Source organism: Copadichromis virginalis, linkage group LG9 (genome assembly GCF_057382275.1).
Source record: "Copadichromis virginalis isolate Kocher_CV1m ecotype Utaka linkage group LG9, C_Virginalis_male_GT1.1, whole genome shotgun sequence".
NCBI classification, from domain to species: Eukaryota; Metazoa; Chordata; class Actinopteri; order Cichliformes; family Cichlidae; genus Copadichromis; species Copadichromis virginalis.
Window position 1 is genome coordinate 15996288 of NC_140626.1, and position 72089 is coordinate 16068376.

Here is a 72089-nt window from a genome sequence, read left to right on the forward strand (position 1 = left end):
GCTGTAAAGAAAAACATGGCAGCAGTCTTGAAATTATTCTCATAAGGATGATGTCTTTGTTGTTACCGCATGTTATAAAGTCCAGGTTTACTTTTAGAGGCCCAAATAACTGTGAATGCCACTATAGATATAAAGGCAAGGCAAGTTTATTTGTATAGCACAATTCAACAACAAGGTGATTCAAAGTGCTTTACAGAGACATTAGAAACAAGAACAAATAAAAAGCATGATTTAAAATTGAATAAAACAAGCAAATAAACTAACTAACTAATTAACAAACAAACAAACAAACAACAGTATATAAAATCAAAACAGATAAAATCAGAACAGTAGATAAAATCAGTAGTTAAATGTAAGTTTTGAAATTTAAGCTTAAAGTGTGGATTTGGTGCTTTATTCAAATGCAGCTGAGAACAGGTGAGTCTTCAACCTGGATTTAAATAAACTGAGTGTTTCAGCTGATCTGAGGCTTTCTGGGAGTTTGTTCCAGATATAAGGAGCATAAAAGCTGAATGCAGCTTCTCCGTGTCTGGTTCTGACTCTGGGAACTGATAAAAGACCGGATCCAGATGACCTGAGGGATCTGGAAGGTTCATACTGGGTCAGGAGGTCACTGATGTATTTTGGTCCTAAACCATTCAGAGCTTTATAGGCCAGCATCAGAACTTTAAAGTCTATCCTCTGACGGACAGGCAGCCAGTGTAAGGACCTCAGAGCTGGACTGATGTTGTCCACTTTTTTGGTCTTAGTGAGGACTCGAGCAGCAGAGTTCTGAATGAGCTGTAGTTGTCTGACTGATTTTTTAGGTAGACCTGTAAAGATGCTGTTACAGTAATCAAGCCTGCTAAAGATGAATGCATGGACTAGTTTTTCCAGGTCCTGTTGAGACATCAGATCTTTTATCCTTGATATATTCTTGAGGTGATAGTAAGCTGACTTTGTTATTGTCTTAATGTGTTTTTCTAAGTTTAGGTCTGCATCCATCACTACACCCAAATTTCTCGCCTGGTTTGTGGTTTTTAGATGTATAGATTGAAGTTCTCTGGTGACCTGTAATCGTTTTTCTTTGGCGCCAAAGACTATTACCTCAGTTTTGTTTTTGTTTAGCTGGAGAAAATTGTGGCACAACCAGTCATTGATTTCCTCAATGCATTTACCAAGAGCCTGTACAGGGCCTCGGTCTCCTGGTGACATTGTGATATATATTTGTGTGTCATCTGCATAGCTGTGATAGTTTATTTTGTTGTTGTTTATAATCTGTGCCAGTGGGAGCATGTAGATGTTAAACAGAAGGGGTCCCAAGATGGAACCTTGGGGAACTCCACATGTGATACTTGTCTGCTCAGATGTGAAGTTACCTATTGATACAAAGTATTTCCTGTTTTCTACGTATGTTTTGAACCAGTTTAGTACAGTTCCTGAAAGACCTGTCCAGTTCTCCAGTCGTTTGAGTAATATGTTGTGGTCAACTGTATCAAATGCTGCACTGAGATCCAGTAAAACTAAGACTGACATTTTTCCACTGTCTGTATTCAGACATATGTCATTAAACACTTTGGTCAGAGCGGTTTCAGTGCTGTGGTTCTGTCTAAAACCTGACTGGAAGGCATCGTAGCAATTATTCTGTTTTAAGAAGTAACTGAGCTGTTGAGAAACTGCTTTTTCAATGATCTTACTTAAAAACGGGAGATTTGAGATCGGCCTGTAGTTGTTCATTTGTGTCTTGTCAAGATTGTCCTTTTTCAGTATAGGTTTGATTACAGCAGTTTTTAGTGATTCTGGAAACACACCTGATAATAAAGAAAAGTTGACGATCTGTAACAGGTCTGACTCTAAAGTCTTTGAGACCTTTTTGAAAAAACTTGTTGGCAGGACATCTAAACAGCAGGAGGAGAAGTTCAGTTGACCTAAGATGTCCTCCAGGTCTTTGCTGTTAATAGGTTGAAACTGTTTCATGGTGTTTAAACAGTTTTTTGGTGGACACAGTACATATCCTGGATCTGCTGTTGATGTACCAATTGCTTGTCTAATTTTTTGGATTTTTTCAGTGAAGAATTTGGCAAAGTCATTGCAGGCCATGGTCGAATGAAGTTCAGCTGCCACTGACACAGGAGGGTTTGTTAGCCTGTCAACTGTAGAAAATAAGACCCGAGCATTATGGCTGTTTTTAGTGATGATGTCAGAGAAGTAGGACCTCCTTGCATTCCTCAGTTGTAAATTATAATTGTGAAGTTTCTCTTTATAAATGTCATAATGAACCTGGAGGTTTGTTTTTCTCCATCTGCGCTCAGCTTTCCAACACTCTCTTTTTTCATTTTTCACCAGTGTGGAGTTTCTCCATGGAGACTTTTTCCTTCCAGAGATAACCTTCACCTTAATGGGAGCAATAGTGTCCATTACATTTAACATGTTAGCATTGAAGCTATTGACGAGCTCATTGACTGACCCTCTGGGCAGGTCAGGTGTTAATGGGAAGACCTGGTTAAAAATTGCACTACTGTGTTCAGTTATACACCGTTTTGTGATCACTGTTGTTGATATATTTGTGTGGGCTGAGATTTTACTTTCAAAGAAAACACAGTAATGATCAGACAGGCCCACATCAGACACAGTAACCTTTGAAATGCTCAGGCCTTTGGAGATCAGTAGGTCAAGAGTGTGTCCTCTATTATGTGTGGCCTCTGTTACATGCTGAGTCAGCCCAAAGTTGCCCAGAGTGTTACTCAGGTCTTTAGTCCCTTAAAGTAATCTGCCTATGTTTCTCTCTATTATAAAGCAGAGATGAATGTTTTAAGTGACAAGTAAGACAATTTTCTTTAACAAACAACTTCTTTTTTTCTTAAGTCCTCAGTCACACAGGTCTGGTTACCTACAGGAGAGGTTTCACTTAGGAAAAATGTCTATTCCTCCAACTGGTTTGCAAGTGGTTGCTGGTTATTGGTATTTGATCAGCAGTTCTGGACCAAAAACGTTGTTGCGATTGTTTTGGTCAGTAGCAAGTTACACAGGTCATCTGTAGTTTGCATGGAAGCCATCGACCTAGATGATGACAATCACCAACTGACCAATGGCTGAAACTTTAAAAAGTGTGATCTAAAATTGAAAGGGCATTTGCCTTTGAAGTAAAAGTTGTGCCTCAGGGCTGCAACCAACTTGCTTTTGGTGTAGCACTGTATAGTTTTGTTGCTGATTTCACCAAGCAACTGGCAGCAGTCTCCAGAAATCGAGTTCAGGAGTTTTGTATTTAAATATAAATGTTCTTGGAAAATATTTTAAAAATGTATATTAAAGACATATTTAGCTATTTAATTATCAGCATTCACCTGTTCTGATTGATTGGTGTAAATGGAACTGAAATCATCCAGGTAAACAACACCATATTGGTTTTTTGTGTGACTTAAGAGTCTCAGTAAAACTTTAAAGTTCAACTTTGAAAATATATACAAATTGTTGGAGCCACCATTTAACTTGCCTTATGCCTCAACTTTGCTTTCCACATTTACCATGTTGCTCTGAAAAGGCTTTCTCAGTGATTTGACTCCTAAGACCCACCTCTGAAGAGAATATAGGATGGGGAGAGAGCTACCCGCACAAACCAACAGACAATAAGATTATCCAAAGGCAATTAAACTTGGGGCCTTGTCTTGAGAAGTTCACATCCAACCCCATCCCTTTTCATCCCTACCTTTACTTTCCTTTTCATCCTTACCTTTCCTTCCACTCCTCTGCACCTCATTGTTGTGTGATTAACTCCCAAGCACCAGCGGGTGAGTCTACATTCCCATTACCCAGATCTATGGCGAGGACAAAACATTTGTTAATCACCAATCACTACCAGGAGCAAGGCACTCAAGTCTTTGCCAGCTCTATAATGTGAGTGATGTGCTGCCAGCTTCTTCAAAGACTGTGTTCTGTTTTTGTTAAATCTCCACTCAACACTTCATATGGATATGCTCAAATAAATGTACGCTTCTTGTTACCAAGGTGCTCTACCATCAAAACAACTGAACATGGGTAAAGTTCACTTTATCTCCAGAACATGATTTGTTCTAAGAGCCAAAGGCACACAAAGCTGTTTCCCTTTGAGCCTAGACAGTTGTTCTGCATTTGTTTTCGTCATTTGTATATTTCTGTTTTTAGGAAACAAGTTTGCTGCAACATTTTAATTTCAGTATTTAATTTTTTCCTGCAGTTTCAACAAGCTTATAATTGTAAGTGCCTCTCAAATTATTATGCAGTTTGGCATAATTTGCAACAGCCAATATCGAGTCTATAAAACATGTACAGCATGAGATCTGGCTTCTTTGTAAGAAATATGAGACTGCTGAGTTGTATTATGTTTCACAGAGAGTGTCCTCCCAAGAAAAATAACAAACATGCATTTTAGAAGATTTACAATAAAACATATATTTACAATCAAGTAACAAGCATTTCAAGTGGCGAAAAGTTAAATATAGAATACAATTGTTAGGAGCTACAAATTATACATATGGGGGGTGTCTGAGTGGTTAGAATGATTGAAAATGATTCTAATGCAGGAGAGGGCTGATTTATTTATTTTTTTAATGTAAAAGCCTGTTTTCCCCATTTTCTATAGTGTCAGATAAAATGACAGTAACACACTAGATTTTGACATTCAGTTATGTGGACCTGGGTTGGTATTGCATTATATGGCAGATCTAGACAAATACTTTTGGTATCTTGGTATTGTTTTTTTTTTGGCATCTAGGTTAAGCTGCACTCTCTACAGCAGCGGTCCCCAACCTTTTTTGCGCCACGGACCGGTTTATGCCCGACAATATTTTCACAGACCGGCCTTTAAGGTGTCGTGGATAAATACAACTAAATAAAACTAGTACCGGTATGAAAAAAAGAGAAGATTTATTCATAACACACGTAAAAAGACCCAGGAAAACAGAGTTAACGATAAAAACGATAACATAATAACGCTTAAAACCGATAAAAACCCTGAAAACCATACGTTTCACACCTGAGCCTCAACCCTCAACCAAACGACTCACAGACCGGTACCGGTCCGAGGCCCGGGGGTTGGGGACCGCTGCTCTACAGCTTGACAAATATTTCCTGGACTTAATATTGCAACAGTTTTGTGCAGAAATCTTACTTCCTGCACAAAACCATCATCATGAAAGGGAATATCTGTTACCTGAAATTGTAAAAGGAAAGCTTTTGTGGTTTTTGATCATAAATGTCCTTCTCCGTCTGATAAAACTGAACTTCTATGGTCACTCAAAATGCAAACGGCACTAACTAATGAACTCAACTGGGGCACTGCTGTTTACTAATCAATAATTTTGCTTTGACTTAGATTATACTATATTTTTTTTGTTCAGTGTATGTGAAAATGTTTCAACGCATTTCAAAATGTATTTGTTAATTCCAATAGCAGGGTAATGAGACTTTCTAACTACATCAATTCTGCTTGAGCATTCTTAATTATGATATGTAATGAAAATCATAATTGATGAATTGACTAGTGGCTCAGTAATGAATCACTTTCCATGCACATTTTATGCCAATTTTGTTTTGACTTTGAATAAACCCTAATTATCTACATTAGTGGAAGTCAATGCCTTAATATTTAATAAATCCAGGATAATCCCATAGCAATCAATTTAGATCAAAATCGCTTTCCACCAAAGGTAGAAATGCTCAGCAAACTCATCCACTGTACCCTATAATGATGCCTATTTATATGCAGGAGCTTTGCCAAACTGCAGGATGGGTAATTACTTTATTTACTTCTAATCATGTCAATGAACCATTGTGCAAGGGTTAGATTGGCTGAGCTCATTATTATTATTATTTTTTCTCTTCAGGATCACATTAGGAACTTTAGTCTAACAAAGGCTCAGTTTGAAGAGATTGACCATTGCACAATACCAGAGCACTCCATTAGATGCACGCTTTCAGGGAATCCAATAACTGACTGTGACACAATTATTTAAGTCAATATATATCCGTGTGCTCTTGTACACAAATCCTAATAGTTTCGAACGGATCTGTAAAATCATTCTCATCGAGTCAAGAAGAAAAAATGTAAACGAAAATTAAGTGCACTGTAATAGCAATCTGTGACTGAATTGCAAGAACAATGTCTATTCTTCTATTCATTCATTGCTTTGTCAGTATTTACGTGATTAATGTCCTATTCAATAATCATTAATCTTATTTAACAAAAATATTTGACAAAAATAATATAATGCATTCTCCACTGATTGGTTATTGAAATAAAGGTCTTACCAAGATTACCTATATCAAATTAGATAAGATCGGAATATGACATATAAACACTTATGGTCTTGAATTCACAGCTGAAACTGGTGTGAAGTCCTGGTGCAGCATATATACACGGCTTGACTGGTAATGTCATGGTCCCTCTGTCCTCTCTGTGCTGTTTTCTGTCTTGTCATTTCTGTCTCCTTGCTCTGTGCCTTGCCTGTCCGCTATCCCTGTTTATAAATGTGTGCATGTGTGTACCAGTTTTTGTGTCTTGGCAGAACTCCACATACCTGCTAATCATGACACATCTGTTCCTAATTCCTCGTCAAAGCCCCTTCATAGGGGAGTGGCTAGATGAAACCCAGGCTCTGGTCCTTTTTTTCTTGGTGTTTTTTTTTTTTTTTTAAATATATCTGTGTGGAAAACTTACTTGTATCTTATGTATGTAGATTCCTGTGGAGAGAATCCATCCATGAGATTGGTGAGCAAAGTGGGTTTGGAGAGAGGGTATCTGGGAAGAAACATTCAAGGAGATTCATGAGTACTTGGGAACTGGAATAGTCACTGCAAAGGACTTCAAGATTAACCTTCATTGCACCATTTTAACTGTTACATTTTAAGACAGTCCACACAGGAGTCTTGCTTTTGCCAATCTGAGGCCAATGGGTCAATATTTATATATTTTTTTCTTTATGGGTATACAGACTACTGCTGGTTTAATGTGGAAGAAGTGGTTGACAAAGATGGAATGACAAAAGCAAAACTGCAGCTGAATAATTACAAGAACAAGAAACTACAAATAGATTAAACAAAATTAAATTAAACATATTAGCTGTCGGGATTGCTTCTGCTGCACCATCCACAGTAATACCAACAACTAGTAACGAGCCCTCACAGTCACAAGAGGCTGGTGTTGCTAGCCTCTTGTGGCTGTGCAGAAAGGATAGCAGCTGAACGGTGTAAGACGGAGCAATGTGTAATTAACTGGGTAAGAAATTAGATGGAAGGACATTTAAGAAGCAAGAGATTCAAGTATTGAAATATGGCTACTTTGATCATGAGCCACTGCTACTAGCTAAAGTGTAGCTTTTAATTGTGACATGCCACACTGCAGTGCAAACATGATGTTCTTACTCAACAACATTTGCACCAGCCTAATCAAAGAAATTGAAATAGACACATAATATATTTATGCAATAATGCCACGCACATTTTTGTCTGACAGTCTAGATCTGTATGTGTCCCAGCATGTATATTTAAGATTGGATGCATAGCGAATGCCTAGTTTTTAATGGCTGACTAGGTTTGGAAACTACTGTATGTACTTTGACTGACTTTTCTCTCATTCTACAGCAGGAAATGAAGTGTGTTGTGTGTGTGGTAGCATTCTCATCCAAATGGTAATTGGAAATGTCAAATCCTGCTCAAAAATGTCCAAATGCCAGCAACACATAAGAGGGTTCTTGGGCGACATACAGTTTGTAGCGTTGGTGTATTGCAGGTCCTTGTGTAGTTGTCATGTCAGTGATGGATAACAGATCTACAGTGGGGCAAAAAAGTATTTAGTCAGCCACCGATTGTGCAAGTTCCCCCACCTAAAATGATGACAGAGGTCAGTAATTTGCACCAGAGGTACACTTCAACTGTGAGAGACAGAGTGTGAAAAAAAAATCCATGAATCCACATGGTAGGATTTGTAAAGAATTTATTCGTAAATCAGGGTGGAAAATAAGTATTTGGTCAATAACAAAAATACAACTCAATACTTTGTAACATAACCTTTGTTGGCAATAACAGAGGTCAAACATTTACTATAGGTCTTTACCAGGTTTGCACACACAGTAGCTGGTATTTTGGCCCATTCCTCCATGCAGATCTTCTCGAGAGCAGTGATATTTTGGGGCTGTCGCCGAGCAACACGGACTTTCAACTCCCGCCACAGATTTTCTATGGGGTTGAGGTCTGGAGACTGGCTAGGCCACTCCAGGACTTTCAAATGCTTCTTACGGAGCCACTCCTTTGTTGCCCGGGCGGTGTGTTTTGGATCATTGTCATGTTGGAAGACCCAGCCTCGTTTCATCTTCAAAGTTCTCACTGATGGAAGGAGGTTTTGGCTCAAAATCTCACGATACATGGCCCCATTCATTCTGTCCTTAACACGGATCAGTCGTCCTGTCCCCTTGGCACAAAAACAGCCCCATAGCATGATGTTTCCACCCCCATGCTTCACAGTAGGTATGGTGTTCTTGGGATGCAACTCAGTATTCTTCTTCCGCCAAACACTACAAGTTGCGTTTATACCAAAAAGTTCTACTTTGGTTTCATCTGACCACATGACATTCTCCCAATCCTCTGCTGTATCATCCATGTGCTCTCTGGCAAACTTCAGACGGACCTGGACATGCACTGGCTTCAGCAGCGGAACACGTCTGGCACTGCGGGATTTGATTCCCTGCCGTTGTAGTGTGTTACTGATGGTGACCTTTGTTACTTTGGTCCCAGCTCTCTGCAGGTCATTCACCAGGTCCCCCCGTGTGGTTCTGGGATCTTTGCTCACCGTTCTCATGATCATTTTGACCCCACGGGATGAGATCTTGCGTGGAGCCCCAGATCGAGGGAGATTATCAGTGGTCTTGTATGTCTTCCATTTTCTGATGATTGCTCCCACACAATGGCGTGTCCAGCGGGGTGGCCTGGGGGGGCACAGGCCACCCCCCAAACCAGACTGGCCACCCCAGGTGCCACCCCAAAGGCAAAACAATAAAATTCAATCAAATATCAAATGTCCGATTATGTTTTCACGGTGACGCTCAGATATCCGAGTGTAAGTGAATGCAGCATCGCTTCTGCGCTATGCGCATCACGTTAGCAAAGGTAGGAGAGCCAAGCGCGAAAGATGGCACTGCAGGAAACAATTTTTCGGTGAAAGAAAATGAGGACAGAATAAATGTCCCGGTAAGTAATATCAAGTTTGTTGAGTTTAGTAAACTTCGGTGAAATTAGAATACCAAGGAAAAAAATAACACTTAAAGAATTATTGCAGCTGTGGAATATTTCAGACAGTATGCTACTGAGGGCAGCTAACATAAGAGTTATGCTGTATGGAGCTGCAGATTTGGTTGCAGGTTAACATAGCTGGACTGGCCATCGGGCATACCGGGCATATCCCCAGTGACTTATTTTTTATTTTTTTTGTAATGGCATGAACAATGAGAGGTGGTGGATTGGCCAGATGCAGGTCGATGTGTAGAAATAACTCCGTTGTTTGGTGGTGGCTATGACGGAGCTTCCACAGAGGCAACAGGTGGATGAGGGAAGGGGAGGCAGGAGGAGAGACCCGAAGCAGCCACCAGTCCGAGTGTCAGGTGAACTGAACTTCAGGTAAGAAGTTATGACCTGCAGTCTATCTGGGTCAGATATAAACCAAGTTTAGCTGGAGTTTATTTTCATGTTGCTGACTTTTTACTGTCAGTTGCAATAACTCATACTGCGTTCTAGCCAGTTTGACGGAGTTTTTATACAGCTGGGTGGGTGCTATGATGTTACTGATAGTGAACTTTATTTTATTCATAAGGTTAGTAGAGTTGCCAACGGCTCCTTAAAAAAATGGAATGGTCCCTCATTCAGAGAAAATATTACACGTTTCGTATTGAGCTGAGAAGAGACGCAGTTTGTCCCAGACTTTAGCTAGAATGGAAAAAAGACACAAAGCTGGATTTATTCTGTCTTTATGCTGCACAGCTGCCTCTTCTCTCATTCTCTCCCCCTCCCTCTCCTGTTGCTACTTCAATCATGAAACTGATCAATGATCAGCTGATCGGCTTTTCTCTCTTGTTTATTTATCGCCCACTTTGCGCCAGAAAGAGGAAACCAGCAGATGTTGCGCTAAACAACAGCAGCACGTTTAAGCTTGATCGGCTGTTGTTAGAATGTATTTAATATTAATTTCTAGTATCAGCTGATGTTTGCTGGAGCCACAGCTGTAAAGCTGCTGGTCATGATGTCTGTTTGTATATGTGGTGAGAGGGAAACATGAAGATGAAACCAGGAGATGTCCTTACTGAACCATCAGAGCTGAACAGGTGATGGAGAAACAGGTTTACCTTTTAGGTGACATGAATGAGTTGAAGGGAAGTTATGAACTGTTTCTGAGAGACAAATAACACCAGGATCCTTTTTTATGTAGCAGACAGCTGGTAACTGTGCAGGGGCGGGTCTAGCAAAGTTATGCCAGTGGGCCAGGTAGGGCATTAACAGGGAAAGGTGGGCACAAAGAAATACTTTTCTTTCTTATTCTCATTTAAAATACCTAGTTTTTATTAAATAATTATCTAAATCTTACAACCAAAGTTTTTATCTGACGTAAAATGTATAGAAATCATACATATACCAACAAGACTGTACATCACTGTCACAACAGGGTTTGTTTTCAGTCAAAGTCTTTATGGCTTTACTACCTGGTGGGTCGGTCTGTAGTAAAAATGCCCAATTTTTTTGTCCCAGTCCAGCCCTGCAGGTTAATACTGGCAGTGTCACCATGCCAGCTGACTGTATTTTATCATCAGCCAGTGTTGTTCTTTATCAATATTACCAAAGTTTACGATAAGGCAGCATAGAAAGTATTTACTTGCTTTCAGGTTTCATTCAAATGTTAGTCTTTTCAGTTGTTTCCCCACTTTTTTCCTGTTTCAAAATCAAACACCAGTTTGTGAGAAGATTATCTTCTTTTTTTAACAGGCAGATAAAGTTTTGCATTGGCATTGGCTAATTTGTCAATTGTTTGTTACAAATGTTCGTATTTTAATTTTCAAAAATGTTTTTGCCCAAAACATATGTGCACTATATGTCAGTAAAAATACTATGCAAATATTGTTGTCCTTGAATGCTGAGTAAACACTGACAAAGCACTGATTGTATCTCTTGTACTTTATCAACGCAGTATCTAAAAACTTTGCACCGTAGTGGTTAAAATCTCATTCTAATAAGAGTTAAAAGCGCATTCAGTTATTAGGTTTATAGGATTATTGAATTATGGTTAAGGGTTGGTAGAATTTTTTTTTAAAACATTATCTGCCAATTAAATCTGCCACCCTTCTCCAAATCTGTGCCCCTACCTGGCCCCCCCAACAAAAATTTTCTAGACACGCCACTGCTCCCACAGTTGATTTCTTCACACCAAGCTGCTTGCCTATTGTAGATTCACTCTTCCCAGTCTGGTGCAGGTCTACAATACTTTTCCTGGTGTCCTTCGAAAGCTCTTTGGTCTTGGCCATGGCGGAGTTTGGAGTCTGACTGTTTGAGGCTGTGGACAGGTGTCTTTTATACAGATGATGAGTTCAAACAGGTGCCATTCATACAGGTAACGAGTGGGGGACAGAAAAGCTTCTTGCAGAGGACGTTACAGGTCTGTGAGAGCTAGAGATTTTCCTTGTTTGAGGTGACCAAATACTTATTTTCCACCCTAATTTATGAATAAATTCTTTACAAATCCTACCATGTGAATTCATGGATTTTTTTTTTCACATTCTGTCTCTCACAGTTGAAGTGTACCTCTGGTGCACATTACTGACCTCTGTCATCATTTTAAGTGGGGGAACTTTCACAAACGGTGGCTGACTAAATACTTTTTTGCCCCACTGTATATATTGGAGGTGACAGTACTGCACATACGTAGTTATTATGTGCCATTTATGAGTTACATGTCTCAGAATTCTGACTTCTTTCTGTGTAATTTGCAATGAATATACATTTATTCTCCTTTTTTTTAGTGGCAGAAAAAACCTTCCATCATCAGTCTGTTGTACAATCAACTTACATCCACAATGTATGCAACCATGATTGAATCAGTGAACGAACAAATTAAACCACAGATATAATATATGGACATACTGTAAACATATGCATGCTTGTGCATTGAATTTAATAATTTTCTCTCCTCGTATGACCTGTGTGTGTGAGTGAGATTGATTTTATGTGTGAACCTAACCAAATATTAGTACATCTCATTTCAGACCTTTTTCTTGTAAAATGAAGTGATCAATAAACTATTGGGCACTCTTAATTTGAAAGTTCAGCCACAGCTGACCAGATATTATCAGCCCATCTCCCATTTCCCCACTGGGAAGTTAGTCAAGGTGCTGTTGTGAGACTCATTTCATGGCTGCACATTAACTCGACCGTCCTGGACTGTAGCTGGTGATGGCACTCTTTGATATGCTGTGATGATCTTCCAGTTGAAGGGTCACTCCAACTAGAACCTGAAGCTGGCTAAAAACAGTTTCATGCACAGCTACACTGTTTACTTACTAAGCCTGCAGAGTAGATGACAGAGTACTGTCTCAAACTGCAGTCTAAGATGAGTCTGTCAAAGCGATGGGAAACTCAGTCTAGAGGCAGCTGAAACGTGGTCTGTTGTATATTATCACAAAGTATTCGAAAAATCCTTTATTAGTCTATTCAAGAAAACGTGGGTGGCGGTCGTTTCGCATGCACCCTGTTAAAGCTTTAAGAGTATTATTTTATTAGTTTTCCTTTCTCTGGACATTGGCTTTGGGCCCAGTTGCAGACTCCCTGGCCTTATTTTACACCTGTGTGCACTGTAAACTTCATTTTTCCATGCTATCAGGGTGTCTGATAGCACGGATATAGATAGCATTTGCCTGTCTTAGAATAATCTGCCTTATACTTAATTAATATTATTAATGTATGCTTCTGCAGGAATTGTCAGACAGCCGATTAGGTCCAGATTATGGTTAAACAAAGGCACCAGATTGGCATATATCTGCCGCTGGTACTCGAATGAAAGGAATGCTAACCTGAAACCAATTAAGCTTTTCACCAGTATGACTGTCTTCCCTCTGGGGGTCTTTCCTAATTGCTAAGGCGCCACTCTTTTTTTAATCTCCCTTTTTATCTCTATATTGCAATGCTAGTGTTAATTTGCTGGAAGTGCAGTTGATTAATGAATGACTTTAATCAGGATTTGAAATCACGAGGCGCTCTCCTAGATGCTGGTGATCACTGAAAACCTAAAACCCGTCACTACTATATGCGCATTCTCTTTTACTGAATGATTTTTCTTTGATTAGTAAAAAAAAAAAATCAAGGATAAATCAATGGGAATATTTCTTTCAAGCTGCGACTGTGAAATCCGAGTTTAAAAGACAGAAACGATATATAGCAAGTGATATTAAAACCCAGTGGTGTCATTATTGGAGGGTACCGAGATAAACGGTGTCTCTGATTCTTGAGCGAGTGGAATCCTTGGCTATCAGATACAATAAAAAAAAAAAAAAAAAACGACTGTAGGAAGAGGCAGTTAAGCTTCATGTCATAATCCTTCCGATCTCAAATCCAAAGTGTGATTTTCTTCCTCAGTCTCCCAGAATTTCCTCTCAGAAATTACCATTTACCAATTACACGGTGTCAGGAGTGATTCATATCTCTTTAATGAGAAATGACAGTAGATAGTGGAGAGCCACCTCGGGTTTGATTTCATTCTCAGTGGGATGGGATGATCTGTTGACAGAACTACCCAGCAGACAGAAACAGTGGCAGAGGAAGCCGTCAGCAGTCTTTCAGTCATGTCCTCAATGCAACGAAGAGCAAGAGGCCACTCAAGGCAGGTGGAGGAAAGCTTTCAATCACTTATTCTTAACCTTGACTTTGTGGAACTACTAGAGGGGTGGCCACTGCAATTAACATTGTTAAACCTGTGTCCAAGCATTGCATTCCAAATCATGGTTAAGGTTATACTCTTATCAAGTCATTTTCAGGCCTGATAAGAGCAAAATGTTCCTGTCTGAAATTCTGGGGGTTTCTACAATAAGTGTTAATTTTTTTGCAATAAGAAAACATGGCAAACAGCATTTGGGGTCAAAATGCCGCGATACAAGATTTTAACAAAAGGCAAGTCACTTGTTATGGAAAGTAACAAAACAGGTAAACCAAAATAAATGAACTGACCATGAAAAACCTAGACTGGGAAAGCTAAATACCTAACCAACTGAAAGCCTGGAACACTGGGAATACTTGGAGACATATTGGAAATATCAAGAGAAGATGGAGAAACAAGGAGGGATAAACATATGGACCAACAAAGGACTGAGGAGGACAGAGACAATATATATACACTGAGAGATGACAAGGTAAGTGGAAACCTTGGGGAACACAGCAGGAGCAAATGACATGTTCCTATGGGACGAGACAGGTGAAGCAAATTTGAACACACTAAAAGCAAGATGAGAGACTGTCAAAATAAAACAGGAAGTACAACACTGAGACCAAGACTAGTTTAAATCAGTATTTCTTTTTATGAAGAAAGAGTTTGTAAGTAAACTAATTCAATTTAGATTAACTGAATTTTATTGTGCAAGTTCACATTAAAAATGATAAAAAAGTAACGATGAAAACTGATAAAAACCCAGAAAACCATAAATTTCACAACTCTTGCGGCACAGAACCAAATGACTCACAGACCGGTACCGGTCCGTGGCCTGGTTGTTGGGGACTGCTATCCTACAGTATTTGCAACATCCCATATTAGCAAATACGGGATGTTGTGATTGTTGGGTTTTCTTGCAAATACTGTAGGACAGCGGTCCACTTGGTAATAAGAGGAAGAAAGAACTCCCTTTTAACAGGAAGAGGCCTTCAGCAGAACCAGGCTCAGGGAATGGCAGTCAACCAGTTGGAAAACTAGCAGAGAAGGAGAGTAAGACCAGATTGAAACTGAAAAAATTAATGATAGAAAGTTTAAGTATTCATGGTGAGTGAAAAAAAATGTTCCATAATTTCATGTCTAATACTTTTTTTTCTTTCTGTCTATTTCTCTTTGTTTTGGAAGAGTCGAGCAGGCCGTTCACTAGCCCTCATCTAACACCGAGGCAATTTTAAAATAATTTCAGGCCGAGTCTTGATACAGATATTGGATACTCTTTGACTGAATGCTGTGATATGTTTTTGAACTCCTAGGGTTGGTGTTGATATTGATATTCAGTCCACCAAACTCTACTCTGATAGATCACAGGTCAATGGAAAATAATACTTTTTGGAACCTTGGGGAGGGCAAGAACTGCCATCCAGGAAAATAAAGCTTTAAAGTCGTTGCCAGTAAAATTCTGGTCAAGAGCACAACTTCTTGCGTTCCCGGGAAAATTTTCTGTGTCATTTGACACCTAATCGGCAGGACAACAATCACACAACACCTGATGTCTATGTGTATTGGTGATATTGTTGAGAGAGGCTGGTGAAACAAGCTGTTTAACCCTGATTTATCAGGGTTAACCTGGCTGATTTATCAGTAAATTGACCAACACTAACAAAGTTGTTTCCAGACCCAGTCAGAGGTAAGAGCTGCAGGGGTTATAAATGCAGCCATTCACATCATAAAAAGACTTGGTGCAACAGCAGTCTAAACTGTGCCCCCCTGCAGACCTCCACGTGAACATCTCAGAGGAACGATGTACTTTTTTCCCCTTTGTTTGTGTGCATGTGTGTGAATCAGTGTGTAAATTTAAACCAATTCTGCAGAACTGACTCCTGCCGTGCGGTCTAACCTTGACTCCTGATTGCTACAATCAGTTTTTTTTCTGTGGCTAGACGGACACACAGCTTGCTCACTTATATGAACTTTACTTCTCTTTGATTCCTCTGTTTTTAGAAATACCTAGAAAACAGCCATAAAAGCTGGAGTTGATTATTATTTTTGAAAATTCTCACAAATGTTTTTGCCAAGGGCAAATATAAAAAGAACAGGATTGGTGATGTGCAATAAATCAGTCCTCATATTGCAGGTTCTGTTTGCTTTTTTGGTTTAGTTTTTAAGTTTTGGATTTATAGTCTGAAAATGCCTTTTATATTATATTGGGAAATGTTTTTATTAAAAAATTACATACATTCCAACAAAGTGACAAACTTAAATAAGAAAAATACAGTTAGTCTCCATTTATTTTATTTTCATTAACTTGCTGATTTATCAAAAAGTTATAAAAGTTAAAAGCTAATTAATCAAAGTACAAAGTAACTTCCCCAAATGTTGTTTGTTTTAGAACCAATAACTGAAACTATACAGTTTAGGAAACATTTAGTTTTTGAAGATTTAAGTCTAACTTTACTTTGTGTACAAAGAGGTTCGAAAAGCTGTCCTTATATAATGTTCATATAAGTAACTTCACTGCAAAGCTCATACGTGTATTGAAAAAATGGGGTGGAGGAGGAAGCATAGATAAATGAGACTGTGGCGGTCTCCAGGATGACAGATTTTCTGGGGATCTTGGTGTATTTGCTGGCTGAGAACAGTTTGTGCTGCTAGCCAGGAGTGTGCATCAGCATGGCATTGCTGATTGGTGTCTTAGTAGTGTGAATTCTAGCTGTGGCAACGAGCTATCTAGGCATGATCTCAAATACTGACTACACCAGTTGCACCCGTTGCCATGACAACCATGCAATGAAATGGAGCACTATGCGTTAGTGAAGTGGCTATCTAACATGAGAATTTGACAGTACTTGACCATATGGTTCTTAGTTGCATTGTGTTTGTTGCTTGGAATCATGCTGATTGGTCCAGTAAGGAAACTATGAACTATAAAGAGAACTTTTATTTAGCCTTTCCTTTTAGCAGACTGTTTTGACTGAAATACTTTGTGAAAGCTTATGAAAGCAGTTTATGAAACTAATATACATTCTGTATTTACAAGTACACCAACTAACTTGTCAATTACCTTGCTGTTAATGGATTGCATTGCAGGTGTATGATCCATCTTAAGCTAGTACTGAATTGGACCCCCTTTTCCTTCAGAACTGGCTTAATTCTTTGTGGCATAGATGCAACAACTGGAAACATTCGTCAGAGATTTTGATCCGCATTGAGGCAGAGCCTTCAGTTTTCAGGCGCCTCTTCCAGTTTGGATTCAGGAGAGAGACACTATCTCTACTTTTAAGATTAGGCTTAAAAAAATCATTTTTGCTAAAGCATATATAGGGCTGGATCAGGTGACCCTGAATCCTCCCTTAGTTATACTGCTGGACATTATGAACAATGCTGGGCATCCTCTGCACACGGCCATAAACAATCAGAAGAGTCTGTTCAGTGACAGGTTGCTTCTCCCCAAGACAAGAACTAACAGACTTAAAAACTCCTTTGTCCCACACACCATCAGACTGTTTAACTCCTCTCTGGAGGGGAGAGGGAGGGGAAACAGGAGGACAAAGGAGGGGGGAACAACTAAGCTGTAGTGCCTCTTCACCTCACTGTACAATACCTTGTGCAATACTTTTTGTAAATAGTCAACAGTGCAATAGACTCAATACTTGAAATGTGCAATTCACTTGTATTTTTATTTTTTATTCCTATTTATTCTATTTATCCCCTTTGTATATTTTATTTATATTTGTCTCTGTATTTATATATATATGTCTGTGCTTTTTTTTTTTTGGAAGTCGAATTTCCCAGAGGAACCCACCCGAGGGATTAATAAAGTTCTATCTTATCTTATCTTATCTTATCAATAGGTGTAGGCTGTTGGGGGAGTATTTCTTCTTCAGTCACCTTTCATACCTGTTATTAAATCTGGCTCTCTTCCACAGCCTGTCTTCCTTCTCTCACCCCAACCGGTCGCAGCAGATGGCCCCGCCCCTCCCTGAGCCTGGTAAAAGGGAGTTTTTCCTTCCCACTGTCGCCAAAGTGCTTGCTCATAGGGGGTCATATAATTGTTGAGTTTGCTCTGCATATATAATTGTAGGGTCCACCTTACAACACAAAGCACCTTGAGGCGACTGTTGTTCTGATTTGGTGCTATAGAAATAAAACTGAATAGAATTGAACTGAATTGACATAAAAGCATCACACAGTTGCTGCAGATTGTCAGCTGCATGATACGTCCATGATAAAAATCTAATCCACCACATCCCAAAGGTGCTCTAATGGATTGAGACTGTGGAGCCCATCAGAATAGAGTGAACTCACTGTCATGTTCAAGAAACAACTTTGAGATGATTGGACCATCAGAAGATAGGTTGTCATAAAGGTATGGTTAATTATTTGAGATGAGTTTGATTCATTAAGTTAAGCTCCTGTACATTAAGTTCATGACATACGCTGACAAAAATAGTACAGATAGTACTTAACAATAGCTTAATATGTCTACTTTATGATGGCGTATTTAAAATGCAGTTAAATTAGTGAAATAATAATTTTAATAATTGACTTTTATTTATATTAATTGCTTTCCTCCTCCATAACCAGCCGGTTATGTATCATTACAAATTACGACAGTAAGAAAACATTCAAATTGTTACACATAGCTAATTAAAAGGATTTTGCATGTCATTACTAGACTAGAAATTTAACTGCTTACTCAACCATTGAAAATGTGTCTGTCTGGTTTTGGACGCACAGCAATGTTCAGAGGCAAAGAATATGAATACTAATTTGAACGTACACTATTTTGTAAAGGATTAACATGTGGCCCACTGACTCATCTTGGTGCCCAGGGAGGTTTTGTGACAATCTAAACTTCATAAAGCTCCAAGAGGAAAAATAATCCTGTGCACACTGAAGGGAAAAGGTTTCCAATTTTTAACTGCAAACAGAGTGTCTCACAATGTAAGTTACACATGTAACATTTGGGGACCAGTTAATAGAGCAAATATTTTCTTTGTTATATAAACTCTGACTGACTTGCAACTTGTATTTATCTTTAGTTACATTTCTGAATTTGAATTTAAGTCCTAAATCCTGGAGACAACCGTGTTCCCACGTATGCTAATACTCCCAAGCTGTCAAAGAAATCATGATTTTGTGTCACTTCAGAGCCATTGCATAAAAGTATGCTACACTCCAAAAACATGGAACTACACTTCATTATCATGACACTGCAGACATTTCATTTTCCACTGTGTTTTGCATTTCCAAGGCCACTGTCACAAAACCAACACATTTAAACTATTTTTTTCTTCTGACAACTGCTTGTTGTCACTACTGAAAAAAATGCTCAGTTTTTAGTCACTGTATTTTTAACCATTGCGCTCTTGCTGATCCCAGTTAATTTGAAAAGATACTTATAGTTCATTTTATATTCCTCCACAATTCAAACTGGCTGAAGACTGTTTTGCTACCCTGTAGGAAATTAATTAATTCCGAGTCCCCTGGATACCTGAATACTCGATTTAGATTTACCTTCTGTTTTGTTTGACTTTCTTGGCAATGAATCGGGCTTTATGAAAAAAATCCACCCGCAGATAGTCGTAAACTGTTATCTTCACTCTGTGATGAAGCTTACTCCTTTCCTGTAGCCACTTTGCCTCTGCCTGCCTCGTCTCCTTCCACGTCAATTAGTGACTTCCTTCATTTCCCAGGAGGACTTTTGATAGCCCCCAGTGAAGGGGTATGAACTTGTTGCTTTCAATAAAGGAGGAATGAATGGGCACGTAAATAACTTGAAAATGTAATCATGCAACTGAGAGTTGGGTGTTTACACTAGGTGGAGAGTAATATAGTGATAGAAGAGCGTAATGACAAAGTATCTTCTGGCACCAATTACAAACAGTGGTTTTCTAGGCATAATGATGTCTTTAAACCAATATGTGTTCAAAACATAATAATAAAAATATGTGTAGTGCATGCATAATCTTTCATAGACAAAGTTTACATTTACTGTGCAAATAAAAACACTCGTGATACTCAACAAAACCTTTGGAAGGAAAGCTATTCTTCTTATTATCAAGCTGGCATTTGTTATATCACGTCTGAATTATATTATCCCATAAAAAGTATCTCTAGAAAGCCTAGAAACCTCCTCTTGTGAATTGTACATAAAACCTAAGGTATTTAATTTTAATTTATCCGTTGCACTGAAATGCCTGAATCAGCGTTTTATTCAAGTATGAGGAATTAAGACTAAGCAGAAATGCTTGGTACTTGCTATTCTACTTCAGTTCCAGAAGAGATACAGCTTTGCATAACCCAAATTGTTCCTTCCTCCTGTCTATATATGGAGCTGTGATTACTCTAAGCTGTCAGTTATGCTGTCATTGCAAGGATGACTGACAATTTTGTACTACATCTACCTTAATTTATTTTTGACTGGATCCATTCTTTTAACATATTTCTAATTTAGGTATCCATATGTTGCAAACAATCTGTTGGTACCACCTGTACATAACAGCTGTAAGCAGTTGCCACTGCTTAAGATATCCCTGTCCTGTGCATGCACTATCCATGCAATATTTTATACCGTGATGTTTTTTACCCTCTTTTATTCACGGATGTGTTATTTAGTTTTTTGTTTTTAAGACTTTGATTGCATTACTGCAATTTTAAGTCATTAATGCTTGAATGATTCCAGGCATATGCTTGGTAGATCAGAGTGTAGATCATTCTTGTCTTATCTGTTCATTATGAGCCACCTAACCATTATCTGCATTTGGCTAGGACATTCAGCATGCTGGAAAGCTATCTAGTTTGGTCACGGAAGAAGACTCTATCAGTGTCAGCTTTGCTCAAATGGCTGTTATGGTCCTGATTAAACCGCTAGTTGTTTCCAAGTCAGTGTGATCAACATCTCCCACACAGACAAAACAATTTATGCAGCTATTAAGCGAAACGTAATATAAAAAACTGAATGACCAAAATGCATATGAGCTTGCATCTTTCCTTGGCTTGGTTGTAAACAATGCTACAACTCATGCCAAACAGAAAATCTGACATTTGTCATTTTATTATTACTTCCAGTCTGTTCTTGTAATATGAGGAGGAAGGGTAGGGATTTTGGCAGCTAGTGTATTCTCATGTGTGTATACAAGTATTTTTGTGCTGATTACTCATACGAAATTTCTAAATGAAATTAATATTGCTGTGTTATATTGATCCCAGGACTGTGTACATCTCCTACTACAAATAGTGCTGTTAGTTCTTTCTACTTGATTAATAATTGACATATTGGACAATGTACCCGCAGAGTCACAGGGAAATGACAGGAAACAAAGAGAAAAAAGTGCTTCAAGGCTTGACATAAGCCATCAGGGAAATTTGAAAAAAAAAAAAAAAAGTATACTTCGTGCCACATAACAACCAATATGCCCTTAAAGTCTTTAGCTGTCACCAAGTACCCACAACTAGTCAAAAAAACATAGCTAGGTTGTTTTTCTTTCAATGAACATCTCAGGTACTGTAATACAAAAGACCAACAAGGATGTATTGAAACTGACAGGCTGTCTGGCAGCTATTTTCAAATTTATTTCCATGACAGGCATTTATTTCAAATACATCATGTGCTGTTGCTTCTATTGACATTGCATGTTATACCGGGTGGTGAGAAGATGAAGGAAAAAAAAATCTTAGTGACAGCATGCATTGCCATGTACAAAGTGTCCTGGCAATGGACATTAATCATACTTTGGATAATCAGATACCATTTTTACCTTGCACAAGAAGTTCAGGCTTACATCCAGACGTGTAATCTGTCACCAGTCTTTAGTCCTGACAGGCCCAAAGAAGATGCAAGAAAAAGGCAAAATCTTGCAAATGTGGAATCATCTTATCTATGATGAGGAATATTTCTGTGAGATAGAAGCCAGGTTTAGGCAACCTTATTATATGTTTGATCCTCTTTAAAGTAATGCCACTGAATACTGTTGTCTAAGTAAAGATGAAAAATAATATTGCAACAATATTAGCTGGACAACTGATTTCTTACGTTTTGCATTGTAATGCTGAGCCTTGTTGCAAAGGCCATATAAAATATTGGTTTGACACATGCTTTACAGATAAGGGCAGATCATTTCCATTGCTTTGATACTCAACCAACACAGAAATCATTGAAAGAAATGAAGACCGCTCATTGATAAATAAATAAAATATCTATATATCATAATATTGTTTTCAAATTTATTCATTAATAACTCACCAATAAACTAGACATGGTAATACTTTATCTTCAATTGCATGTATTCATGTTACATCTGTCCAGTGCGGCACATATTTAAGAAAAATATGGGTTAATTAAACCAAATTAAAGAGCTGAATAATTGGTTTGCATTGCTGAGATAAAAGCCAGCTACTGTGTTCCCAAGAGTAGAGACCGCTGACATTATGAGCACAACAAATTGGTATCATATCCTCCACCTGGCAAGAAATCTACACACCTGGACATAGCTGCCCTTTTTGACACTAATAAGAGTCCAAGAGGGAAGGAGAAGGTGAAATCCAACTGAAAACTAGCCAGTGGCAGACAGCTGAGGCCTATTTGGCACTGATCTCCTGACTGACTCACTGAGAACTTCACAGATGGCTCACTTATACTTGGTTTGGGCTGCAAAGTAAACAAAGTGTATTAGATGTTGCTAATCTGACCCCAACGGTGTACGGTGGAAGGTTCACAGGGAAAATGATGCCGAATGAGGCCGTGCGATTGCAGTACATGGCAGTATATTCAGAGCCATGGTTACAGTGTGAATGGGTGAGGTCTTGCAGTAATGAACTCTTGTGATTTCTGTTATTATTTCTGTTAATTGAATTCAGCATAGCTTTATGTTTGGTAGGGTTCACAATTTTTATCTACCACCCAGTGTGCATGTCTGGAATGCGGACCTTATTAACATGCAACATTTCTTTTGAACCATTTGCATTTAATTTTGTACAATTTTGCAAAAATATTCATACAGCACAGCGTTCTATGGCTTTCTGTTTCATTTATATTCAGATGCTGTACTGTACTAAATAGCCATGGCTTGATAGGCTGATTCATAATATGATGTCACTCAACCATTCTGGACACTACCACCAACAGGTACATGTTTTATTCATAGAGCTTTACTTTTCTTTAATTTTCTTTTCACTTCCTGTGAAGGAATAGAAAAGGAATAGTTGGAGAAAAGTGTTTAAATCTAGCCATGACAAACCAGTTGCAAGCTGTATGTTTCTATTCAGCTTTAATCTATATAATTAACTAATTATAATTAAATCTGTTTACCAAGTTGATGCTTTGAAAATCAAAAATGTGAACCTCTTTTAAGTGTTCAAAGGACTGACAGCTGTCGCACTGCTAATATATAATAGAACAGTTTTTGTGCCTGAAGCACAACATCTGGTGTTTTGACTGATAAAGTTTATGTGGGTAAAGTAAAAGAATAATTTTTTAACAACAACAAAAAAGACATTTTTTTAACAATTATGTTACACAATCACAAGTAATTTCTTACACTACTTGTTACATTTAACTTTTGCTCTTACTCCTTAACATGCCTGTAACATGCCACAAGATTACAGCTTAATAATAATATAAAACTTGGGCTGCAGTTCTACACTGACATAAATCCATATCCTAATGAAGACATACACATGATCTTTCATGTAGTGGTTAAGTATGAACTTAAAGCTGACAGCAAGTTGAAAACCTGTCTAAAGAGACACATGCTGCCAGCCTGCCTGCTCATCACTGCCTTTGTTTCCTGCTGAAGTAGGTACACTTTCTCAGACAGCCTATGTTGTGTTAGCAGTATGATGCGGTTCTTTTTGTGAAGTTGTATTTTCCTCCTTCCTGCACATGAACTGAAATTAGCTGATTGTAGGGCAAATGCACATGAATATGAATATGTTTGTTTTTTGTTATTCCTGTACGTATCCACTCATTATGCAGATAACTGAAGAACATTTATAAGTAATGAACTAATTGCCACTGTAATGTGATTACTGAAATTATCAGAGTATTGTATTACATTAAAATGTTAGTGATCAATATAATGTGACTACATGCCATTTTGTAACATAACACTGGTCAAATTATATAAGTAAATGAGTAAAATCAGAGGCTCTTAGTGGAATTGGTAGATTTTTTTAAAATGGATTGTAGCATGGCTGTTTATAGAGGTTGGCTGTAAAAGTGAGTCATCCCCAAAAGACTTGAATGTTAAAATGCCTGATTTTAGCAGAAATGTTTACAGCCCCATTCAAAAATAGGTCTGTGCCATTACAGCCAATTTCCCCATTCCTAACAGCTGGTTATATTCTTTTAAAACTCACTTGCTAAAATTATATTTACTCTTAAAGTTTGTTCACTTTTAGTAACAGGTGGTGGTCAACTAAGCTGTTATTTCAGCTACATCAAGCTGAACCAGCATGAATAAGTTCATATTTAAGATTCATGTGTGCCTATATTACTGTTTCACAAAATGTCCAAACCACCTACATATTTCTGTAAATGAACAACATAGCAGATGTTTGAAGACACAAGATTTTGATCAATTTTGAGGGGAAAGGGAAAAACACTCCTAACACAATATGCTCCCCCCAAGACTGTTTTTTCAACTAGAAAACCAAAATTTGTATCTTATTTAGGACTGGGGAATTTAAATTGGAGTATTTCACTCTCACTTCATTTTAGAAAGGGAAATATTTCAAAAGGATTGCAGTTCTTACAAGTGTTTTAGCTGATATGGCTGCCAGCCATCATTAATTTAAGTTAAATGTGATTAAAAAATTGTTATACTGGATTAGAATTATGTAATGTTATAATTATGACAGTGTCTTTTTCAGCCCTTCTATATTTCAGAACCATTTTGCTAAATCCCTTTAATCCAAGAATGGATACACACACACACACACACACACACACACACAAACATATATATACACGTATATTTATGTATATGAAAAAAGTTGTATACATGAACTCACTGCTCTTTTACTATACTGGCTCTTAATGAACTGACCTGACCACACAAGCACATCTACATATTCTGTACATGCAGTGCTACTTGACAGCATCACAAAGAAGTGGTATTTTTTTTCTTACAATTTGTGGATCTTTAGAAAGATACTGTTGTGCTGTTTCACATTTGCGGTGTGTCCCTGAATGTTATAATAGTTCATCTCACCATGGATAATTTTCCATCATAAAGGTAGCATAATTATATGATAGGATGAAATGAGGTTCAAGAAGCAAATTAACGAATTTGAGAGTAGCACAGATAATTACGTGTTTTGGGTAAATGTGCTTCATTGCTAATGTGGCATTTAAATAGATTTTTCTTTTAATTAACCATGTTTCTTTGATCTCAGGAACATAAAAATACATCTCTTGAGAAAATAAAAAAACAAACATATCATAACATAAAGAGTGACTGTATATGTTAAAGGTTACACTTAAACGTATACACTCAAAAAAATGAATGAGGTGGATTGTTCAGTGTATATTAATTATTTATTTTCATTTTACTTAAAATATATGTTTTTGTTAAGTTAACATATGTTTTTCTAATCAAGTCTACGTAATTGTGTCTATTATTCAACGTACATAATACTAATGTGTTACTTGATCGCATAACATTTAAGTTAAGTCAATTAGGATCGATATACCTTGTATATCCACAAGGTGGCAGTAATGCAAAAACAGTTGTAATGAAACCGCGCAGAACAAGAAGGTTTCACGGCTTGTGCCTGCTCATGCGCAAGACTTCAAATTTAACTGAAAAAGGCTGTTTTGGCGCCAAGCTGCTGTTTCTTTGAGAGGTAAGACCACTTTTTTCTTTGACTATGTTGTGTAGTATCTATATGTCCAGCATGGTTATATTTTGCGTTTGTCTTACAAGACATGTTATATCGTTTGCGTGTGCTTGTTTTACATTAGTTTTACTGGGTCCTGGACATGCTTATTTTGTGGACTGTGTAAGAAACATTTTTATTGTTTTTTGTTTTATTAAGGGATTAGCTACAGGGGTTCATGGGGTTATTCTTTCAAGGGGTTATTTTTCCATTTGCTTTCTTGGGATTCCTTTTCTGTAATCCGAGAGTCGGAAATATCGAATAGGATAGCAAGGATAGCATAAAGTGACATTTAAAATCCAAAAAGTCAAGGGCGAAAGCCACTGTGACACCATTGTTCTGCTCTATCAGTAATCTGTATTATGTAAAAATGGTCTGTAAATACAGCATGTTTCCTAGCGGAGTTATACATATCAATGTAGTTATAAATTACAGTTTGTGAAAGTACACACTTAATTTTTTTAATAAAATTATTCAAGACATATGAGTGGACAGACAATGGAGGTCGACAGACCTGGTGATAATTGCTTCTATAGAAAGTTAGCACATGGCAGTGTCAATCTCTTGCTTTTCTTCTGAGTAGTATTTTATTTAGTTGTAATTCAAACAATAATTTGCTTCTTGAAATTAAGGAATTAATTATTTTTTTTCTTTATAAATCTCAGATCCTGCCTTTACCTGCTCCCTCCTATACTGATGTGGTGTATGTGGTATTGCTGAGCTTGTATGTGGTATGTGAACTGTTATACTTTTAAAAACAAAACTGTTTTATAAGTTAAGTTTTCTTTTGTGACCCATCCCATGCCCCTGTTATTTCTTCTCCACATCTGAACCATGGTAAAGGTTGCAGTTCAAGGGCCTGAGGCATGAAATTCTTTTCAGATCAGCTGTGATCAATATTTTTTGGAACTTGATAAATAACAATAAAAGCTGTAATGGCTCCATTAGCATTTTGTGTAAATGTTTGTGTTAAAATTATAGCTTTAATGAGGTCTTACTACATTAGTTTTAGTTTGTATATGTGTACATATAGTATGTATATTTACAGTACAGTATGTTGTGTTTGTTGACATATTTTCAGGTGGAAGCAGAATATGTGAGGATTACTACTGCTGCACATGTTCCAAGGCTTTTTACACAACTTGACCAATACACTGACCAGCTCATAAAAGTCTTCAAGAAAAAAGGAGGCGTTGCAGGGAAGAAAATTAGACAAACTTTGGCCCCAGCCACACAGGTGCGTTATTCTGTTGGTAGCAAAATATTATGGCTAATAAGATCATTTTCAAATTTAAACAGCTAGTGTATGGTAGCTGCACAGTGCACTTACATTTATATTAAGCAAGACAAAGTTTGGTACTCAAAACGTTGGAAAATTTAAATTACCTAAACAGATGTAAAATCTGATCCCTTGATTTAGGTTAAACCAGAAGTGAATGTTTTTATGTTATGTTTTGAATGCAAAAAAGATGATGTATTAGTTTGTCTTTACCTCCATTATGGACATATATAATGTGGTGGGAACCCTGCCCAACAGGTTAACTATTCATGTCCATGTGATGATTAGTTGGTCTTGTGTACATGTCTATCTGTGCAGTGGATATGTCATTCATTTTGCGTATAATGTGAGTTTCTGTCATCCTAAAGTATATCTGTTTTCTCTTCCTGTATCTCTGCCACTCTCTACAGAAGGAAACCATTGAAAAGGGGAGGGAGTGTGTCCTCAGGGCACTACCTTTTTACCTGAATGAAGACCCAAGCATCCTCTTCAAAGAATAATTGGTTGGTAATTTTAGTTTAGTTTTTTATCTGTATTAAACCAAATTTTGAATAACTAATGTTGTTGCATGTTGTAATGTTGTTGTTGTTGTAATTTGCATGGAACCTGTTTAAATGTTTTGGGAAATCTTCTTGTATACCCAAACTATTTATATTTATCGTTGAATCTGTAGTCTAAAATAGTGGCGCACTGGGGTGCATGTTCCTAATATTGTGTTTACGTCATTAAAGGGTAGCTTTGGCCCTTTTTCTTTCTTTTTTTAAAACTGGATGCCATTTTTCTATGTTTTTGTGTCTAAGCTACAGCTGTTCAGAGGGAGCTGGAACAAATTACCCTTGCTATCTTTACCATCGAAAGAGCTGATGCCAGCACTCCTCCAGCCGATGTGGGTGTAAGCGCCAGACGTCTGCTTTATATTTTTATTTACGATTGAGTTCATGTTTGTTTTATAATTCATAGATTCATTACATAAGTCATCTTTTCAGGATTAATAAATGTGAAAATATATGTGTTTACATAAAGTAATTTTAAGTCACTGTTTTGGGATTGGAACCTAAAAGGGGGTACCTCTCACTTTAATTATGTAAGTGCAATAGTAGCATGAAACCCTGTGTGAGAGGGAAGGGGAGGAGCATGGACAGAGAGGTTAGGAGTCTCACGGTTTTCTGACCGTGTGCACAGCTAGTTCTGGATAACTGCTATTTTTTGGAACTTTCATGCTTTTTAGGAAGGAGTTCATTGTTACATCTTCCGTTTGTAATAAATAAACAGTCTTCAAATCATAATGCAACTGGAAGCATTTCTTTTGGAAACCAGGAACACGCGTCAGCCATAGACTCTTCTTTTTTGAACTTGGTTTATTGGAAATTACCCTACAGTGGGTATAACCATCTAGTGTGTCCTGCATGACCTGGAAGACCTGGCCTCTGCATGTGCACTCTTAATGGGTGGGATATATGCACTGAATCTCAGTTAACCTCAAGACTGAAAGCTAAGAGACAATCAAAAGTATTGAGATTTAAAGGATTTAATTGAGAGATGATACTGCACCAGAAATGTTGAAGGGTGGTGTGTATATTAGCGTTCAAGGCATATTGTTATGAGGTGGAAATATGTTCATATTCAGTTTGTGTTACATTGTGTGCATTGTAAAGGTAATTGCAATACATACTAAAATTAAGGGTAAGTTAGGAGGTTGATCTGATATCCTCGTGTTGGTGTTGTTCCCAGATCATCATACTAAATGTTGTTCCAGGATCAACATTGCAAGTGACCAATCAGAATGTTGTGACGTCATACTTTTGCGACTTTGGGAAAAACCGGCGTAAAACAAAAAACTGTACTTAAGCTGCGTGAAACCGCCTCTGTCCGCCGATCAACTGACCCTAACCCTAACCGTAACCCTTTAATAAACAGTAAGCAGAATTGATATTGTCCTTGCAACATTGGAATTTCATAAATGCACGAATGGCTTGGAATAGAATAACGTCACAACAATGTGATTGGTCACTTGCAATGTTGAACCTGGAACAACATTTTCATGATGGTCTGGGAACAACACCAACACGAGGATATCAGATCATCCAAGTTGGGAATGCAGGATGAATGTATATTTTGTGGACTTTTAAAGACGAACAATTGTTTCCATGTTAAAATGTTTCCATCTGAAGTTTTTTGCCCAAACACTGGTAAAATAAATGTTGACAGTGGCGAGTGTTAAATGGTTACTGCTGTGCTGTTGCAAAAAAACTGAACGCTGACAAGCTGTTTTATTGTTAGACCATAATGTTGGCATGTTTTGTTAAAGTTTTATTTGGGATGGTGATGTAATTTTCTTTGATTGCTAATATCAGTGGACTATTTATTATTATTATTATTATTATTATTATTATTATTATTGTTGTTGTTGTTGTTACATTTTTTTTTTTTTAATTGTGGCTGTTGAGGTGGACACTTCACTTTGCATTGTTAAAGGAAAGCACTTCATTGGCATTGTGTTACTGGACTGACCCTAAGCAATCATTGCAAATAGCAACTTTGCTATCCATTTTAGACACTAAAAGAAAAAAACACTCACAGACCTTACTAGCATCACATGTGCATAACTCAAGTGTCATCTTATCAATGTGTTATGTGATCTTCAATGCGTTTTTTTTTCTTCTTCTATTTCTGGTAGATACAGACATTTTAATTTAAAGTCTTGATGTTGCATCTGTCTACATACTGTTAATTACTAACCCTAATGAGCTGTTGTGTTTTATTTTGGACTGGGTTTACACAAATGCTCACTGAATGTGTTGGCAATAAAATAAATTTAAAAAAATAAGTTGGATGTACTTAATTCATTTGTGTGGAACCTGTTGACAAAATAGATTTATGTAAAACTAATTAATAAAGCACAAGGTGGCTGAAAATATAATATTTGAATTAATCTAACTTAAATTTAACATTTTACTGCCACAAATAAGAAATGTGTTGAAGTAACTAATCTAAACTATCTAACCTGAAAATATATCATCTATGTTCATACAACATAACTTGATTTAGTTAGTCTTAAATATGTCTTGTTAATCTTAAGTAGTTTTTTTAAATTAGATGAACTAAAGATTTTTGCTTTAAACTAACATAATTCAATTTCGTGGAACCTGTTGACAAAATAATTTTAATTAAAGTCAACGTTTCATTTTTTTGAGTGTACATGAATGCTACTAAATATAGAATCGGAGGTAAGAATAGAAATAAAGTCACTGGTAGACGCTGAGATGAAATGTGTACGTGCAAACAGTCTTGCTTATGCAAATCCTACCGACAACAACTCAGGTCAAGCTTCAGTCAAGAGTCAGCTGTGAAGGTCGAGATGTTTAACTAGCCAGGACCCCAGCAAGCTTAGATGTCAGCTGGTATTCTACTCAAGAAGAGCGCCGGCCTAAAAAGGGCTGCAGTGAATAATTGTTCCACAGTGGTCACATCTAAGTATGTCATTGCCAGCAGTGCTGGATGTAATGCATAAACACATTACATTTTTCTGTTATGCAGTAATGTAATGCATTACTGTACTATATTCATATATTTATATTATCTGCACAATGTAGAATTAGAAAAAAAAATCAATCATCAAGCGTGTTTTCCTGATGCATATTTTGCCTGTAATCAACTGATTTCAGTTAATGTGAAGGAAGAAGGAAAATGGTTTTGTGGTCTGCAACTTCTAAGGAGCAGAGATATGAGATATTTTATTATCACTGAAAAAATTGAGACTCTCTGCCTGCTGCCCGAAATACCTCACACCTAGGAGGTCTTCAGGAGACATCCTAGTCAGATGCCTGAAACACCTCAACTGGCCTTTCAATGTGGACGATATTTAGTGCTTTTCGAATGACTGCACTACACTTGGTGGTGGAGAGTCTCTCCATAAACACTATGAACTATGAATCAATAATTGACGGTAAAGGTTTCATTAATTCTGAGTCCACCAAAGTGGAGACCCTCCACCACCTAGCTATGCCTAGATATTCTGTCCATAAAAACTATGAACAGACAAAGGGCAGTGCTGCCACCAAAAACTGAGTCCGACTTACTATTGATGTTAGGAACCAGCCTCTCACTATGGTTGTACAGGGACCTGATTGCCCATAACAATTTGACATAATCCTTAAATACCCCAGAATAGGATATGTCAAGGATCTTCTTGCTGTTCTTGCTGGCATCAGTGCTAACCACTGCGCCCGCTATTCTGGTTATGTCAATTTTAAAGAGCTCTCTAATTACCCATGCTTGTGCACCAAGATGCACATTTGTAAAGAAAGAAAAAATATTATGAAAAATTTGATAGGTTGGTGATAAGTTGCCAATATTTGAAGGTCATTGATTACTTGTTACTTTTTGTTTCAACAGCAGACACAGACTACCTGCCAATAACGGACAGTTTATTGGACTATCTATATGTCACTATGAATGACAAGTAGCAAATTCCCCCCGACATCTGTCTTAAGTCAAGTGTCCTACATATTTAAAAGCCTTAATGAAGTGTTCAGTGATGGATGATTGAACGCACATAGTCAAATAGAGTGATTATTATACAGTTTGCCTGACTAAATTTACACAATACCCTTTATAAACACCTGATGCTGCTGTTATTTATTTATTTGTTTAAATTAAATGTCTCCCTAAAGGAATTAAATGAGAATAGATGCAGACCTCTCATTTCCATAATCTAATGCTATGTTTATGAGCTACCATGATGCAATTTGAATAAGAATGAATCCTGATAGAGATTCAGGGTCTGACAGTGTAGAAGAGTGCCTCCCCAAGGTTCCTGAGCGCCAATTCAGACACACAGTCAAAGCATCTGCTGAATCCAAATACTGTATACCTCATGCTAGACTGCAAATATTATAAATAATACAAACTTAAAAATGCTGACGTAACCTAAGACTATTAATTTCTTTTGGGTGCAAAATTGTTGAGAATCCATTTATGCTTTGAGGACCACCATTAATGCTGTGTTTGAGAGGCCTTTAAAAGAAAAGAAAATTCACTAATTTACATTGGAAACATACATTTTGTTTGTGACAGAGCAGCCCTTCTCTCCAGTCAATCTCAGCAGTGCAAGATGTCAATATTGTGTAGAAACCACACTGTAAACCAAACTGGGAATTGCACCATTACTGTAAAGTGTCTGCTGTAATGAAGCACAGTGGGTTTGAACCACCAAAGCCAAATAATGACATTAAATCAAAGTCTGAATGTGGTGCTAAAAATATCCAATGAGAAAGAATGAAAATAAAGACATTAGAAAACCCAACAGCAACACAAAACTCTTCTTTCTGTCAAATTCACACTGAACATGGAATTTATTCTTCTTAAGCTTAAGCAGTACTGAAAACAGTAAGCACTACAGAGATAAAGTACTAAGACGTGCTTAACTACTATGGACCTGCGACTGCTCTTGAGTTTTACCTTGTAAAAAATTGTGAAAAAATTCACAATAATAACAGCAAAACATCAGAACATTGGTCCATTGGTGTAATTCTACCATACAACATGCATCAAGTGCAAATAATATCCACAGACTGATTCTGTGCCTAATTTCGACAACTGGATGCAATGCTCCATCTATTGTGTGTCTGAGGAGAGGGGAGGTGCGAAAATGGGCAGACAAAAAAAGAAAGAAAAGAAAAAACTCATGAGAGAGTGCATGCTTTTTGCGCCATGGTCTCACCATTTTTTGACTGCTAATGGACACCGAGTTATGTATATCCAATAAAATATTCATCTCATGGTTTAAGCCTGTTATTCCTTTGTCTTTATACCTTCGTTTATTGGGACTGTGAGGCTCTGTGTCCCAGTTACTGTACTTTAGACAGTGCTCTATGTGTCTCTGGGGCCACACTGAAAAGGGAACCGAGGTCCTTTGGAGACTGTGGGAACATGCACAGCATATGAGATAATACAGAGGAACAATGGAAACCAAACCCCAACAGGACTCCCCATACCGAGCATACCTCCTGCAAACAAGACAGTGCATCAAGGAAATATGTTCGTCCAAATTCTCATAATGTATCACAGGCTCGAGACTATTTTTATCTGTTCTTTGCCAATTCACCAAGGTATGCTTTTGTGCCACTGTTGTAGTATTTCCCTTTTCATCTCTGAATGTACATAGTTATAAATCATAGGAGAATTTTTCATTTTTGATCCTCCTAACCATGACCAACTGAGCTGCTCAGCTTGATAACTGCTGCCATGTCTGACTGAACTTAACAAGAAATTTAAGCAGATACTTAATGACAGCGGCGTTTTGACATCACTATACAGTCATCTAACATCAAAGCTGGTTTTGTCCAGAAAATACAGAGAAACTGTCACCAAAGGTTTGTCTATGTGTATCTAACATAAATTCTTTGAATAGTTTCAGTATCATAACTTACTACTTCTCATTTGTAAATTCTTTTGCTCAACATGTCTAGACTAGTGGACATGTTTTAAAGGTCAGCATTTTTGAATGTCAATGTTATATCTAACCCTTGCCTAAAACATTTAAAAGAGATTCAAATTAGACTCCTGGGAGTCAAACTGGTTTTCATAATTAATTTCATTATCATTCAATTTTAAGCCATTATTCCATGTTATTAAGAATGTTGTTGGTAGTAGATATAACCTCACTGTTAAATGGCATGGCTTTTATAAAATGTCATTAATATTCAAGCACAAGAGAGGGAACTAGGACGGTTTGTCTACCAATGGCATTAGAAATTCCATGCATTTACGTGCATTTAAAGACAGAATATTAAAAATAATGTGTACAAAAATAGGATTAGAGGTGTTTTTTCCCATTATAAAGTCACTGAATATTTTCACAGAGTAACTGACCAATTTAAGCCAACATTTATTTTCATTTTATTTATTTATTTTTGACTACTCCATTACTCAATGTCCCTTTAGCTCTTGAAAAAACATCTAATACCTTTTTTTTTTTAAATGATTGACCACTTATACAATTAAGAAATTCATAGAACAAAGAAATCCCAAATGTTGTGACCTCTTGGATAGAAGCATGACAGCAATCGAGTGGTCAAAAAACTGATACTCTGTCAATTGGCAAGTGGTTAGAGGTCAAGTGAGAAATTATGAACGTTTGCATTGCAGGTGTTGGAAAAGCAGACAGCAGCAGGTGGTCTCATCAGGTTGTTGTGCTCTACTGTTGCTTGTAGCAAGTCATGTGGAAAAGTGGAGAGGAGCACTTAGGGTTGTCTGTGCTTGATTAATAAGGACACAGAGAGGCAAATATGTGCACACAGTCACTGGGTAATGAGCCGCAAATGTGATTAGGTCTTTACGCTGCACCTGCTTCCAATTGAGCATACAGCTTAGCAACCCCATGCAAAAACCTGTACATATGCACACCCGGTGATAAACAACATCCAAGTGTTTGTTAGTTGTGGCAGTGTGTCTGTGTGTGGGTGTAATTTCTGATTTCTTTGAAACCTTTGACAAGTGAATACTTGATTGCGTTGCCATATTCTCTTTATAAGTAAGATACAGATGTTACCTCCTATCCAATAGATGCCTTGACTGTATAATGTTGTACTGACAAAGTGCTATTACCCAGCATTCAAACACATTAAGAATTTCCTATTTTATGGGGATCTCCAGATAAGGTGCGGGACAGTTTAAAATTAGTGGCAAGAAATGGACCCGAGGGTGTAGGCAGACTTGTTATTATCCTACTGGTTTTCCTCCCAAAGAGACGTACCGATGTCGATCACACCTGCCATTGACAAGGTAAGCACTCGAGCCATCAAAGACACAAAAACATCTACCTAAACCTGTTAAATAGTTAAATCCTGCACCTGATTTTATTCATGAGGAAACAAACCTCACAGAGCTCCTTGCAGCTGGTTTCTCAAAACTACACCATTAACAGCATGTGTGAAATTGTAAAACTCAAGCTTTCCACAGCCTAGAGCATTTAAGTTTAGACAAAATAAAAATATTTTACACCACAACTCCAGTGAGTAGATTTAGTCGCAGTGCTCTCATTGCTGTTGTTGAGGACAGACTGAGTGGCCTCCAACTGGAGACAATATTTAGTGGTGTGGAAGCACTTAGATCTATAGGGCTGTGGAAAAAATAAAATGCAGAATGAGGTTTTCAATTAAAATAAAAATAAAAAATCCTAGTTTTTCATTTGCATATTGTGGTATTATAAAAAAGTGTTACATCAGACGCTCTCTCTCTGTAGCCTTTGTCTTCGACTTCTCTGCCCTTTCACAAATGCCTGAAAGCCATTTCTTAGTAAAGACCACTGCATGACTCCAATAAGGACACAGACTTGAAGGACACGAGGTATTCATCCTTCTCCAGCAGGGGTAAGCATGTGAGCACCTTGAATTGCAAATAAATAGAAAGCAATTCAAAGTAAACACACATTCAAATGATTTTTTGAAACTTAAAAAAAAAAATATTCTGACTTCATTCACACTCTGTGAAAGTCGTGTACTCAGTACTGCTTTTGAGTACCCAGTTTTGTTGCAATTCATATTACTGTGCACAGTAATATGAATTGCAACAAAACTGGGTACAAAACATGGCTCCGGATGCAAAGCAAGTGATTCAGTTTGTGAACATTTTTCTGCATTTGTATTTTCAAAAAAAATAATTATTATTAAGGAAGATGGAACAGTGGTATATAGTCTGCACGTATGCAGTCTTGTTAACCTTGGTAATATGTTTTTCATCACAGTTTCATACAAACTCAAAAAACAAGAGTCATTCTCAAAGTCACCTGCACATGTGGAGGGGCTGGAATGCATCAATGCAATTGGTGAACATCTCTTCTACCACTTGAGTCATGATTGCCCACATCTCAACTTATGCTTTAGCCTTAAACTCTTCAGAAATGAGCAGGATCTGAATTTCTTCATTAATGGGAATTTTTATTTTAACAGTTCAGATTAGTCCCAAGGATGATGCAAGTAGTTTTTATATCTTTTACTGTCTTTTGAATATCACACACTCTCTAAATATTAGCACGCCTTGACCTCCAGGGGACTCCATCAAGCCCATTGATAGTATGTTTCTCCATTTGTCAGCTTCTACATATTGTTTATACTGTCAGAATGGGAAGAAGATGTTTTATAGATTTTGAGGTTTGAACGATTATAAAAAAAATAACACCTCTTAGAATGACCGACAGAATCATTTTATAAATTCTATAATAATGTAAAATGCTTTACTCAACATTCACAGTATGCTGGTTGCATTACAGCAGAACTGAATGAATGGGTGACTGATGGAATATTTAGCTGGGCCACACTGGAGCACAGGGTATGACTACATGCACAACCTGCATGGAGAACCAGGCAGGGTGTTGCCTGTGCAGAGCAGTGGGGGCAACCTTAGCTGAACTAGCTAATCATAGAGTCTAGAGTAGATTTTTTTAAATGTTTTATTGCTCTAACACAGTAATTTCCCTTGCAGGATCAATAAAGCATCCATCTATCTATCTATCTATCTATCTATCTATCTATCTATCTATCTATCTATCTATCTATCTGTGCTGCAGACTGGGGTGAAGCACAGATAGAGGCAGAGGTAGATGACACAATAAATTTTTACCGTTGGACTTTTACAATAATTTAAATATTACAATATATTTCTTATATCATTATAGACATCAGTTTTAATGAGCTGTTCTATCAGTTTCTGTTTGTATACCCTGTTTATTTTAGCGTAACTACTACCACACACATCATCACACATTTCCATAATGCTCTTTTCTAGAATAATAAAAGAAAAAAGCATGGAAAACATAATTTTAAATACTTATTTTGTCAAGTCTTACTTATAATTACAAAAAGAAATAAAAATTAAGAACTTATCTTCTTCAAGAAAAGTCTTTGTGATTGCTGCTGTCTTTGCAGGATGGGGTCATGATTGTAAGACTTTGTCTCCATCTAACAATGAGCAGTCTGCTTCCATGAAACTAGTTACCAGATACATCCAGCACACTGCCATTTGTTAGATGGACAGTAGAGTTTATTGTAGTTATCCTACATGATCTCCCAGGGCTAGTGGGATGACACAATATTTTTTACAATACATATCTTCTAATGATTGTGTCTGTAGCAGGTTTCAGATATGAAGTCCAGACAAGTTTGGGAGAATCAAGTCTGCCTAATATCTGAAGTTGCTTTTCTCAAATGTAACAGACAGCAGGTGATCAGATCATATCAGACTGCATCAGATTCTCTCTCAATCCTGGAAACACAAGGATTGGTGTAGGCTAGGATGCTGGATAGTGCATGCAGGGGGCAGGACACATGACGCCCACTCATTTTCTGTAAATTCCCTAGAGTATACTTGTGCAATTTTCATATATTTTTCTATGCATAGTTTGGTATTACAGAGACAAGAAAAGTTCAGGAAAGCAATACAATATATGTTTTGCATTCAAGTAATTCATTCCATGGTCATTTACCGGTACTGTGGTAAATCTGATTTATTTTCCTTAGTTGAAAAGAAATGTAGGAAACCTCCTGAGCCTTCTGGTTATTTATTTATTCATTTATTTATTTTTATTATGTTTTTCAGTAAAAGTTCAATGCATTGCTTTAAATAACCGGTTAAGCTTTGGCATCTTCCCTTCACTAAGACCAGGTCATGCAAGCCAAATAAACCTGCCTTCATCGAGTTATGTTCACACCCACACGAAGTACCCTCAGGCAGCTGAACCCAAGAGCAATAATTGCCAGACATCTATTTTTACCTTTCTTTTATAACTGGGATTAGCAATCTATTTGCACTAGTTCTTTGTCAGATTTGCAATGGAAAAAAACAGATATTTTGACTTTTATTTGAATAATATAATACCCTCATCACTGCTTTTAAGGTATACATAAGGAACCACAGGTGGAAATTGACAACCAATTGAATATGGTTAAATCTAAATAGAAGTTTAACATTCAATAGAATCTTCTATTCATTTAGCTAAGAACATAATGTGTTAATTACTGCATTTGATTAAGGTTCCAGTATATATTGCCGATTGATGTCTTATATTAGAAGCTTATTTTACTATTCGTGTTTTCTTTATAAAAGAACTTAGCATACCAGACACCAAATACCAGTAAACTTAAGCTAAGAAGTACTGGTCTTGCAGGTAACATCTGTTAATTGTGTTAGTTTAAAATGCATGCTGTACCTAACTCAAACAGCCATTTCTGAATTAACCAGCAAGTGTTGGTATATCAGTTAGATGACTTTGTTTAATCAACTTCCGGAGCTTTGTTCCACCCAAGCGACATGCCACACAAATCAGTAGCTCACCCAGCAGGACAGTCTGAGTCAGAAGGCACAATCACATGCCATGCAAGAATTCAATGTCACATAGTTTTTTCATCACCTGGAAATCACAAGTGCCTGCCAATGTGACAGATGGCTATGGTACTCATCAAGGTGATTCAAAACTATAGTCCTGACTTCTCTAAAAACTAGAATGTTTGCCAATGTATGAGTTTGGATTTTTCTGTGACAATTATTCAGGGTTGACAGGTGTTGATTGAAGTGTTGTTTGTCCTCTCATAGAGCTGATATGTCTGTGGGGCTGTTGCTCAGAACTGTCAAAAGCATTAAGCCTGATGGATGTGGACTGTGGCACACACTAGCATAATTTAAATGTTTGTATCTTTAGTCACATTAGCACTGGCATTTTTTTCTGAGGTTATTTAAGTGGCTGTTTTAAAATGGAATAATCAGCATTTCAACAAGTAAAAACCTCACTGTGAATATTTAAAATGTTGTTTTGTACAAACCAATGCATTGGATGATTCCCAAGCTGTGCGGCTCTTACTTTATATGCAGAGGATAATCAGTATTTACTATATGCACGTGAAAAATATAGAATGAAGATACCTTACCGCTGCAACCAACACATTTCAAAATGAATTAGTTGGCAAATGTTTCCAGACATCGTCTGTGCAAACTATAGGCAACAGTGCCATGCTGCTATTATTCATATCAATTAAAGGAAGTTTTCAGTATAGCACATTAGACATCGTTGCAAGCAATTTTGCCTATTGACAGACAGCAACATTGTGCAACTACTCACCAACTGGACTAGGAATAAAACATTTTCCTCAGTACTGTGAAGTTCCACATAAGTAGATAATCTGCTGTAGCTTTGAAAGTAGCTTTCTAGTTCTTACTTGATACGGAATCTGAGTGCATCTCTTTGATAGGTCATCTGTTTTTGGAAAGAGAAGACCTGTTAGTTATTCAAATATTACAGATAGATAAATATTACAATAACCTAACTGTTAATATGAAAGTGCTGCAAAATTGAGAAAGTAAGAGATTAAAGTATAACTGATATCTTTGGGAGAATTCAAATAATAGTCAGGGAGTGTGAATTTTAAAAGGTTGTCTTGGGAGTTGCAGTTTGTCCCTCGACAGGAGTCACAGTACTAAATCTAAATTCACACAGGCATTAATTATAACCACTGATTAACAACTAGCACATCTTATATCATAAAAATGCAAAAACAATCCTATTGCATTTCTGTCTCATCAGTGTTCATGAGTGTACATATTAATAAGTAATAGAAAGTATGCTTTTACGAAGAAAAAACCCCAAAAACATTCCTACATACCAGCCAAACAAGCAAAGCTTGCACTGTAGATAAGGAGAAACTCGTTTCGGTATGCTCTGCATGAAACGCACACTCCAGCGTAATCATCAGTGCTGCTCGTAATTGATTGACTGAAGCTGATTGACTTCTACTGCAAATGCATGTGTTTCAGAAAATTTCCAACAAGAAACTATGTGCTTATTTGCAGCAGCTGAGTCAAAGAGGGGGTCTCTATTGGTATTCTTCTCACAGGCGCTGTATCTCATAATGTCAGTTTTTATGGGCATCATTGAAATAGACACTAATAACCCTTACATGATGAGCAAAAGGATTACATGAACATAAAAATTTATAAATATGACTGTAAATTGAAATGTATGCCAATGTCAGTTGTGTACTAAAAGATAGTTGAATCAGAAGTCACCTTAATTTAATGATGAAGCCTCGCACCACTAAGACTGTGTGGATGCAGCACAGATGCATTTTTAACAAAATGACATGTATGTTGCTGTGCAGATTTAGGAAGAAAATAATATTGCAGTGCTTAAAATGATTAACTGGGTGAAACTACAGGTGCTGATCTAGAAAAGGTTGAAAAATCAGTCTAACACTGAAAGAAAGTGTGCATTTGGAAAATTATATTTAGCTTTAAAGACCTGCTTTAAGGAAGTAATCAACCTTTAATGACTCAGTATAAGGTAAATATTACTTAATTACTAACAAATAGAACCCCCCTTTTGCCTTCAAAATTGCCTCAGTTTTTCATAACATATAGTCAACAAGGAAACATCACACTATTATTATTGGCTGCACATCCATAATGTGAATCTCCCTTTCCACCACATTTCAAAGGTTCTCTGCTTGATCCAGATGTGGTGATAGTTGAAGCTAGTTTAAGGTGATTTGAGCTTTGTGACATGGTTATCGCCAGCTGTAAGCTGCACTGAGCCATAGTGCTCGATGTGTGTCAAGAAAACATCCCCCACATCATTACACCACCACTACCAGCAGCTGTTAAACAGGAGCACCGAATAAAGTCTTCAGTAAATGTAAATAATAATTGCATATCTCCAAATAATAACACTTAATCCCTAATTCAGTGGAAGATTATTTTTATTTAGAGTTCTGAAATTACTGATGCATGTCCCATGAATCCATAGACTCAGGATTAGGGCTGAACGATTATGGAAAATAATCTAATTGCGATTTTTTGCCCCAATATTGCGATTGCGATGCGATATGCGATTATTTTTTAAGGTCTTTGTCTTCTGTATTATTAAACAAAGACAAGCAATACATCATATAGCATGGCCAATACTATATTACATTAATTTTAAACTGTTCTTTCCTGGAAGACAGACCTCTGTTATGATGACATGAGGTGATGCATGAATTGATGACTGACATTTTTATTTAACTTCTTCAATCACAACAGTATATTTGAACATACACAATAGTTTATTTTTAGCTTACAAACATCTGAGCATAAAGTGCTGACAAGGAACCCTGGTGTAAACATTAAAATGAAAGTCAGTACAATGTGCAGATTGTAGAAATATACATAAAAAAAATCAGTGGCTTTACCACACTCAGTTTTTCGACATCTGTGAACTACTAGACAGTCATTCAATTAAAAAATAATATTAAATAAATAAAACTAATAAATAAAAAATACACACATCTTACTGATCTTTGCAGTCAGTAACATTACACATAAAGTGCAAACATAATAGCAATTGTATAAACACACACACAAACACGCCTTTAAAATTTAAAGGCGTGAAATTGGACGGTCTAGTTCTGATTAGCGTCACCGCTGTCTCGGTGGAGTTTAATAAACTCGGCCGTCTGCTTCTTGCTATCTAAAATATAACCAGACACTGGCGTAAATTCTCGACTGTCTCATACTTCTGTTTAATAAGTTTTCTGTTTGACGTTTAGTCAGCTGTGTGAAAACCAAGGAGGAACCCACCCGGGGGATTAATAAAGTTTTATTTTATCTAATCTAATAACTTTAATCTCAGCCAAACCGATTTACTCACGAACAAACAAAACACTGAAAAAAGCCCAACAATAACATTTTTAGGTTGTCTAAGTGACTTATATATTACGTTTAACCCGAGCAGCGAAACTCCGCGGTGATCTGAAAATGATGTGCCGGGAGTTGTGCCGTTCTCGGCCGCATCAGTAACCCTCGAGCTCCCGGCTAGCTGTCGAGCTGGTGGGTAGCAGACGCCTCTGAAAACGTCGAAGCACTTTTGCAAATATGGGATATCTTGATAAACCGAGCAGATATTTGATGTTTACACAACTACTTTCTCGCCTGAAAATATGTTAAAAGTTTATTTTGTGACCCTGAAAGATTAGTATGAGTAATTTTAAAACTTAGTAGCGGCCGCCATTGCTGGAAACTGGAGTTTGGCTGGGCCGCGCTATGAATTCTGGGATATGGTAGTAATTTGGACAGCCTTCGGCACGTCGCTGTGACGTAATCGGTCTACAAATGCGGCCTCAGGAGGATGCAGCCCATGAATTTGGACATGTCCAGAGTATAATCGCAGCCTTTGCGGTTAGAAAATTGCACTTGATCATGTCGCGATATTATCGCAAATGCGATATATCGTTCAGCCCTACTCAGGATCACTGTAGAGTTAAGTAAATACATTCTATTTTGACGTCAGGAAAGACTTTTTTCACATCCTCTAAGAGCTATTTTTATGGCAATCCATGTAATAAATGTTAAAATGTTTCACTAGATATTGAACCCCCCCTCCCAAAAACAAAAAAACAAAACCCAGGGCAAGTCAGAAAATCACAAAATATATATTTTGGGCCCCATGATAACATCCAACATGTTGTGATGTTGTTAATCATCAACTCTGACTCATTCATGCCACTAGAGAAAAACCTGTGAACCAATATTCACAAGGCTGGTGCTAATAAATAATTATTTTGAACTGTGAAGTAAAGTGAATACTGTAAGGACAAAAACTGGTATGAACTTATGTTTTGGGGTTTTTTTGGCGAGGGGTGGGGATTTTTGGAGATTTGCTTCATTAGATTATATTAATGTTAAAAAAGAAAAAGTTCAATTTGATTAACATGTCTAATGTTTTTTTTCTAAAAGTTAGATATTTTTATTTTATTCTTACGTACATGTTCAGGCCGGACATTCGTTCAGTAGCATCTGGTGTAAAGAGGATGCATGAGAAGCAGACAGTGACCCCTTTCTGAATCAGTTTATCCTTCTTCCATAGCCTCCGGTCACTCCCTTGAGGATTAACAGTTTCTCAGGCGAACAGGCTCAGACTTGAGTTATCATACCTTTGGATCATGGATAAAGGCAACAATTGATTCATTATCTTTGTGCATCAGCTCCCTGAGGCTGCGATGGATACTTGTCAGAGCATTGGTAGTGTAATGGGCAAACATTCAAGGTCAAAGCCAGCAAAATAAGACAAGGAGAGAGAAAATGTGTGGCTATTTATTTTGTTAACAACCTAATGGAGACAAATTTTATGGTTTGTATTTATTATTAATGATTTAAAAGTTTTACTTCAGTACAGATTCCTTGAACTTTATTTGATCATCTTGTTTACTAGTCTATTAAATTGATCACACTTTTACATCATCGTAACACACTTTTACGTCAACTTTCACAAAGCAACCACTGCGGTCTTAGAAATAAAACATAAAATGACTTTCACTTTCCTCACTAATTTCCAATTTTACTCCAAAAGTTTCTTAGCCCATTAATTTTCCGTGGAATTGAATATTCTTTTATGTTGTTAATCAGAATTCCTTTCCGAAAGCCCTTCCTGGATCCTGTTTCAGCTCCTTTATAGACAGGGAAAAGATCCATTTTCTAGTTCAAGGGAATTCAAATAAGGGGAGGAAACGAGAGGCTTATCTGATCAGAAGTGAGGCCTTTGAACAGAAATGCTGACACGATCATTAAATTGTAGTGCATAGAGACCGTAATGTAGTACAGTACTGATACTTTTGTTCACCTATTGGTAGCATAATAGATTAGAAGACAGTTCTGACTCAACATGCTCAGCTTGCATTTTTGTTATTTAAAAGCTTGTGATCAGTATGTTCTCTGGATAGTTTTGATAGAATATTCATGCAATGAATACTTATGTTAACCCCTTATGCAGCAAATGTCTTTAACCACACTAAGAAGGTTTTATGCAATCTGGCACTTTTCCACTTAGAATATCCAATTTCTCTTTGGCTGTCCATAGGCTGCTTCTGCTTGCTAAGGAATGAGTAAATGTAGATTTAAGAAAAGCAGCCATGGGACAAGTTTTTCATGACTCTCAAATCGATGCAATATAGACCTTAATCTCAAGGCAATTTACAAAAATGTGTTGAGATGCTTGCACTTAATCAGAGGTTATTTGTTAATTCCTTGTTGTCTCATTAACAACTTCCCGGAGTGCTTTGCAATGTTAGTCTGCAAAAATCACACATCACATCTCCTCCTCCTCCTGTTTCTCTAACTGAGTGTCACATCCAGTTAAGTGAATTTGGCATTCATGCTGCTATACTGGCCAGTGGCATTGTTTATTTCAATCAATCAGCGATCTACAAAATGAGCCCAAGTTAATCAGAGTTACAGTTCAAAGCTCAAAGGTACAACAAAGCAACTCATTTAAATGTAGATGAAAAATATGCATTGATGGTTTTTTTGCAGCATTGGACTAAAACAAAGCCACACAAGCACACTACTTGTTATGAAAAGTTTAACAGGTAAAGTAAAAGAGAAATTGTTCATATAAAAACTAGCAGGACCATATGCCAGGTGGGACCAGTATTTCTCTCCGTGGTCTGGCTGTCTACGAGCACATCTGAAATACAATGTGGGAGATGATCGAGTCTTAGTGTCAATACATCACCCCAGAAAATTACCTCTTCTCTGCTTGGCCTACTTTAATCTCTAGCCCTCTATTGAAGGAATGAACACTCTCTCCTCTGTCCTATTGACAACGTAAAATAGGTTTGCTAGCTTGATTGACAACTTTGTCCACCTGACAAAATGTAATGCAGTGAAGGACAAAAAACAGATCAGGAATTCTTTGGAACCAATCTGGTGCTGCCGATTACATTTTCTCAGCCGTCTTCTTCTTTATTGTATCAGATGAGTCTTTTGAAGTATTGAAGTAGAGTGTTTTATTGTGCGTTTTCTGTGTGCCCCTGCATGTGTGTGTGTATAGTTGCAAAAATATTTTGGTGCATGTTTGAGAAGTAAAACATTCCACCAAGGCAACATAAAAGTCATTAGCATTACATAACACCGACATTTCTAGCATATGAATCAGACTTTTATTCAGAGGGACTTCTAAGTCCCTCTGAAAAATGCATATACAAAATGAAAAAAATATTCTAGGTCAAATGGAATTAACATTCCATTAAGAAATGAGTTAGAAATATTATCATAGCACTGAGATTCTGAGACTGTGATTTATTTTCGTCTGATAATATTTCAGTTACTCTGATTTATTATTCTTGTTTTTGCAATTTTTTTTTTTAGCTCGCTAAATTATTCGTCAACAAGTGCGATTGTAAACAGGAAATCAGCATATCTTGCAAATTGCACATCATGATTCAGTTCTGATTAGAAAATGTGCCATGCTAACAGTGGTATTTAAAGCTACCTAACCCTAACCCAGAAAACATGAAGAACCACGAACAACAAAGGCTAATGATCTCAAAACAGTCTCTCGCTGTTTCAGTGGCATTTTCATAAGTAGATATTTGCAGAACCTATACCTGGTGTGGACTTTGTGGGTCATTCCGTGATCCAAACATAAATGATGTTGATGATGATTTTACTTTACTTACTTTACTTTATTTATATAGCACATTTAATAACAACAAAATGTTGGCCAAAGTGCTGTACAAAGATTTTAAAGATTACACAGTAACAAATAGCATCAATAACAAATACAAATGACTAAGTGGATAGTTAGGCTGGGCTTTTCTAATGTGGAGAGGTAAATCATTTGGGGATTAAAGCATTAGTTTTAATTCCTTTAATGTGCTGAAAAGTTATGTCGAGCTTTTATTTGTGTCAAATAATGCCAAGATCATGCAGCCTACCCAACCTTTAATGTAGACATACACCCAGAAAATATTGATTTACTGAAAAATGATATTTTCCAGAATATCAGTTAAAAATCACAGTTATTAAACATGCATCTCTGTGTTAATTTACATGAATGTTTCAACATATCTCCGTTAATAGTGTACATGCACATATTCATGGCCTTCAACTAGTGTTAACGCAAATGTCAAAACATTAACACCAGTGTTAAATATCTGGCTACACTGAGCTGACTTCAGAATAAAGGCAAATATTAATTATGGACCCTTTTAGTGTTTAACAATATGCATAAAATACTAAAAATCCAAGTCTTTATCTTAGTTTTAGCAGGTCTGCTAACTATTTCAGTAATCTTAAAGGAGAGATAACTAATTTAAGTGCACTTTAAGGGATTTACCCTTACAGATTTGACAGTTTTTCAAAGCTCAATATCTACCAGCAGTAAGAGAGGCCCTTATAGCATTACTGCAGTGATGAAGGCAAAAAAATATACAGCTTGTGCGCTAAAATAGAACAATCCCTAATTAAAATATTATGGTCCCATGTTAATTGTCTTTTTACAGTCAATGGCAAAACAAAAGAAAGTATTTCCCCTGACCCTCGCTGAGTTGGCTTACATCAAATGAAATAGCTTTGAACCATAATTGTCAAATATTTGATCCTTGCTCTGAATGACCTTTCATTCTGTGGTGTGCCAGTTCAATTATAGCTTCCAACTAGTGTTAAAATCACAGTCTCCTTCAAAGTCTCACAGTCATATAGAAGTGTCATCCAAATGTGTCAACATAATTGAATTAGCGAAGGATGACGATAATGGCCAGGGCCAATAATTACAGATATGTCAGTGTGTGCTCTAATAATGTTGATCCTGCAAAACTTGCAATGTAATTTGCATTTTGCATGGGGGCAGGGATGTTATTTAGGTGTTCAGTTATATTCCTTCTTTAAAGTAGATGCCCAAACTGAAAAGGAGTCTATAAGGGAGGCTACATCAGAGAGCAGGAGGGGTTAATGATGCCATTCTTACACCTTGCCAACATGATCCTTATAGCTATTTCCATTAAGTCATGGTTGGACCTTTTTCATTATTCCATCTGACCTTTAGAAAGGTTAGTTGTACTATAGCTCTACGGTTATCATTGTTCTTTCAACCGAAACAATGGATGTATCAGTCATAGTTAAACTAATATATCATAAGCAAGGTACTAAAGGGCAAGTCAAGTTGTGAGTCAAGAAGAAAAGGTGCCATGTTCATTGTTTTCACAATTTTGTGAAAACTTACAGTACAAGATTTTAACCTGAGCATTATTTAATCACAGCACATAACTACAACCTAAGGATTAACCTGCTTTCATTCACCTTAGAGTTCAGTTCATTTGTTCGTGATTTGTGTTTTTGTTCTGTTGAGAATGTGAAGGTGAAGAGTGTCTCCTCGTTTAGGCTGCACTCCAGACAAATTTTGGGGATCCAATCCTGAGGGATCAAACTTTCGGAACAGAAACCTTTTGCTGTTCTAGCAGGGGATTAAGGTAAGGGAATACTCATCTTAAAAGATAGAATCAGGTTAGGGTAGTGAGTTCTCTCAAGGAAAACTTCTTGTGAAGGTTAGCCCGGCTCTGCCAGTAGTAAAAAGAAGAAGTGCACAGGCGATAAGAGTCTGCTGCGAAGTTGAAGTGTGATTTTGTTCATTACTGACGCTGTATTTCAGTCTATGAGGGTCAGTGTTTAGATAGAGTACTGGTGGAAGGGGAATTTTTTCTTATACTTAAGTAACACTTTCAAGTAAACTGCTTCAAATATATGGCTCTTTTTATGTGAATGCTTCAAGTAAAAGTCCTCACTTGAAAGCATCTTTTATGGGAAAAACATCTGGTAAATAATGGACAATCATTGGAGATGCATTAACACATTAGCAGCAAAAAACAGGTCAAGGCTCAAGGTAAAAGCAGCTGTTATACTTTATATACCGTATTTCCCGGACTACAAAGCGCACCTAAATATTAGCCGCACAAGCTAAAATCAGGGGAAAATCCTGTTTTGTACATACATTAGCCGCACCTGACCAAAAGCCGCAGGTGTTTCAATGTTGACTTATCATATGTAAGAGAATATGCACAAAGGGAATTGTCAGGAAAGAGATGGCTGTTTGGAGACATCACTTTTATTAATATTTTGAAAAACAAGTTATGGGTACATATTTGCACATGTAGTACATAACAATAACCTACAGCACACCAGAACAATAGATTCGGCCTACCTTTTAGGCTCAGGTGCAGTGACACAGCTTTAACAAGAAGAAAAGTCAGTCATTCACCACCATCTTTCTCTTCTTCCTACGCACTAAAACCACCAAAGTCCTCTTCTCCAGTGTCGGATACAAACAGGCTCAGGATGGCTTCGTCATCCACTCTCCGCTTCTCTCCTTCGTTGTCACTTTCAAAACCAAAGAAATCCTCATTGTCAGTGTCAGAGTCGAACACCCTCAGAAGGGCCGTGGCGGTGTCCTCCTCTCCATCATGCAGCAGTCCAGCCCTTCAAAATCCGTTGGTGATCGTGGATGTTTTCACACTTTTCCACGCTGTCAGAATCCACCGGTGGAGTTGGGCATAACTTGCTTTTTGGGCATAACTTGCAAGTTTATCGCCGCTCATCATCCACGACTCCCGCTGAACGCGTAGCGCTACTTTGAAGTTTGTTTTTCGCGCTACTTCGTACGGCACTACGTTGCCTGGCGGACGGACATGTGACTAACATACCACTCATGAACCCCGATCCTTCCGCCAGGCAACGTAGTGCCGTACAACAGCGGAACACACAAAACAAATCGTCTTACGATATGACAAAAATCACGGACAATCCATAGAAAAGCCGCACCTGACTAAAAGCCGCAGGGTTCAAAGCGTGTGCAAAAAGTAGCGGCTTATAGCCCGACATTTACGGTATATTTTTTCTATTATTATTAATACGCAGTTATAATATGATGTTAGTGGTGGATAGTATATACACATTATAGTATATACACGGGTTCTCAGGTCTCATATAAAATAATGACCAATAAAATGATTCCATCTAGTGAAAAATGTATTAGTATGTTGAAATCGGTCTGAAAGAGCAGCTTGAACATATGCAGTAATTGAGCACATCAGGCCTCACTCTGTCCTTCACCCACAACACAGAAATTTATTCATATCATACCAAAAGGATCAAGCTTTTTTCCCCCATCAGAAATGACAATTTAAAGTTTGGGGACAATAAGCTGGTCAAGGTTGCTGTCTAATAAATGACTTCTTGTCATGTTTGCAGAAGCTCAAGGTCCCTTGACGTCCACCAGATGGGATAAGGGGATGGTCCCTGAAGCTGATGTCACTATGATCGAGAGCACATTATAGTCAGATGCCTCTGAACTGGCTAACAAAAGCTATTTAGATGTGAGACTGCTCCATTGTTCCCCCGCTCTATCTCCCTGCCATGTTCTTCTTCTCCCACTGTTAAAAACCGGAAGGCATATTCATGAGGGAAGCATAATTAACCAGTCAGGGTTTGGATGACTTCCAGATGGATGAGTTATTATTGCCATTATTGATACTGGCTGGTATGAGCCCTGCTATCTGGGATTAATGCTGTTAGAATTTAGAAGCCCGACACCATCTTACCACTTAGTCCCATGATGAATAGTGTTAGGCAAAGTCGTTTGCACTGACACTCACTTACTTCCCCTCATTTTATGTACTTTGCTTGCCTTATTAAGGCTCTTACCACTGGCTTAATTGCCTATTTAGAATTCTCCTCTTTGTGACCTAGATGTGTTTTATTTGGTGAATGTAATTAAGTTACCTGTAAATATCTTCGTTAGAGCCCCATCCATCTCTGTTATGTGGGTACTCTATTTTTGTTTTAATTAATTTAATGGCTGGTGTGTCTGGACACTATTAACCCCTAATGAAACCAGAGGGTGGAATTGCTTTCACTTGTGCCAAACACAAGGCATCTGTTTTGAACTGCAGAAAAAAAGATTCATACTAGTGCACTGAACCTCTGCATGGGAATATTTTTTTTCTTTACCAAATAGTAGTTTTTTAACACCAACGCTGGGAAAATTTGGCAATATATGAGGAAGTACTTTAGTATGATTGAAAGGGGAAAACCTTCAGAGGCTTTTGCAAAAACATGGAGATTGAGAAGTAAAAAAAAAAAAACCTGACAGACTTTCAAGGGAATCCTGATGTGTGGAGTATCCATTAAGAAATGGGACATATCCCTACCACCAACCCCAAAGAGCGTGGAGGACATGGTGGATGCCCTCCAGAAACACTTAAACGACATGAAGGAACAAGCTCTTCCCTTATTAATGTGCTCTTTTACAAAGCAACACACCATGCCCTGTTCCCCCAGGACAAGGAAGTGCAATGAGTTCAGCGAGTGGGTCTGTTCATTTTTTAAAGTTGGGTAACCTGTCCTTAAAGGTACTGTAGTAAATCAAGATGCTACTTACTGTAACTGCTCGGGTAGGCCTTACTCACTTAGCACCTATTATATGTAGTGATTCATGAACCACCGGCCTCTGACAGAGGCTACTAAAGCAATACAAAGGCATTTTGCTTATAAAATTTAGATGGCTGTTACAAGTAAAGCGAACCGCAGTCCTGTATATCTTTGCAATATTACCTAAATGAGAAATACGAGGGACAAATAAAGCAAATGTTATGAAATAACTTTTTGAAACGATTGGCAGTTTTGGCCATGATTCGTGCTCACAGCCCAAAGGACATTGCTGAATGCTTGGGTGGTGCTGTACCTATTAAAGGTGGTGCTTTGGAATGGGGAAATGCTTACTTTGATTTCCCCGAGGCTTTTTGCTCTCTGAGCGGAATGAAAATGTGCCTTCTCTGGGAGCATAAAAGGTACTACCCAGCAAACAATCATCATATGTGCACACACATACGGGCACTTTTTTTATCAGTCTGTGCTCCTGCAGTCAACAAATTTTAACAGTTAAAAGATTCCCAAATGACCTTGTGTACCTTATAGATTATGATGGATGCGGGGATGTAGAACAGCTTGACAAGAGGATGGATTGTGTTCCATAAGCAAGCAACTTTATCCTTGACACAGTAGTACTCACTACTAGTAGTACATTTCAGTGCAAGGCTGAAAAATTACAAGAGGGCATCATCACCAATCCATATTTATTGAGAGTTATATTTTTAACAGCTAGAATCCCTGCTTGGCTTTAGTACACCCCACCTCACCGCACCCCACCTGCTCAGACCTCCAGCATTTTTTTTTTCTGTCTCTGCTGATCAAAACACAGGGATATATTCATGTGACATCCTGATCTGAGATCTCTGATCCCTAACTGCACATGAGCAATAGATGGTTCTCAGGGGCAGGATGAGCAGATGTGCTGTGTGGCCAGAAGCACTTTGACTTCGAATTGCAGAAGGGAGGCCTGGCTCGGCTACTGGCAACTAATACAAGCTCACACACTGCAGGAGGTGCAAGTCGTGGGAGTCCAAAGGTCTTTATTTTTGTGTATGTGAGAAGGAAAAAAAAACCCAAAAACAGGAAAAAAGCTGCCAGTAACCATTCCCCCTAGCATCATCACACTTGAAGCTACAGGCTATTATTAATCATTTAGTGGGTTTCATAGTTTGCTTCAGTGCTCATGCACAGCACCTGTCAAACCATGCTGTGGCAGGCAAGGTTCCATTTGATTGAGTCTCTTTAGCCTTCAGATCCTCCCATAAAAAGGTCACCATGCATCCTTGTCTGATAGCTGATAGCTTTTATACTTTGCTTATTTAAATTTTCTCCAACAACCCTAAAATTGAGCTCGTCTCACATTTACACAGTGTAATGCATTTTTCCCGATGCTTGCCCAAGTCAGAAGTCATGTGGGCTCACTCTGCATTTTTATGTGAATGGCTTTGTGTGAACAATTCCCAGCCACAGTCAACCTCATTTTATCATTTTTATTCCCCTTTAATTGTAAAATATAACTTTGTCTTAGTCCTGTGATATGAAACTACTGTCTTTCCTAGAATGTTAAATGCAGGTGGTATCTCAAAATTACCAGCGAAGTGTCCTTTGACATCACAGTCATGAGAGGTCACCCACTACACCCTTCATCGGGTATACCTTGCTAGTATCCTGTCTTATAAAATATCCTGTCTATTCCTGTCCTTCTTCTCTCACCTCAACCGGTTGCAGAAGATGGCCCCGCCCCTCCCTGAGCCTGGTTCTGCTGGAGGTTTCTTCCTGTTAAAAGGGAGTTTTTCCTTCCCACTGTCGCCATATTGCTTGCTAATATGATATGTCATATGATTCTTGGGTTTTTCTCTGTTTGTATATTTGTAACTTCTACATTATAATATAAACTGCCTTGAGGCGACTGTTGTTGGGATATGGCGCTGTATAAATAAAATTGAGTTGAATAGTTGGGTCACACCTTTAAAACTGCTGTAATTCTTTATGTCGTAGGTTTAACAAGGTGTTGGGCAAATTCCTCGGATAATTTTGTTCATATTGACATGATAGTAATTTGCAGTTACTGGAAATTTGTTGGCTGCAGATCCATAATGTGAATTTCTTTCCATTACATCTTAAAGGTGCTGTGTTGGAATGAGACTGTAAAGCCCATTTGAGTTTAGTGAACTTAATGTCATGTTCAAGAAACCAATTTTAGATGATTAGAGCTTTATGACACGGCACGGCGCCCTACTGGAAGCAGCCATCGAAAGATGGCAACCTTTATGTTATCATAAAGGGATGGACGTGGTTAACAACAACACTGAGGTCTGCTGTGGTGTTTAAACAATGCTGTGTTGATATTAGGGGAGCCAAAATGTTCAAAGAGTGCATTGTAAACTTAGTTTGCTGTTCTTAGCTGACATGAGTGTCACTTGGTGTGGTCTTCTGCTGTTGTAGCCCATCAGCTTCAAGCTTGGACATATTGTGTGTTCAGAAATGCTTTTCTATATATCCTGGTTGTAACAAATAGTGGCCATTCTCCTTAGATCGCTTGTATCAAAGTTCCAGAGAACTGATGCTCGCTGGACATTCTCTGTAAACCCTCGAGATGTTTGTGTGAGGGCTGTTGGATGCCCAGTATTGTCACAGCCTTTGCACCAAGGCAGAGGCACCAAAGAAGACGATGGCATCTGACAAAAAAGCAGTATTTTGATGAGATAACTACATATTATATTTAATTCTGTGATTTTGTAATGAAGAATTAAGCTTATGCAACCCACACCACCCATTCAACACCAAATGTCAATCTGTTTGTGAGAATAGTTATAATAATTCAGAAAGATTTTATGCATGTGCCAAATATTAATTTGGCTTGTTTCTGTGTGACATAGAAGCAGTTAGACATCGGACAAATCAATAAAAAAGAAGCCAGTGTAATATTCATAGGTTGAGCATTACAGAGAATTCTGTATTCACTGACTCATCTTGGAAAGTGTACTTTATAAATTACACACTCTGCACTTTTCACACAGGATTAAAATCACTAAGTCTGCAATTATTAAAAATCATAGTGCTACTTGGATATTAAGTCACTGCAAACTTGGTCTTTTAAACTCAGCAGATAATATGTAGGGAGAGACAAGTATTAAAATGACCGTATCACTAAGACACCTGTGTTTTAACTGTAACTCAGATCAGCGTGCACAGATAAGGACACAGCCTTTGTATTCTCTCTGATGTCGGATCAGAGAAACTACTACATAAATGAATGAATAAACACCATGCACAGAGAGATACAGAGCAACCCCTGCATCATACTGATGCAACAACAAAGCAATCTAGCACTTGCATGGCTTCTGGTTATTGTGGTATGTGAAATTTCATGCACTAATTCACGTGTAAAGAAATGACGATGGTGTCATTTTTTACCTCTGAGGCCCTGAGCTGTCTGGGTGACGTCTTGATCCCCAAGTCGAACAAGTTCTCCTCCTGGAGTGGGACATTGATTGATTATTTATTTTTTAAAAGGGCGGGTGAGTGCAGTTTTTCTTAAACTGACGAGGACTCAACGTGTTCGATGATGTCACGTTACCTTATTATGTCATGGCCTTTAGGAGGAGAGTTTTAGCATTAGTCCATATACAGTATGGGGAAATAAACCTGCAGTAACTGATCTTGGATAATCTAACAGAGAGTTCTGTTAAAAGTAAAAGTGTTCATAGAATTCTGTAGTTACACATCATGATCATCATGACTCAGTAGCTTGTAGAACCACTGTTAGCAGCAATAACTTGGAGTAATTGTTTTCTTTATGACTACCAGTCTCCCACATTGCTGTGGAGGAATTTTGGACCACTCTTTTTTATGGTTTTGCTTTAGTTCATTCAGTTTATCCACAGTTCTTTTAAGGTCCCACGACAGCATTTCAGTCAGGCTAAGGTCTGGATTTTGACTGGGTGACTGCAACACATTGATTCTTTTCTTTTTGAGCCATTCTGTTGTAAATTGGTTGGTGTGCCTGGGATCACTGTCCTTTCGCATGATCCAATTTTGGCCAAGCTTTAGCTGTTGGACAGATGGCCTCACATTTGACTCTAGAATACTTTGATATACAGAGGAGTTCATGGTTGACTCAATAACTGCAAGTTGCCCAAGTCCTGTGGCTGCTAAACAAGCCCAAATCATCACTCCTACACCACTGTGCTGACAGTGAAATGCTTTCTTTGATTTTTGCCAAACATGGTGCTATGCATTATGGCCAAACATATCCTCTTTGGGCCCATCTGTGGCGGACATTGCTCCAGAAATCTTGTGGTTTGTTCACATGTAACTTTGCAAAATGCCAGGGTCTTTTTAGACAGAAGAGGCTTTCTCCTGGCAGCCCTTCTAAACAAGTGATACTTTTTCTGTCTTTAATTGTGCTAGCATAATTTTCATTACCTGAGGTACTCAAATGTGAATTGAAGTGAATTAAACCTGCTAACTGATGCCTGTAGACTGTGAGATATAGCTTTTGTTTTGTTTTTGTTTTTCTCTCAGGATTTGAACAGGATTTGCTGGGACCTGAATACTCCAAACCAGAAAACTGACAAAAAGGCTGACTTTACAGAGGTGCGCACACTTGCTGATGATGAAGTAATCAGGTGCCTTTTGATTAGCAGCACACTTAATAGAAGCATAAGTGTATACTTGGTGTTTTCATATGACTATGCAAAGTCCTGTCAAAACTGCCTTTTTTCATATGACAGCATTTGAAAGCTACTTCCTAATCAACTGCTTATCATTATAAAATGAATAACTTTTAAAGGCTTGTTTCCATTTAATATGCTGGATTCCACTGAAACAGTACAATTTACAGCAGCTGCTCACTTAACTTGGCTACATTACTGAAACATAACATATTATTTTAAGCATGAAGACACTGAAAAGAATTAAACTATGACCATCAGTCCTTAATGTACTTATATTATCAAGCAATCAGTTTGTAAGATTTTTTCCTATTTTATACAAAAATAATTATTTTTTGTTAATAATTTGACTAGATGATAAACATCTTATTAACGACTAGAAATTGAAAGGCTATCTTAATTTATCGTTGGCTAAGCCTCAAATAACAAGTCCAGACAATTAAGGCCTAATGCTGCAACAAGGAACAATTGCTGTGGGTATTGAACAGATTTCACAACAGCATGGCACCATTTCTTGCATGTTTATAGTGGCATTAAACAAGTTTAGGCCAGGCTGCACCAACGCTTGATGAAATAACAATGGCTGTCATGTTATGCAATGTGTTTTTGAGACTGGTGTGTAACAAAATCTCTTAATAGCATACAGCAAAAATACCAGTGACTCATTCACTTCATTCATACAGTCCGAGCCGATACAGTTGCTTAGCAAACGAGTGAACGTTGTGCTTCAGAAGTTTAAAAAAAAGATAACCCCAAGTGCACTTTTCCTGCACATACACAGGTTTGTTTTGCATTCATTTTTGACATTGTTTAGTAATTTCACTCCTTCGTGTTCTGAGAATATCAATTCCATGAAATATCATTTGCCTGCTGCACTGCAAGATTTCTTCTTCCATCATCATTCACGCTGAACAGTCAAAACAGAAGCGTGCTTTTAGTCTGTTTCAGTCCCAAATGAAATGTCACTCCCCAGAGTTCCAGATGCTGGAAATTAGTTCCTTTGTGTTCACTTCTTATCTTTATAAATCACAAAATAGAATTTCACTCAGGGGAATATGCCACACCGCGTGTTTTAAATGTAAAACCAATAAATTCCTGACACAGGTTTTAAAATTCAGATTTCACAGAAAATGCAGGGTAAATCAGATGTGGAAATACCACAGAGTAATGAATATTTCATTGTAAAGCACAGATCAAGCCGCATTTAGAGGAAGAGACGAGCCTGAACAGACAGAGTATGGCAGTAAGGCAAGTGTATTCATACAAAAAGAAAGCTAATGTTGTTAAGGTTTTTATTTATTTAATTAGCACAGCACTCTGTGGAAATCCTTGTTTATCCACCTGGAGGGAATTCCGGACCCAGGAATGAATTTTATTGGATAGCTGTCAATATCAAACCTTTCCATTATACAATAGTTTACCTCCAGTGATCTCTGAAGTATTCATCAACAGTCAATCAAAGGGAGTTTATGCACAGCCGTGGTTTGGTTTCCTCTTCCCTGCAAACACAATTTGAATACCCAATGCAACAACACAGTGAAAACACATTATACATTCATGTTGCCCTTACTTTCACGACCATGAAGGAGTTGTTCTTCCACCGTCAGTCAATCAAGGATGATCACAGATGCTTGTTCATCACAGGAGCAGAAAAAAGAGAACTGGGCAAATCTGATGCACGGGGTAAAGTCTGAAGCAAATCCCATTAGATACCAGTGCTCTTTATGGTCAGCTGGCTATTGAAAGATCCCGAAGTGCCTTGTTTCTTCTGTCACAATTACATCAATGTTTGGGTGATTTTTCAGCCTTTTTTTCAAGTGTGATGTTTGTTTATAATAAGAATAAAACTAACTTTATTGATCCCAAAGGGAAATTCATGTTTAATAGTACTTAAAATTTTAGACTGTATACAATTTTTTAAGCATAGGCATTATATGTTGAACAGTTTCACACTGAACATGACACAATGAGGGTAGTTTCCACTGAAAGGGTACTTAAGGCATCTATGTTTCTGTATTTCATTTCATCCATTGCCCTGGACTTTAACTTCTAGTTTACCTGGAAAACTTCTGAAGTACTTTTTCCCACTTGCAATGTCGTTCAACCTCAAGCCCAAGGTCAACAGACAACACATTGCACCTCTGAAAATTCTAATGGTCCCACCTGCTTTAACAAATCAGTAAGAGGAGCTTGTACCTATTATATTTAGTAGATTTGAGCCTTGAAGACATCGGCTTCTCCCTGAGAAGCAAGCTGTCAAGTTGCTACCTGATCCAAGTTTCTTGGCGTGTATATGGTCTCAAATCATTTAGCAGATACAATTGTTTCTCTGCAATTGTAATAATAATAACTTAATAGCTTAAGTTTGAATGTATATTATGTTCATCAAGATAAGGGCTGTCATGATATAGAGCTACGTTAAGATTAATAAAGCAACATGAGATAACATACCATCTGTTGCATGCCCAAATTCTATTGTAACAAAATTAGTGAAGCATTATGGGAACCCAAAAAGTCAGCATGTTTACTTGACCTCTTTGAGGACCATTTTGAGAATCAGATCTCTAGACAAGGATTACCATCACCTTCATCTGTTTACTGCCGCTTGTTTACAAAAGTAGGTAAAAATAAAATAGTTTAAAATATTATCCAAGAATACTCAATCTCTCTTTTTCTTTAATAATAATAATGGATTGGATTTTTATAGCGCTTTTCAAGGCACCCAAAGCACTTTACAATGCCACTATTCATTCACTCTCACATTCACACACTGGTGGAGGCAAGCTGCCCTGGGGCAGACTGACAGAGGCGAGGCTGCCATATCGCGCCATCGGCCCCTCTGGCCAACACCAGTAGGCGGTAGGGTAAAGTGTCTTGCCCAAGGATACAACGACCAGGACAGAGAGCCCAGGGATCGAACCAGCGACCTTCCGGTTACAGATGCGCATCCCAACCCCCTGAGTCACAGTTTACACAGGAAACATGTAACTGCATGCTGCAACTAAAGCGTGCTGAGACAGTCAAAAGAACTCGGACTACATGAATCTTCCCTATACATTTACATGCTGATATCCATTTATAAAGATTTTTCACTATGAAGATATCGATCTTGTTTCTGTGACTCCCAAAGTTCCTAAAATATTGAGCTAACTCTAATGATACACCCTTTTTTTGACAGGCAAGCAAAAATGAAATAACCTAAATATCTCACACTTTAAATTTATTTGGAAATTATTTCATATCAGACAGTAGAAACTTGGACTTGTTGAATGTAATATTATAGCTCTGTAGGATTTGCCTGCATATAAAGATAATTGATATAGACAAAAGTCCTAAATGGGGCTTGAAAACGTCTTCACATAAAACCCAATGGCACTATAAGCCTTAGTGAATCTGCAATAGATTCCTCTATGACAAGGATGACTACTTGGCCAGAAAGTCATAAAACAAAGACTCTAAGTAATTACAACTATACTTAATGGTTTACAGCTCAGTTCCTGTGATATTAAATGAACAGAGAAACAGTTGAACACGATGAGATTTGTTTAAGGACATTCACGAATTCAATTTTTTAAATCGAATGCAGGAGAGGAGAGGTAGAGGACGAAAAAATACGATTTACAAAAATGAGCGGGCTGCATATTCCCCTCTATTTATGTGGTCCCAATGCCCTTAATTTGATTTGACCCAAGTTCATTTCTCGACACTTCAAACAAACATGGCCACTTTGGGCTGATGTTCAACGTTAATGGTGTGATTAGTGCTGTATCTTTCCCTTGGTGTGGCAATTTATTTTGCCCCATTAAGCCTTTGAAGCTATGCCCTGCTGACTCAGATGCTCTTAGTAACAAACAGTAATATTAAAATGGCTATTACCACCAAAATCTATCATCTGGAATGGCCTATAAGGTCATAACAATGTAGCCCCAGTGAAATGCTTGAAAAGGATAGCAATAAATCCACCTGCATGTTCTCTGGCAGGAGAAGTGTCCTTTTTTTGAGAGATAAGCAAAAAAGACTGTATCTCTTATTTTGCAAGTTTGATCAAGGGGGAAAAGAAAGTGAAGAAAGAGCTGCATTAAATAACATTTTAAAAACAAACAAACCGAAAAAATACACATATGCAATTAGGTATCAGGAAAAGAGGAAGACCTCAGGAAAGAGTCAAAGATATACTTAAGTAAAGAATGCAAAGTTGTGTTGTGACAGAAGAGGATGCAAGAAATAAGCTCAGATTTAAGGAGATGATTTGCTGTAGCTACCCCTAAGGGGATCGGACAAAAGACAAAATAGGAACACAGTGGAGGCTGTGGTTAAGAAACTTGTTTCGTCCTGATAATCATCGGCTATACTAACGTCTAACATCTTAAATGACAAAATACACAAGTACACAATTTCCAGCAAGAATAACATAGTATAACACTGACAGCCTTGCAGAGCTGCAAACATGTATTGACCTTGACATTACTTGAAAGAGAAAGGGGAGGAGTGGAAATGGCAGACAAGCTCGATTTTCTTGTAAATTGTTAGTAAACATCAAAACAGTAGATCTGTATAATGTGTACAGGAGCTACATGTGGTTAACACACACACACACACCCCTACACACACATGCATACATACAAACATGAAGAAACATGTTCCACATTCCAGACAATTCTAATAGAAAATGAGGAATATGATGAATTCTGCAGATTTAAAATGAAGCAAAATACTTGTTACAGTCCCTAAATCTATAGATCACAGGAACATATGAGATTCCACACTGCAGCTAACAGGTCATCAACCTTTTATTTGAGAGTTATAAAAATAAAATAAGACAGAAACAAGAAAGAGGTTGGTGCCCCATCTAAAGCAAACAAAGGAGGGAAAAGATCAGGACCCAGCCAGGTAGCGGGCAGTCGGATTTGGATAAAAAAGTGTTTGTTGTAAGTTAGTTTTATGTCTGTGAAGGTTCTCAGTCATCCAGGTCATCGTAGTCAAAGGAGCTTGCAAAGAAAAGCATCTGGATGTCTTCAAGTAACTTAAAGAAGTCCAGACGCTTTTCTTTGCAAGCTCCTTTGACTAAGTTAGTTTTAGTTGACAGTTCACAAAGAGCTCTTTCAAACTATAAATAATCAGTTAGGATTTGACTAACTCTGCCTGTCCCTCTTTACCTGAAGCCACATCTCTTCAACTGAATTCAGGGCTCTGACATAAGAAAATATACATAAGCATGCTTCTTTATTCCTGACATTGTTGCGATTACTTATTGTCAGCAGATTAGATATACGACCTTTCTATCTCCAGACAGCTGAAAACAACTACGACTGGTTATAAGCCAAGATTAGGCTTGAGTGTCCTAAAAATCACACTTTCCTGTGATTAGCAATTTACACACCTTTGAGAGTTTATTCACTAATTAAAGTCTGACCAAGTTAAATCCACTTCAAAGAAAGCTTTAATAAAAATGACAAACAACGGCTAAAACTGGGATAAACAGCAGCTCTTACTGACAGAAGTTGAGAATATCCTCAAACAACTCATCACAGTATCACTTATCAGAAGTCAGAAGTGAGCTTCACTGAGTCATCGACGTATATCAGACTGCTTTAACAGTTTACAGATTCCTCAAGAGTACATCAACGCTTCACAGCTGACTGATGAACACTGGTCCGAACATTTGAGATGATTCAGGGACAAAAATGTAAACCATTGCAAAATATTTAACTGACACATATACATTTATAAGATCCAAATATATTGTTAAACAGTGTTATTCAAACATATTAAAATATGATGAATACAAAAAAGTATTTCATACACAGGCATAGAAACCTGCTGGCTGTCCAACACTGTTATGGCACAATGAGTAAAGTATTTGATTCCTCCCTAAGAGAAGTCAGTGTTAACTGGTTTTGAACGGCAGGAAGTCAAGCATCTTCTCCAGTTCATTAAATGGCTATTACAGGGAGCTTTCAAAATAAAAAAACAACAACAAAATGTTCTGATCTCATGACAACAAGTCTTATGGGAAAAAAACTGTTGCTTTTCCCATAAGAGCTGTTAAAACTGTGTCAAGGCTTAAAGCTGCTTTGAGTATCCCATTAAGGGATGCTGTAAACTCACTGTAGTCACTGGACTGGACATTGTGTAGTGTGTGGAGTCCATCTGTAATGAAACTGATGGACAGATAACATGCCTTGTGATTTTTTGAGAAGTAAGAGCCAGTTTCGTTCAGTGAAATTCTAGTTTTTGTTTCAAGTAAATAAGATCTACACAATGAATGGTTGAAAGTTCATTTAAAAAAGTCATTTGAAGCAAAAATACACAAATTAATAAATAAAAACATAGTCATGACTTTAGATTCTAAACAGGGAATCTGAGTGGAATATTTGATATAAAGGTAATATCTGACATTTATTTTAATGTAACAACGCAACTTTTTCTAACCATAACAACCTACATATGTCATGTATGCCTATGTAGCAGGCAAGACAGGACTCAAACTCAGGACTCAGAGCTAGGGTAATAAAGGAGGCAGCTTTATTTGCTATAATAAGATACTCGAAAATTCAAAGATACAAAACGACCAGCAGGAAACCAGGAAACCGTAAAAGTAGGAAACTAGAGAAAGCAAGACTGACACAGGGGCGACTAAACACCGAGGGAGGTAAAAAATCCAAAAATAAAAGTACTGAAGGCTAAATATACTGAATACATAACGTAAAAAATAACTATGACCCTATGTATGAATCAAATACATTATTTAAAAAGAAAGCCAAAAAACACCATAATGTCCAGAAACTTAGAAACTCTTCTTTTACTCTCTTTTGGAGAAGACTAAAAGTTCTTTTAGACACAATATGGCATTATCACTGGACCACAAGTTGAAGGGATTTTCTGACACAGAAATTTGCCGTGGAAAGGAACGATTTTGAATTTCTACAATCTACCATCTGCAATTTTGTATATTATTATGTATATAACACCAACTATCCCTTTAATTTCTCTTTATATTGTTCATTAATATTTTTAAAACAACAAGAAAACATGAAATCTATTCAATAGTTAGTCCTCATCATTTTGGCTTACTTTACTGAACATAACCTAAAAAGACGATACTCACCATGGACTCCAGCCTGGAATCACAGGTGTCTGCTTTTTTGGTGGGGTAATAAAATTACTAAAGATTTTGTACTAGTGCTCACTGACTGGCCAATCAGATGTTAAGTTCAGAGGCCATATTTGCATTTGATTTAACATGTCCAGACTCTGGCTCAACAACAGAAATGCAGCTAAAAATCAAGAACAGTTGCATTGTTTTGTGATGAGATTTTGGTGAATTCTCAGAAAATGGTTATCCCCAGAGAGCCCAAACATAAGTACATGGATGGAAATCACAATGGAAATTTATAACATGGAAAAGATAACTGTTACGGCCGAGAGGGCCCGGCTGTGGGTGTGGACTCAAATGCAGACACAGAGGGAGGCAAACGGGCGTGAACACAGTGCTTTATTTACAAGTGTCTAGTGAAATTACACAACAGGAGACTATGAATGCTATGAATTATGAAATGCTATGAACTGTGAACTGTGAGGCCAAACTGTGAACATGAAACTGAGTGCTATGGCTAGGTGCTGGATTTCACGGATGGGAAAAAGGGGCAGCGGCTTGGATGGAGGTACGCAGTCACTATAATGAGAAGAGACAAGTAGTCAGTGGCAGTCCAGTGAATCACAGCTGCAGGATTAGGCTATGGAGGTTAGGGCTTACGCGTTGCAGGTTTAAAGTGTCATGCGAGGAAGGGGTGTCCAGGGGGTTCCGGGTGAGGAGTGTCCAGAGAGGATCCAGAATATGCGTGGAGTGAGGGACTTGGCAGGGACTTGGCAGGTGTAGTCCGATGGTGGAGAGGAAGAAACCAGATGACAGAACCAGCGTCCAGGCGGAGATGAGAGTAGTTCGGGAAACGTGACTGCCAGGTGGGTCCTATGACAACGAAAAACACGGTGAGGGAAAAGCAGTAGTTGAGGGTTCTCACATGGGGTTCGCAGCCTAGCACTGACATGGGTTAGCAGAAGATCTGGCAGAGGTCTGTTGTGAATGCTGGTCTTATATGCAGGTGACTTGATTGGAACCAGGTGTGGAAGCTGATTGGAGTCTCTGCCTGAAGGTAGAACCCAGCGGAGTGGAAAAACCCCGTGCTCACCCGGACCATGACAGCACCCCCTCCTCAACGATCGCCCCCCGGCGACCGAGCAGACCCGGACACGCGACGAGACCTGAAAAAATCAGAAACAAGCGCCGGGTCCAAGATCAGAGACCGAGACACCCACGAACGCTCCTCAGGCCCGTACCCCACCCAGTCCACCAGAAACTGCCGGCCCCTGCCCCACCGACGCACGTCCAGGATACGCCGCACCGAGAAGGCAGGATGACCATCGACGAGCCGGGCGGGAGGAGGGGGGTCGGAAGGAGGGCACAGAGGACTAGACAACACTGGCTTGACCTGCGAAACATGGAACACCGGATGGATCCGCAACGATGCAGGCAATGCGAGCCGGACTGCCGCAGGGCCAATCAGCCTGTCAATCACGAAAGGCCCAATATAGCGCGGAGACAGCTTGCGGGAGGTTCCCTGGAGCGGGATATCCTTAGCCGCCAGCCACACTTTTTGCCCCGGAGAGTAAGTAGGAGCCGCCGTGCGCCGCTGGTTGGCGTAGTGGCATTGGCGAGACACAGCGCGCAACAGCGCCTCACGAGTCCGCGTCCAGGCCCGGCGGCAACGCTGCAGATGATGCTGGACAGAAGGCACCGCAAGCTCAGCTTCTTGCTCGGGGAACAGAGGTGGCTGGTAACCTACGGACGCCTCAAAAGGTGAAAGACCCGTGGCCGAGGCGGTGAGTGTGTTATGCGCATATTCAACCCACGGCAAGAATGTGGACCAAGAGGCTGGATTATGGGCAGTGACGCAGCGAAGAGTGGTCTCGAGTTCTTGGTTCAGGCGCTCAGTTTGGCCATTGGTCTGTGGATGGTAGCCTGAGCTCAAACAGGGCTTGGCCCCCAGGGCCGTACAAAAGGCTCCCCAGGCCTGAGAAGCAAACTGGGGACCCCTGTCAGACACTATTTCCATAGGGATCCCATGGAGTCTGAAAACATGTTCAACCAACAGTTTAGCTGTTTCTGAAGCAGTGGGCAGTTTATCTAGAGCTATGAAATGTGCTGCCTTGGAAAATCTGTCAACTATGGTAAGTATGGTAGTCTTTCCTGCAGAGTTTGGAAGCCCTGTTACAAAATCCAACGCAATATGTGACCATGGCCGGTGTGGGGTGGTTAGTGGGTGAAGCAGTCCGTAAGGACGGTGATACCTGGACTTATTACGAGCACAAACCGTGCAAGCAGCTACGTATTCACGTACATCCCTATCCAACGTCTCCCACCAAAAGTGTCTCTTCAGTAGCATAGCTGTCCTACCTCGGCCCGGGTGACCTGTGAACTTGGCCGTGTGAACCCATTCCAAAACCTTGGTGCGGGCTGCTGTGGGTACATAGCGCTTGTTAGCTGGACCGGTGCCCGGATCAGGTTCTGCTTGCAGAGCCCGCTGAATGACGGAGTCTACTTCCCATGTGACAGCCCCTACACGACAGCTGGCAGGGAGTATGGAGGGCACCCCTGACCGCTCTGAGGCAGCTTCGAACTGGCGGGAGAGAGCATCTGGCTTAACATTCCGGGTACCTGGGCGATATGAGATAGAAAAGTTGAAACGGGCAAAAAACAGTGACCAACGGGCTTGGCGTGTATTTAGTCTCTTTGCATTCCGTAGGTATGTTAAATTTTTATGGTCTGTCCAGACTATGAATGGGTGCTCAGCCCCCTCCAGCAGGTGCCGCCACTCCTCCAATGCTAGTTTCACAGCAAGCAGCTCACGGTCCCCAATATCGTAGTTTCTCTCTGCCGGAGACAAGCGACGCGAGAAGAAAGCGCAGGGTTGTAACTTTGCTGATGGACCAGTATGTTGAGACAACACTGCCCCCACTCCAACATCTGATGCGTCCACCTCAACGATGAAGGGCTTGCTGGTGTCGGGCTGAATTAGCACGGGAGCTGTTGTAAACAGTTGTTTCAGCTTGTTGAAAGCTCTGTCGGCTTCGGTAGGCCACGTGAATGGGTGCTTTGTAGACGTGAGGCGTGTTAGAGGTGCAACTACCTGACTGTAGTTCCTGACGAATCGCCTGTAGAAGTTGGCAAAGCCCAGGAATCTCTGGAGAAGCTTACGGGATGTGGGCACCGGCCACTCTGTGACTGCCTTGACCTTTGCTGGATCAGTCTTCAGTTGCCCCCCTGCCAGGATATAACCAAGAAAAGAGACTGACGATGCATGAAACTCACACTTTTCTGCCTTTATGTACAGTTTGTTCTCCAATAAGCGCTGGATGACAGCACGGACATGAGCGTGATGTTCCTGGAGCGATCTGGAAAATACGAGTATGTCATCCAGATATACGAACACAAATCTGTTCAGAAAGTCCCTGAGAACATCATTTACCAAAGCTTGAAATACGGCTGGGGCGTTCGTTAGTCCAAAGGGCATGACCAGGTACTCGAAGTGGCCCAGTGGCGTGTTAAAGGCCGTCTTCCACTCATCTCCCTGCCTAATGCGAACCAAATGATAAGCATTACGAAGATCCAGCTTAGTGAAGATAGTGGCGCCTTGCAGGGACTCTGACACAGAACTGATGAGTGGCAATGGGTATTTATTCTTTATAGTTATGTCGTTGAGACCACGGAAATCAATACATGGTCGTAGTGACCCGTCCTTCTTACCCACAAAGAAGAATCCGGCAGCAACAGGTGAAGACGACGGTCGAATGATTCCAGCAGCAAGTGACTCTCTGATGTACTTCTCCATAGCAACGCGTTCTGGTTTAGATATGTTGTATAATCGACTGGAGGGCAAAGGAGCACCGGGGAGAAGGTCTATGGCACAGTCATATTGTCTGTGAGGCGGCAAAGCTTGCGCCTTACTCTTACTAAAAATCTCTTTGAAATCGTGATATTCCATGGGCACACCAGTGAGATCGGGGGTTGTTTCTTCCAACGCATAGGGCTCATCAGGGCCCGGGGGACACGCCGACCTCAAACAATTAGCATGGCAGAATACACTCCAGCTTATTATCTTCCGTCCAGACCAATCCAAGTGTGGATTGTGTAGCTTTAACCAAGGGTAGCCGAATGTGAGGGGAGTGTCAGGCGATGAGAGGGCGAAGAAAGTGAGCTCCTCCCTATGATTTCCTGAAGTGATTACAGTCACTGGCTCAGTGTGGTGAGTTATTTGTGCAAAGACCTGGTTATTAAGTGCTTTCGCAGAAATGGGCGGATCTAAAGGCACAAGGTGCAATCCTAACCGTGTGGCGTGGTCAAAACTGATCAGGTTTTGCTCTGAACCGGAGTCGACCAGGGCCTGAAAGGTGTGCGTGGCACGGTTGATAACTAAACTGACTGTGAGAAGCAAACGGGGTTTATCATCACTATGAGAACCGCCCACCCGTATCCCCGAATCTACTGGCGGGCTGGCCCTTTTCCCCTCTTGGGACATGCTGCGATTAAATGTTCTGTCGACCCGCAATAAAAACATGCGCGTGCACGAAAGCGACGCTCTCTCTCCTCCGGCGGCAGCTGAGCGCGGCCGATCTGCATCGGTTCCGGCGCCGCGTCCACGACGGAGGGAGAGGCGGCCGACACAGGCGACTGCATTATGGGTGGGGCTGGCGTAAACGAACACGGAAGTGGGCGGAGGAGGAGACGTTGGGGTTTGTAGTTCCTTTCATTCTCCCTCTCTCTCAGCCTGATGTCAATACGGAGAGAAAGGGAGACTAACTCCTCAAACGTAGCGGGCTCATCCCGTAAAGCGAGCTGATCTTTCATGTTATCATTCAGGGACTGTAGAAAGATTCCCTGCAACGCGTGATCCGGCCACCCCGTCTCTGCGGCGGCCGTTCGAAAATCTATGAGGTAATCAGCAACACTACGGCGACCCTGGCGCAGCTTTAACAACTTACGGGCCGAACTGCCCTCAGAGACAGGATGAGTGAACGTCTTTTTAAACTCACCCAGGAAGTCATCATAAGAGCAAGTTCGCAGGGGATGGCTTGACAGGTATGCTTCTGCCCATTTTAGAGCACGGTCCCGTAATTTCCCTATGAAATAGGAAATCCGAGCGGCGTTGTCAATGAAGGTGCGCGGTGAGCGGCCAAATACCAGATCGCACTGAAGTAGGAACCCCGTGCAGCTCCCCGGATCCCCAGAAAAAGGTTCGGGCTCCGGGGATGATGCGTCGCGAAAAATCGGCCCACTTTGGAGCGCGTAAGCCGAGGCAGGGGACGAAGTGGATGGCTGTGTGTCTTGTGCGGGGGGCGCGGGTTCGGGGGCAGGACGCGGCACGGAAGCGAGGTTAGCTTGTAGAGTCTCTAGGGCAGCAAAGATCTTAGCCTGTCCCTCACCAAGGTCTTTCTGTGAAGCCAGGAGATATTGAATGGATTGCTCGTGGTGACCTAGGATTGCACCTTGTTTCTGAATGGCTGTCCGCTCTGCGTCTGCTGAGTCCATATTGTGGCCAGATCTTACTGTTACGGCCGAGAGGGCCCGGCTGTGGGTGTGGACTCAAATGCAGACACAGAGGGAGGCAAACGGGCGTGAACACAGTGCTTTATTTACAAGTGTCTAGTGAAATTACACAACAGGAGACTATGAATGCTATGAATTATGAAATGCTATGAACTGTGAACTGTGAGGCCAAACTGTGAACATGAAACTGAGTGCTATGGCTAGGTGCTGGATTTCACGGATGGGAAAAAGGGGCAGCGGCTTGGATGGAGGTACGCAGTCACTATAATGAGAAGAGACAAGTAGTCAGTGGCAGTCCAGTGAATCACAGCTGCAGGATTAGGCTATGGAGGTTAGGGCTTACGCGTTGCAGGTTTAAAGTGTCATGCGAGGAAGGGGTGTCCAGGGGGTTCCGGGTGAGGAGTGTCCAGAGAGGATCCAGAATATGCGTGGAGTGAGGGACTTGGCAGGGACTTGGCAGGTGTAGTCCGATGGTGGAGAGGAAGAAACCAGATGACAGAACCAGCGTCCAGGCGGAGATGAGAGTAGTTCGGGAAACGTGACTGCCAGGTGGGTCCTATGACAACGAAAAACACGGTGAGGGAAAAGCAGTAGTTGAGGGTTCTCACATGGGGTTCGCAGCCTAGCACTGACATGGGTTAGCAGAAGATCTGGCAGAGGTCTGTTGTGAATGCTGGTCTTATATGCAGGTGACTTGATTGGAACCAGGTGTGGAAGCTGATTGGAGTCTCTGCCTGAAGGTAGAACCCAGCGGAGTGGAAAAACCCCGTGCTCACCCGGACCATGACAATAACAGCTTCTGTTAACCACAAGCTGGAGAAATTTACATCATATTGGGAAAACTGGGTTAAATATATCACGCCTCATAGGCCAGATTTTACTATTACAAACCAATAATTATGATGTATGTATATATATTTATAGGATCACCCCATACCAACACATCCGTGTTTTTTTTTGTTTTTTTCTTTTGTTTCTTTTTGTTGTTTTTTTTTGTTGTTTTTTTTTTTTTCTCTTTTCTTAGATTTGTTAGTTTTGTTTTTTGATTTTCGGATTATGTGATGGTTTCAATTACTTCTATCGTTGTAAGTATTCTTCCCTTATGACTTGGATGTAAATTAAAATACTATTTCAGTATTTAAGGCAGATAACCTAAGTATGAAGAATGCTTACATGATGTACATACTGTGAATGCCTGCTTTTGAAACCTTAATAAAAATATGAATTAAAAAAAAAAAAAGAGATTTTGGTGAATTCTGGAAAAAAAAAAAGACAACTGTTTATTCTCATATTTCAGCTGCATTGCGGTTTACAAGCCATTAAAGCATGGAGACTAGGGATGTGTTCTTTCTGACTATGATGAATTGCCTGCAGCTTATCAACATGAGTTGGCATATGGTGTGAGGACATGGCTTGACGGGGTGTCAATCAGTCTGTCTGATATAAATGTGCTCATAAGGTTTTCTTCACCCATAGTGAGGAGTATTCCCAAGATGTGCCTTAAGTAAGCATCAGTCTAGTGTAAGGATGTTTTGAGGGAGATTTTCTTCAGTGTTAGACTATACAAGTGCCATCTGCAGGTGTTTGATTTAGGATTTAGAGGGGTTTTTTTTACAGCAGAGACATTTTAATTGTAGCAAATGAAAAACAAAACATTGCTGGCATTTTTTCATTTTTTTAGTCACCTTATCAGTTCCATAGCGTTTTTAATGTAATATAAAACCAGATATTTAGAGAGACTGATCAAGGTTATGCACAAAGTACATGACAGCAATTTTATATATAAAGAGTGGATGGAAACAGTATTTTTTAGCAATGTTTAGAGATAAGCTCATATAACACCATCTAACAGAAGTGTTATGCGACATGTGTGGCAAAGGATGTTTCAAGCTATCATATCATCAACCCACATATTATTTTATGGATTATTGAAGTACAGTGTTCCCTCGTTTATCACAGGTGTTACGTTCTAACAATAACCCGCGATAAGTGAAATCCGCGAAGTAGCAAACTTTTTTTTTTTTACAATTATTACAGATGTTTTAGGGGTGTAAAACCCCTCACTACACACTTTATACACTTTTCTCAGACAGGCATAGACATTTTCCCACGTTTCTGTCTTGTTTAAACACTCTCAAATTCAAACCTTCGTAGAAAAATAAGTCCAGTATTATAGAATGAAACCAAAGGTCAAATTCTGTTTTCAGGTCCAAAACATGGGACTAGTCCTTTGACGTCGACACTGTTGTGTTTGTTGTCTTCTACTAGCAAAGATTTAGGTAAATTTGACAAGCTGGACACATTCTGTACTGATTGATTGAAAATGGTCTACAGCCAATCAGGATGGAGAACACAATGTGCTGTTAAAAAAAAAAATCCTTGCAAAATTGCACCCCCCAAAAAATCTGCAAAACAGCGAGCCTGCGAAAACTGAACCGCGATATAGCGAGGGACCACTGTATTCGGATTCTGATTATTCTGATTTGGGGGGTTTTTTTTATAATTTTTTGCTTCTAGAATTATTCAGCGGTAAGAATCTGATGTTAACAGCTTTAGTAAATCATTTCGATCAAATATTGCTTTGTTTTTAGCAACAATTTGATGAAATTTGTCAGTAATATTCATAAAGACTGGGCCGAGAATGTAAGAAAAAGTGCTTTTAAAGCAACAAATGTAAATTTTAGCAAAATTTGGTCACGTGAATTATACTTCTACTTCAGATCTACACCATAACTGGAACTCCATTTTAACCCTATACCACAACCTGCTACTTAACCTGATGTGCACCTTCCAAGAAATGTAGCTACATGTTTGGTTGAAGCTTACAACAACGACTTAAATGGGCAAATTCAGCCTAAATCAAGCTTGTGTGCAGGTTTTCATGGCAATTCTTGAAAATTGTATACCTCTAATGACTTGTGCGCTGATTTAGGAAAAAGACACTTTAAGAGCTACAAACCTTGTGGCTCTTAAAGTGTCTTGTTGTGTTCATATATGAACACAACCTGATAACCCACTGAATATTATCTGATGAATAAGCCTCTGATAACGGCTAATGCTTTTGAGCTCTGGGTATTTCTCCAAAACCTGGTTAACCGTTATAGACTGTTTGGGCCAAATATGAACTTTTTTCACATTCAACAGCAATAAAATGGTTGTAAATGTGATTCATTTTGCCTGGCAAGGCTTTCCCAATTTGAAGGCATATAATAATAATAATAATAATAATAATCATCATCATCGTCCTTTTTAATGCATACTGTTGTACAGGTGTATAGGTCTCAACACCACCTTTACCCCCTAAAGTGTTCTAAAAACAACAAAGATTCTATCTGCCATTGTAAACCCCAATCAAAGATTAGCTATGTATTTAATAATGTCAGATATGCTGTCTGTACCAATAGATATATTGCTGTAGATCACAATTTGGACACTTATTATGGGCGAATTATGCATCAAATATAAATTCTATATATAGGTTAAAACAAAAAAGAAAATATAAAATCTGATTATTCTTTATTAGTTTAACAGCAGGGAAACTTCTAGCCTTACATTGGCAAAGAGATAGGAGTATAGCAGTGTAAAACATAAACACAAATAGAAAGAAATAAGTTCTAAAACATGTAAAACATGTTTAAAACTTGAGATTTTTCATTACACCTAAGTATAAATCACTTCAGAATACCAAACCTGAATGCGGTAACTGCTGGAGGCAATGTGGCAAGACTATGGCTGACCACTACCATATATTCTGGGATTGTCCAGCTATTAAATCCTATTGGGCCAAAATACTAATGAGGATTAAAAATGTAATGGGTTTTGAGATTGAGTTTTGCTTTGCTACAATATATTTGGGAAATGTACCAGTTGAGATGAATACGAAAGATAAATACCTTTTTAAAATATTCCTGGCAGCAAGTAAAAAAGCAATAACTAGAAGATGGCCGGACAAGGACCCACCAACGGTTGGAGAGTGGTCAGCCATAGTAAAAGACATTTGTGAAATGGAAAAGATGACCTTTTCTCTAAGACTCTGTAAAGACAAATTTCAAAGATATTGGTCAAAATGGTTTTCGAGTATGCAAAAGGGTTGTGAATAATGTAGGGAAAGGATCTTATCCATTCCCTTCCCATTCTGTTTTCATTTAACCAGATTTTCCGGTGCTCGACTGGTCTTAATACCTTATGATGCTGAATGGACACTTGTATAGACATACACAAAAATATGTCAAAGGGTATACGTGCATGAGTGTGCATGCGTGCACATGTAGATATGTATTATGTATGTATATGTAGATGGGTAGATGCTTGAACGTGTGTGTGAGTATGTACATAGACGTGGGTATGGAGGTATATACAAACAAGCAAGATGCACGGTGTCTCTCCAAGTGGAAAAACTACTTTTTAGTAACTTCCCATAGCCCTGGGTGAACCCCTCCCTCCATTATTTTTTATTTATTTATTTTTTATTTACTTATTTATCTTACTTATTTTCATTATTATTATTTCTACTTCTTTTTAGTT

The 72089-nt window shown here is 38.7% G+C and overlaps 3 long non-coding RNA genes across 4 annotated transcripts; 1 reads left to right on the top strand and 2 right to left on the bottom strand.

Annotated features, from left to right (window-relative positions):
• Positions 1-3652: 3652 nt before the first annotated feature.
• Positions 3653-48556, bottom strand: LOC146701656 (uncharacterized). The gene is made up of 3 exons (XR_014922377.1): positions 48061-48556; positions 6674-6754; positions 3653-3794 (listed from the first exon to the last, which is right to left on the bottom strand). It is a non-coding gene; the product is annotated as an uncharacterized LOC146701656 (long non-coding RNA).
• Positions 25399-29563, top strand: LOC146701657 (uncharacterized). Of its 2 annotated transcripts, none has more exons than XR_014922216.1 (5): positions 25399-25906; positions 26449-26514; positions 26865-27020; positions 27473-27565; positions 27863-29563. It is a non-coding gene; the product is annotated as an uncharacterized LOC146701657 (long non-coding RNA). The 2 variants fall into 2 exon arrangements; XR_014922215.1 differs by having other exon boundaries at positions 25399-25750.
• A 19232-nt stretch (positions 48557-67788) lies between the features above and the next one.
• LOC146701658 (uncharacterized) lies at positions 67789-68350 on the bottom strand. Its single transcript, XR_014922378.1, has 3 exons — positions 68199-68350; positions 67909-68121; positions 67789-67827 (listed from the first exon to the last, which is right to left on the bottom strand). It is a non-coding gene; the product is annotated as an uncharacterized LOC146701658 (long non-coding RNA).
• Between the last annotated feature and the right edge of the window lie 3739 nt (positions 68351-72089).